At 51.3% G+C, this 70,646-nt stretch overlaps 2 long non-coding RNA genes across 2 annotated transcripts; both read right to left on the bottom strand.

Moving 5' to 3' along the window:
• Positions 1 to 27,527: 27,527 nt before the first annotated feature.
• Positions 27,528 to 32,542, bottom strand: LOC105492410 (uncharacterized). The gene is made up of 3 exons (XR_011609648.1): positions 32,281 to 32,542; positions 31,804 to 31,950; positions 27,528 to 30,920 (listed from the first exon to the last, which is right to left on the bottom strand). It is a non-coding gene; the product is annotated as an uncharacterized lncRNA (long non-coding RNA).
• Positions 32,543 to 39,158: 6,616 nt separating this feature from the next.
• LOC105492408 (uncharacterized) lies at positions 39,159 to 45,307 on the bottom strand. The gene is made up of 4 exons (XR_011609647.1): positions 45,155 to 45,307; positions 44,960 to 45,035; positions 42,337 to 42,428; positions 39,159 to 40,018 (listed from the first exon to the last, which is right to left on the bottom strand). It is a non-coding gene; the product is annotated as an uncharacterized lncRNA (long non-coding RNA).
• Positions 45,308 to 70,646: the final 25,339 nt, after the last annotated feature.

The raw sequence follows: 70,646 nt of genomic DNA, 5'->3' as shown, positions 1-70,646 counted from the left end.
TTTGAAGGCTTAATTCTCTATTTGTTGTTTCTTTTGACTCCTCTCCTTATGGCTCACTTCTTCAACAGCTTTCTAATTTTGACCAGTGAGCTCATCTGCACTGGGGCTTTATCTGTAGGACTTCCTTGTGTCCTGGATTAAGAGGATGACTGTTACTTCTGCCAGGCGTCCAGGGGGTGTTACCAACCCAGGAATATTTCTCATGTTAATTTATTTGTTTTGCAGTACCTGGGCCATGAGGTACAATACATTGGACCCCAAACCCTGAACTCTAAATGATGTGGACATTGTTTGCAGAGTTTACAGTTTCTCAGGAATCATTTTTCTTTTTTTTCAGTGCTCGAGCTAAAACGGACAAGCTTCTTTCTTCTCTCTCTTTGTTAGGGTGCAATCTGCTCTTTTACCAAATATGGAGCTTCTTGTGGGTGTCACCTTCTGCAGGGATCTCAGACACAGCTCCCCATCCTGATCCGGCCTATGAGACTTCTTCTCCTATATTTGTATGGCTATAAACCCAAGCCCCAGGGTACATAAATGGACTCCCATCTTCTTTCCACCTCCACCAGGTATCTGAAATGGTCACACCTATTTAGTTTACTGGTTTCCATGTTTCTTTCTGTTTTTGGCCCCTGATACCCTAATTTCTTTTTGAACTCAGTTTTGCATTTAAGAAGGCATTTATTATATTTTGTCTAGCACTTATCAGAATCACAAGTCAGGCAGATTCGGCACAAAGAGGTAGATTTAAGGATGTTCTTTGCATCACTACATCACTATTGATAATAGCCCTGCACCCCTCCCCTGAGGGCAACAATCTGAATATCCCCTGGGAGACAGTGAAGGGTTAGCTCCCGAGTGCTGGGCTAGCCCTGATTTTGTCATCAACTTATCACCAGCACTAGCTCAGTGTGTGGCATGTAGTAAATGCTCAGTATTTTTGTGGTTGGATTTTGAACTAGGAATTAGTAATTTAATTGCTGCACATTCATATGTGCCTTACTAAGCTGCATTAAAATCATTTTGTAGGAAAACATTTAATAAAGTAGGAAAATGTTCTTGACATATTTTTAGTTAAAAGAAAAAAATAATAAGAAAGGCAAACGTAGGTTGCCTGACAGCTATGTGCAGTACAAGTTCTACTTGGAAAAATAAAATGGTGCAAGAAAAATATATGAGAAGAATACATACCAAAATATTAAAAGAGGTTATCTTTGGAGTGGGATTACAGATCATTTTTGTTATTTTCTTTATACTTTTATATGTTTTCTGATTTTTCATGGACAATATGCATGACTTTTATAATATCATTTGTTTTAAAGAAGGCAGATAGGGCAATTGCCATGAAAGAGAGACTGCTGCAACCAAGTCACCTCCAGAGCTGACTGCTCCTCAGAAGACCTGGCCTCACCTTTGCCCTCCACACAGTTACTTCTACTGGGGAAGTCCCAACACCTTTCCTTACCACTGGCCTAGGCATTGGGGCTTCTGCAGGAAACATTTTAAAAAAGAAACAACAGCAAGGACAACATTCATAATAATAGTTACATAGAAGAAGAACAGCATTAACGATCATAGTTAACACATACAAAGTATACTATGTGTCGGGCACATATGTAATCATTTATATGTATTTATTCAGTTAATCCTCATGACATATTATCCTATTTTATAGATGAGAAGAGTGAGGCAAATACATATTGTAGCATATGTATATAGAAAGTACACTGTTCTCAAATATGTTACTGTATCAGTCAGGATAGGCTAGAATTTGCTGCTGTAACAAGCATCTTCAACTCTCTGCAACTAGAAGCAACGTATTTCTCCCTTATACCAATGCCCATTGTAGATCAGCTGGGGGCTGACCTTCCTGACTGAGGGAAAACCCAGGCTCTATCTCTTTTTCTCTGCTTTTGCGAAGGCAAGGCAAAAGAGACTATGAAACTATTATGAACTGGCTCTTATGATTTTCTCCAGGAAGTAGCATAAGTCACTTCCACTAACTGGCAAAAGTGAGTCACATGACCATACCTACTCCAAGAGGCCCAGGGCATGGCCTCTTACCACGTGTCGGCAAAGGAGACCTGGACTATTTGGAAAACAGCACAGATGACTACTATAGATATCTAAATTGACCCTCATAAAATCTTATCCTGTTTTAGTTTAGAATGGTTGGTTAGAATGGTTGGTTAGTGGACTCTCCAGAGATCCAGCCAGAAAAGAGGGTGGAGTGGGCACCAGTGCCTGGGTTCCAAGGCCTTAGGATGGCTGCTGTTTTAGTGTAGGAGTCATCATGAGACAGCCCCTAACATCTTGTTCCTTCATTCCTTTCACTGTATTTTATTCATTCCAAGAAAAAGGTTCTTACTGGTCTTATCACAGAAGCAACACTTCCCTGAGTAAAGGAGCAGTGATGTTTCACAGCTCAAAGGGGGATGAAAGGGCTTAGCGAAGTGATAAGCCAAACCATGGTTCAGCTCCATTCTCTAGCTGTGTGACCTGGGCAAACACTGAACACTCAGAGCCTCACTTTCCTTATCTGTAAAATGGGCCGTGGTGCCCACCTCCACTTCTAAGGGTTCTTATGAGGATAAAATTAGAGTAGATTACAAGTGCTTGACGCGAGTGGTCACTCACCAGTATGTTTCTTTTCTTTGCCCACTAACTCAAGTTATTTGACAATGTAACCCTCAGTTTTCTCATTTATATAATGGAGATTTTTTGTTTGTTTGTTTTGTTTTGTTTTGTTTTGTTTTTGAGACTGAGTCTCCTTCTGTTGCTCAGGCTGGAGTGCACTGGTGCGATCTTGGCTCACTGCAGTCTCTGCCTCCTGGGTTCAAGCGATTCTCCTGTCTCAGCCTCCCCAGTAGCTGGGATTACAAGCATGCGCCACCCCTCCTGGCTAAGTTTCGTGTTTTTAGTAGAGGCGGGGTTTCACCATGTTGGCCAGGATGGTCTCGAACTTCCTGACCTCAAGAGATCCGGCCACTTCGGGCTCCCAAAGACCTGGGATTACAGGTGTGAGCCACCGTGCCCAGCCTTATAATGAAATTCTTAATGGTGGCTACACTTCTCTCAGGCCAGTTGTATGAAGTGACGTAGGTGTGAACATTTTTAAAAGCTAAAAGCACTTTAGAAAATGCAAATTAAAGGCCGGGCATGGTGGCTCACGCCAGTAATCCTAGCACTTTGGAAAGCCGAGGCGGGCGGATCATGAAGTCAAGAGATCGAGACCATCCTGGCCAACATGGTAAAACCCCGTCTCTGCTAAAAATATAAAAATTAGCTGGGTGTGGTGGCATGCGCCTGTAGTCCCAGCTACTTGGGAGGCTGAGACAGGAGAATCAGTTGAACCCGGGAGCGGGAGGTTGCAGTGAGCCGAGATTGTGCCACTGTACTCCATGCACTCCAGCCTGGCAACAGAGTGAGACTCCCATCTCAAAAAAAAAAAAAAGAGAAGAAAATGCAAATTAAAAAAAAGTGCTCATGATAAATGTAAACATGCTGAACTTTTAGAAGGTGTATCTTAATCAATGGACTACTGTTTTTAAAACAGGGAGTCACATTTGGCTGGTATTTTCACCTCAAGTACAAAATCCAGGCTGGGGGCCATCCCCCATGCAGTGAAGGTGAGGGGCTCTTCTACCTGACCTGCCCTCATTGTTCACGCTGTGGTGGGCGGGGCCGGCTTTCAGGATCACCATCCAGTTGCAGCTCTGACTTCCAGATTCTGTGGCTGAGCAGCGGGTCCCCGTGGAAGGTGCACAGGAAGGCGCCACGTGCCCAGGACGCTCTGCCACCCGAGCGCAGGAGGGAAGGGAAAGGCAGAGGGGCCATTGGGAAGGGGTGGGTGGTGTGGCCGGTGGCTCTGTCTTACTTTTCTCTTCCTGGAAAGGAACCTGTGGGGCAGCGAGGGTCCCCAGCCCTGGCCCTGAGGCTACTCTGTGCGTCCTGCAGGCCGCGAGGTGGCCTCTTTTTACCCAGGGACCCGCGCGGGGATCATCGTCTCCCGGGGGCGCGCACATAGGACGGACCCTGCCCCAGACCCCTTGCCTTCCTCCACAGGGGAATGGGAGACAGGACTGGGAGTGCTGGGGGCGGGGGGGGGGGGTCTGCACAATGGCTTGGCGGCCCCCTCTGGCGGGGACAGTGAAGGCTTGGGGGCCTTCGAGACAGGTGCCCACGTTGCCCAAACCACGTGTTGGTGCCACGTGGCCGTGAAGGTTTTAAAATTGGGTTTGGGGATGTGAGGTGGGCAGGAGGGGTGAGATGGGGCTTGGGCGTCTGGCCTTTCCCCGGGGGGGGGGCTCCTGAGGAGGAGGCTTAACCGGTTGTTGGGGTGGCCCATGGGGAGGAAGCGCCCAGGCCCAGGAACAGCCTGGGAGGCCCCAGGGGCAGGGGCAGGTGGGCTGGAAGAAGGTCGTCCGTCGTGGTGGAGACAGGAAAGGGCTGGAAAGGTGAGGACCCGCCCTGTGCAGGGCGTGGGGCCCCGCTCCTGCCGTGTCCCTGCTTCTCTGAGTCCTGCAGACCCTGGGCCAGGTGGGAATCAGCCTGCTCGTGGCGCTTGGGCGGGGGCTCCTCCGTGAGAAGCCGGCCCCTGAGGTGCCAGGAGGACCGGGCCGCCCGCTTGGCACCCACCCATCCATTTGTTCTAATGAGAGAAGGAAAGAACGGGTGGACTCTACAGGGCTGCGCCAAGGCGGTCTCCCCTGCGAGGCTGCGGAGGGGTTGGGGTCTGTGCGCTGAGCCCCGTGAGGGTCTCGTCTAGATGAAGGCCTTCTCCCCTGCGCTCCCGTCCCCCAGCAGCCAGGAGTGCGAGATCCTCACGGCCCAGCCCTGTCCCTCCCTTCCCCGGGAGCGCATCGCCCCATGGGCAGAGAGGGCCGACGGAGGGCAGAGGCAGGCTTGCCCCGGGGGCGGGTCAGGGAGGTCTCTCTGAGGAACTGAGCTGTCTGTCAGGCAAGCCCAGAATGACCAGGACCAGCAGCAGAGAGCAGCCTTGGAAGACCCCCGCCCCGCCCCCGCCCCGCCCCCGCCCCACACCAGGCCAGGGAGCGGCTGGAGCAAAGGTCCTGGGGCACAGATAAATGTGGGCTGCCCATGTGGAGCCCCTGAGCAGAGGGAAGCAGCTGGGGGCGGGGGGCGGGGGGCGGGTGCCAGGGCTCGGATCCGGGAACAGGCCTTCCAGGCGGTGGAGAGGGGTTTGGCTTTATCCCAAGCCTGAGAGGAAGCCACAGCGCGGGGCTAAGCAGAGGGAGGACTCCTGTACTGTCCTCTCCTGTTTTTCCCCTCTGGAAACTGGGTGGGGTGGAGAGGACAGCCGTGTGGTTCGTCCTCCAGGCAGGAGTGGGCCTGGTGGATGAGGGCAGACGTGGTGGGTGAGGAGGGCAGGGCTGGTGGTTGCTGCGGCTCAGTGGGGCCTCCTGGAGGGTGAGGCTCCTGTGGACTGGACACACACAGGCGGCCACCACGGCGCCTCAGCTGGGCTGTCACCTCTCTGCCTGCCCCAAGCCAGGCGCTGTGTGGGGCACTGGGCCACAAGCCCTGCCTATGTCAGCCCATGGGGGAAAGTCGTGCACTTTTAGGACCATCAGCGAGGCCAGAGTCGAAGCCAGAAAAGAAGGCACAGACTCCAGCCGGTGGGGCCCACTCCCTGGCATCGCCCTGCCACGGAGCTGCTGCCTCTCTGCTTGGTATTTTCAGTGACTCCTCGCCATAACCTTGTGTCACACATAAAGTGACTAAAGTTAAAGGACTAACAGAATTTTCTAGAGACCCAGCTAACAAATGACAAAGCAGGGTTGGCCAAGCAGGGGTTGGAATCCACAGAAGAATCACATGCCTGCTCCCAGCACCCCTTGAGGCACAGAGCCCCAGAGGCAGGCCTGCTGCACAGCCAGGCATCTCCCACACGCACCGGGGGGCCCGTTCCACATATGCACATGTACCCAAATGCGCACACACATGCGCACGCACACACCCGCTCACCCCGACCCTGCTGTACGCATCCACTCAGGTGCGCATCCACTCAGGTGCACATCCGCAGTTCCCCTGCGTCTGTCTGATCCTGCATCACAGGGCTGTGTTTTCTGAGCACACATCTGCACTCCCAGCCACAACCCCAGCCACAGGTATTTGCCAGGAAGCTGGACGTGCTCTTCTCTGCAGTCTTCCTTTCTCCGCTCCTCGTTGCCTGGCTTGGCTGCCGCAGGGAGAGAGGATTTGCAGTGCGGAGGTAAAGAGATTTTTCCCAATTCGACCCATGTCCAAACCATTGTCTGCAGATGCAGCCTCACGGCCACCACATTTTTCACAGATGGTGGCTTGCCAAGAAAAAGAGCCTCCTCTGCCAGTCACCAAGGGGGAGAAGAAATTGCAGGGAAGCTGCACAGTGCAGTGGGCCTGGCTCCTGCAGGCCTTCTGTGAGGGCTCCTGCCAGGGCGGCCTTAGGAAGGCAGGGACTGGGAGGCGGGCTGGCCTCCTGCCCAGGATGGGCACAGCCCCCTCTTCATGCTCCCGGGTTCTCCCGATCCTGGCCCAGCTGGGGAGATGTGCTCCTTCAGGCCATCTGCATCTTGTTCTTTCTTTTCTTTTTTTCTTAAAATAATGGTTTTGGTTTTGTGAACAGGCAGGATGTTCATATGGCTCCAAAGCTAAAAGCTGCCGGAAGGCCCCAGGGAAGGGTTTCTCCTGCCCCGCACCTCCACCTGGCCTTCCTCCCCGCTACGGCCAATATCACACAGTTTTTGCGTGTCCTTTTAGAGAGACTTTCTGCACATTCAAGCAAACATGTGCATAAATATCTCTTTCCCCCCAATTTTGTGGAAAAGATGACACATAGCACATGCTTGTTTCACGTTGCTTTTTTCACTCGATGTTGTGACAGTGGGATCCACTCTAGGCCAGGATATAAGGAGGTTCCTTAGGAATTTGAGAGGCATAGTTCACGGTGTGGAGGAGTCATAATTTGTCTAACTTGTAATGCATCCAGTTGTTCGAAACTCCTTTGGGTAGCACCCACTGCATGCCCAGCTCTGTGCCCAGGTCCTGGGGGCTGCCGTTGGTTGTAATGTTTCATGGAAAGAACTGGGCTTGCTGCTGTGCAGCAGCTCAGATGACACTGGGCCAAAGACCCCAAATTTGTGCCGGTGAGGTCCAGCTGGACACAGGCAAAATGGTAACTAACAGCAGCTTAGATCAGGGGCACGTTTCTTACCCACTCATGCAGGAGTGACTGTTGCAGTTATGCTGAGGGAGAGTTATTATAGGATGTTTATAGTTTTAACACATTACATTGTTTCCCTTTTATTTTTAAAGTTTTTTCGGGTACAGAGTAAGTATTTATGGGTTACATGAGATATTTTGATACAGGCGTGCAATGCATAATAATTATATCAGGGTAAATGGGATATCCATCACCTCAAGTATTTATTATTTTTTTGTGTTGCAAACAATCCAATTATACTCTTTTAGTTATTTTGAAATGTACAATTAATTATTGTTGACTGTAGTCACTCTAGTGTGCCATCAAATACTCAATATTATTCACTCTTTCTAACCATATTTTTATACCCTTTAACCATTCTCACTCCGCCTCCGCGACCCTCCCCAGCATCTGGTAACCATCCTTCTACTCTCTAGCTCCGTAAGTTCATTGTTTTAATTTTTAGCTCCCACAGATGAGTGAGAACATGTGAAGTTTGTCTTTCTGTGCCTGGCTTATTTCACTTAACATGACAACCTCCAGTTCCATTCATGTTGTTGTGTAAAGCTCTCCCTCTTGACCCTTCTGCCCCTATGGGATTGGGATTGTCTCTGCTCTCCTCCTCCATGCCGGTGTCTATGTGGTATGCAGAGTTCAGGTGAACATCAGGTGGCCTGCGCAGTCCAGATAGTGATAGGCTTCCCAACCCACCATGTTCTGATGATCAATCCCTCTACCCATCCCTCTCCAACGAAGTTGCCAGGGGCTGGGCGCAGTGGCTCACACCTGTATTCCCAGCACTTTGGGAGGCCAAAGTGGGTGGATTACCTGAGGTCAGGAGTTCAAGACCCACCTGGTCAACATGATGCAACCCCGTCTCTAATTAAAATACAAAAATTAGCCGAGTTTGGTGGTGGGCACCTGTAATCCCAGTCACTCGGATGGCTGAGGCAGGAGAATCACTTGAACCTGGGTGGTGGAGGTTACAGTGAGCCAAGATAGCACTGTTGCACTCCAGCCTAAGCAATAAGAACAAAACTCCATCTCAAAAACAAAAACAAAAACAAAACAAAATGAAACCAAAGTCACCAGGGCTTCTGGGGACCACTTCACTACCTCCTATCTTCCCCAGCAGCCCTCCTGTAGCTCAATTCTAGGACTCTCTCTGTTTTCCAAAGCAGAGGAAAGGGAGGACACCAATATTTCATGAACAGCCACTCTGTGTGCCATAGTGGAGGGAGAACATGGGCTCGGCCGTTGGGCAAGGCCAGTGGTAAACTGGTGTTCAGAAATCATGTCATAAATTCCAACACAATTGGTGAAAGTGGGAAGCAAATTTGAAAACTAATTTCTTGGTGGCCAAAGCAGATCAGCTCAAAACACTCAGACCTGTGAATACCCGCACTCTTGATTTATGACAAAACTGGCCAAGCAGTAGGAAAGGAAAGGCTTTTTAATAAATGGTGCTGGGATTACTGAGCATCTAAATGGAAGAAAACAAAACAAAATCCTTGACCCCTACCTCACACCATCCACAAAAAAATCAACTCCAGGTGGATTTGGATTTAAATGAGAAAGGCAAAACAATGTAGCTTTAGAAGATCATATAGGAGTATTAGTAAGGGCTCAACCAGAGAAGCAGGGCTGGCAGTGATCCTCTGTGTGTGTGTGTTTACATGGAATTGGCTCATACAATTGTGGGGGCAGGCTAAGGACATCTGAAGTCTGATGGGCAGGCTGTTAGGGGCTGTTTGGAGTGTGGCTCAGGGAATGCCTAAACCCTTTTAACAAGGCCTTTCAATTAACTGAGTCAGGCCCATTCAGGATAATCTCTACCCACTTTTTTTTAGATTAATCAAGTGCAGTAGTGAGAAGTGGAGGATGAGTGGAAAAAGGAGTTCGATCTGTAACTGACTGAGCAATAATCTCCCTTTTGATTATCTTAATGTCAACTGACTTGGGACTTTAATCACATTGCAAAATCTCTTTGCAGCAGCATGAAGGCCAGGGCTTGAGTGAGTAAGTGGAGAAAGCATGTGCATGCTTGAAAGACCACTGCTTCCCTGTGTCCTCCTGCTCTCAGGAGAGAATACCCCTTATTGCCCATCCTAGCCTAACTGAAAGCACCCTAGAAAGGGCATTCCAGAGAAATATAGTTCAGTCTAGGCAAGGTCACACATCAGAAAGCCGCCCAAATAGGAAAATAGCTTTAGGACTTTGCTTCTTAAGCAAGACATAAAAAGCACAGTCCATAAAGAAAAAGACTGATAATTTAGGCTACACTAAAATTAAGAAAGTTTGTTTATCAAAGAGACCATTAAGAAGGTACAAAAGCAATCTAGGTGTGGGAGAATGTATTTGCAGCACATTTAACTGACAAGAGACTCATATCTAGAATATAGAAAGAACTCTTACAAATCAATGAGAAAAACTAAAAAATAAAATAAAACAAAACAGAAAATTGTGGAAGACACTTGAATAGGTACTGTGTGAAAAAGTTAATGGCCAGTAAACACACGAAAATGTATTCAACCTCATTTAATCAGAGAAATACAAATTAAAACCATAGTGAGATTCCTGTGGTAGTGTTAAAATATGTCCACAAATTCTTTAGTACTCTTCATTTCAAGAGGTGGAACTTAATTCCCCTCTCCTTGAGTGTGACTGGACTTGAGTGATTCACCTTAATAAATAGGATATGGCAAAAGTAATGGTGTATCACTTGCAACACTAGGTCATGAGACAATGTGGCCTCTCTTTCTCTTTCTCTCTCTTCCCCACACCCCTCTCTCTCAGAGCACTTGCTGATGCCATGAGGCATGACTGTCAAGAGGACAGTCAAGCAGACCTGCTAAGAGGTGCATACAACAAGGAACTGAGGCCTCTTCCCATCACGTCCTGTGAGTGAGCCATCTTAGAAGTGAATCCTATAGCCCCATTTGAGCCTTCAGATGACAGCAGCCCTGGCTAACATCTTGACTGAAACCTTGTGAGAAACCAGAACCACCCAGACAAGCCACTCCTGGCTTTCTGACCCACACAAACCTTGAAATAATAAGTGTATATTGTTTTAGGCTACTATATTTTGAGCATAATTTGTTATGCAACACTAGATAACTAACACACTACCTTTATCCACCAGAATGGCTAATATTAAGAAGATTGATAGTAACAAGTGTTGATGAGAATGTGGAGCTGCTGGAACTCTCACAGACTGCTGCTGGAAATGTAAATTGGAACAACCATTTTGGGAAACAATTTGGTATTATTTCTATTACTTTCTAAATAATTGAAGGTATGCATTTCTGATGACCCATCCCTGATGACCCGGCAATCACACTTATGGGAATATACCCAATGGAAAGGTGTATGTGTAAATGTGCATATCAGGATACATATATAGAACATTCCTAACAGCATTATTTATAATAGCCCCAAGCAAAAAAAGGACCAAAATTTCATTCACAGTTCATTCATACAATGGAATACTGTAAGCTATGAAAATTAATGAATTATGACTATACACGATACCAGGAATAGGTCTCAGAAGCATAATTCGAGTGAAAGCAGAGTCCATGTTATATAATTCCATTTAAATGAAGTTACTTTTGGTGAGGTGGACACAGAAGGGTCCATGTTAGATAATTCTATTTAAATGAAGTTACTTTTGGTGAGGTGGAGGGGCCCCAGGGAGTTGGCCTCCCACCTCACCAAATAAGACTTCATGTCTTATTTTTTACCTGGCTGGTGGTTACATGGCTGTTTACTACATGGTCTGCACATTTTTGTTTTGTGTCTTTTTTTGTAAATTTATACCTTTAAAATGATTTTTTATAATCATTTTAAAATGATTATAAAAAAAATTTACACTTTTACAAAACCACACAACCCAACAGCATAATATCAAACACCACAGTCCCATGAGTCTGTATTAACAGCCCTCAGAGTGGGCTCAGCAGAGCATCCTGGTGTGAGTTCAGTGGGTGCCGTTTTATGAAGGCCAAACCATGCAGTTGACCTGTGGTGCTCTAGAGGGCATGACCTTCAGGAGTCCATGGAATGTGTGTTTCCTGGGTAATTCTCCATGAAAAATATTGCTTTAATTAAAACTGGAGAACAGAGAGTTTGAGGTAACGTTCTCTGGTGATAGCCTGACGTCCTGTTCCTCAGCTTGGCTGCCTCAAAGCCAGTTGCTACTGTTTGAGTGTTTGTCCCCTCTAAAACTCATGTTGAGGCTGGGTATGGTGGCCCATGCCTATAGTCCCAGCACTTTGGGAGGCTGAGGCAGGCAGATCACTTGAGGCCAGGAGTTTGAGACCAGCCTGGCCAACATGGTGAAACCCTGTCTCTGCAAAAATAAAAAAATTAGCCAGGCATGATGGCAGGTGCCTGTAATCCCAGCTACTTGGGAGACTGAAGCAGGAGAATAACTTTAACCTAGGAGGTGGAATCTACAGTGAACTGAGATCATGCCACTGTACTCCAACCTGGGTGGCAAACAAACAAACATACAAACAACAACAAAAAAACTCATGTTGCAACTTTGATCCCCACTGTGGCAATATTGAAAGGTGGATCTTTAAGAGGTGATTGGGTCAGGAGGGTTCTGTCCTCATGAATGGATTAACCCATTCGTACATTAATGGATTAATGGGTTAATGGATTAATAGTTATCATGAGAGTGGGACTGGTGGCTTTACAATAAGAGGAAGGGAGGCCTGAGTTAGCACCTCGGTCCCCTCACCATGCGATGCCCTGCATTGCCTCAGAACGTTGTAGAGTCCCCACCAGCAAGAAGGCTCTCACCATGTGCTCCCTTGGCCTTGGGGTTTCCAGCCTCCATAACTGTAGGAAATACATTTCTTTTCTTTATAAGTTACCTAGTTTCAGATATTCTGTTACAGGCAACAGAAAATAAACTAAGATACCAATCTGCCCACTTGAGAGAAGGAATGGTGTGATGGTAGAGCTGACACCCTTGAAAGAAGGCCAGGGAGTCTCAGCCTGATTCTCACCTGAACACGTAACAACATCCCGCCCTGGACACCGGCTGCCTGCAATGTCTGCCGATGGGGCCACGTGCACCTGGATTGTGTGCTCCCCGACTGTGGATGAGGGGATCTGAAAGCTGGCCACCACGGGATGTGAGTGGTGGGGATTTAGGCTGGATATTTCCAAAGCTGAAGTTACCAATTGCCCCAAGGCCCAAGAAACGTCTGAACACACAGTTCTCATCATGTCTTTAATTTCAAATGGTGTAATTGGCTCTCTTCAGGACCCTGCTGTGGAGAGACTGAGGTGACTGTATGGGGTAACGGCTCCAGTCACTTCCCATGTCCTACTGCTCATGGAAGCAGCCTCAGCTGTTCTGGCCCAGCGGAGGCCACTGATTTTACCACATGGTCACCTGACCCAGGCAGCCTGGCTCCCGGCTGCCCAGTGACCCATGGAGGGGGGATGGTGGTTTCTGAACTGCTCTGATGTGATCCCTCTGTCATTCCCACTCCTTCAGGGTCAGAGAGGCAGCAGCCCCCACCCACAGCAAGTCCCAGAAAATTTGGGCAAGAGCTTGGGGCCGTGTCCTCTCTCAGAAGCTGGGGAGACTCTGGTTCTGCACACAGCTGTCCCCAGTATGTCCCATATTTCCTAGGTATATACAACAGAGTGGCATTGCTTGGCCAAATTGTCACTCTATGGTTAGTTTTTTGAGGAACTGCTAGACTGTTTTCCAAAGTGGCTGCACCATTTTACATTCCCACCAGCAGTGCATGAAGGTTCCAGTTTCTCCACGTCCTCACCAACACTCTTGAGTTTTTATCTGTTTGATCAGTCATAGCTGCGCCTCATCTCCACCCACGCTCTAAGAGAAAGCAACTGCCTGCCTGGGAGGAGAAGAAGTCAGCCAGCAGGGGAGGGTGTCCCACCAAGTATCAGGAGCTTTGGTTTGCAAGAAACAGCATATCTACCTCAAATTGGCTTGAACAATAAGGATCATTTTTATAAGTTGAGATAGTCACATACCATAAAAATCACCACTTAAAAGTGTAGAATTCCATGGGTTTTTTTTTTTAGCTTATTCATAGAGTTGTGCAACAATCATCACTAATTCTAGAATATTTCATCCCCCCCAAATAGAACCCTACTCCCATTCCTTTCTGCACCCAGCTTCTGGCAACCACGAACCTATGATATGGTTTGGATGTTTGTCCCCTCCAAATCTCATGTTGAAATGTAATCCCCAGTATTGGAGGGGAGGCCTGGTGGGAGGTGTGTGGCTCATGGGGGCGGATCCCTCATGAATGGCTTAGTGCCATCCCCATGGTGATGAGTGAGTTGGTGAGATCTGGCTGTTTAAAATTGTGTGGCACCCACCCTCTGTCTTCCTCCTGTTATCACCATGTGATGCACCTACTCCCCCTTCACCTTCCACCATAATTGTAAGCTTCCTGAGGCCCTCACTAGAAGCATATGCTGGAGCTATGCTAGTACAGCCTGCAGAACCATGAGTCAAATAAACCTCTTTTCTTTATAAATTATCCAGACTCAGGTATTTCTTGATTTTTTTTTTTTTTTTTGAGATCGAGTCTCACTCTCTTGCCCAGGCTGGAGTGCAGTGGTGTGATCTCGGCTCACTGCAACCTCTGCCTCCCAGGTTCAAGCAATTCTTCTGCTTCAGCCTCCTGAGTAGCTGGGATTACAGGTGCGTGCCACCATGCCTGGCTAATTTTTGTATTTTGGGTAGAGATGGGAGCTCACCAGGTTGGCCAGGATGGTCTTGAACTCCTGACCTCAAGTGATCCACCTGCCTTGACATCCCAAAGTGTTGGGATTACAGACCTGAGCCAACGTGCCCAGTCCAGCCTCAGATATTTCTTTATAGCTATGCAAGAATGATCTAACACAATGTACTTGCTGTTTCTTTTGATGTGCCTGTACTGCATGCTTTATGTAAAATTGACAACTCTGTGCCTGACTTCTTTCAGTTAGCATTATAGGTCTCAAGATTTATCTGTATTGTCGCATGTATCAGTATTTCATTTCTTTATATTGCTGAATAGGATTCTATTGCATAAATATACCTCATTTTCTTTATCCATTCATCAGCTGATGACCATTTGGGTTGTTTCCGCTTCTTGGCTATTATGAATAATGCTGCTATTGTGCAGACAAGCTTTCATTGTTCTTGGGTATATACCACAGAATGGAATTGCTTGGCTAAATTGTAACTCTATGGTTATTTTTTTGAGAAACTGCTAGATTGTTTTCCAAAGTGGCTGCATCATTTTACATTCCCGCCAGTAGTACATGAAGGTTCCAGTTTCTCCACATCCTCACCAATGCTTGTGAATTTTTATCTGTTTGATTAGAGCCGTCTTAGTGTGTGTGAAGTGATGTTTCACTGGGGTGTTAATTTTCACTTTCTTAATAACTGGTGACATTGAGTATCATCCAGTGTGTTCATAGGTCATTTGCATATCTTCTTTGGAGAAATGTTTATTCAAATACTTTGCCTGTTTTAAAATTAGATTACTTGTCTTTTTATATTCTGGTTATAGGCCTTTATAAGTTACATGAGTTAAAAACATTTTTTTCCCATTCTGTGGGTTGTTTTTTTCACTTTCTTGATAGTGTCCCTTGATAAACAAAGTTTTAAATTTTGATGAAGTCCAATTTATCTATTTTTTTCTTTGGTTACTTGTATTTTAGACATCATATCTAAGAAACCATGGCCAAACTCAAGGTTATGAAGATTTTCACCTGTGCTTTCTTCTAAGAGTTTTATAGTTTTAGCTCTTACTTTTAGACTTTGATTCATTTTGAATTAATTTTTGTATGTGGCACAAGGAAGGGGTTCAAATCAATTCTTTTGCATGTCACTATCTTGTTGTCCTACTGCCTTTGTTTAAGTGTCTCGGCACCTGGTTGAAACTCAGATGACCACAAATGTATGAGTTTATTTCTGACTGTCAATTCTATTCCATTGATCTATTTGTCTGTCCTGTGCCTGTACAACACAGTCTTGCAGTCTTGATTATTGTAGCTTTGTAGTAAGTTTTGAGATTGGGAAATGTGAATCCTCCAAATATTTCCTTCCTTTTCAAGATTGTTTTGGCTACTCTGAGTTCCTTGGATTCTCATATGAATTTTAGAACCAGCTTGCCCATTTCTGTGAAAAAGACCTTTGGAATTTTGATAGGAATTGCACTGAGTCTGTTGATCAATTTGGGAAGTGTTGACATTTTAGCAATAGCAAGTCTTCCGATCCATGAACACCCGATGTCTTTTCATTTACTTTGGCCTTCTTTATTCTTTTTCAATAACGTTTTGTAGTTTTTAGTGTACAAGTTTTATACTTTTGTTAAACTTATATTTATTATATAGATGTTATATATATATATTTTAAAGCATTTTGCTGTTGTAGTTTTTCTTATGGGCACATTGCTACATTCATATTGCTGTGCAAAATCAAATTTCTGTTGCTAAGGACGATAGAGGAAAGCTTGGATATTTTTGTAGGCAACCAGTGGTTCCAACCACATTGTTTGCTGTAAATGAAATTCAAGAACCCTGGCTTCATTGCTCCATGATTCTGCCTGTGCTTGACTCTGCAGCCAGTCTCATCTGAGGCCGACTTCCGTCATGGCAGCAGCACAGCTACCACTGTTCCAGGCCTCACCCCTGCACGGTGACACGATCTAGAGCTAGAGGAAGCACCCCCTTTGTCTTAGAATTCCTGGCAGAGTGTCCTGAGATTCAGTCTGATGGGACCAACTTAGGTCCCATGCTCACGTCTGAACCAGCTGCCAAGGCCCAGTGGATGGAATTTGCTGTCGCATGTCTCACCTCCTGGAGCTGGGGCAAACCGAGGTGTGGGCCCCTGTGTCCACTTACTTCTGCCACTCTCCAGCACTGAGACAGACAGCCCGGGCTGCCTGGGCATGGAAGCCTTGCTGGAAGCCTTCTCATTCTCTTTCCTGGCTGCCAACCTAGTGAGCTGAGAGCTATTGCCTCAGTAGACCGCTCATCCCACCTCCATTCAGGCAGGAGTCTGATCGTTCTTCCCACTCTCCCCAAAGTTCAAGATGTGTCATGACCATGCCTTACTTCACTCAATGAGTAGAACACACATGTCAAATGAGGATTTGGGAACCCCGCTTGTCTCTTCCATCTTCCAGATTTTTCAGAGGTGTATTCGTGTCCTTCCTCAGACTCCTGGGTTCTCACACTTGATGTCAGGTTTTGGTGGCTGAGAGGGGGGTGGTCAGGTAGCCTGTGAATCCTGACCCCACCATCCACCAGCTGGGCACCCATGGGCACGTTACTTACCCTTTCGAAGCCTCTGTTTTCTCAACTACAATGTATTTTGGGTGAAGGTTCTGCCTATCTCCCCAGGCTGGGAAAATGAAATGGGATGATTTTGTAAAGGGCACTCAGTATGTTTCAAGTCTCAGTAGACAGAGGTGAAGGCAATGCTCTGCCAATCCTTTGCTGTCTGTGTCTGTTCACACTGAGCCCGGGAAGCTGTGGATGCCCCTGATTTAATGATCCCTTTCTCCTTTCCCCATTGCTGTCTATGCTTCTGCAAATGAAAATGTAACTTTTTGGCCAGGAGCAGTGGCTCATGCCTGTAATCCCAGCACTTTGGGAGGCCAAGGCGGGTGGATCACCTGAGGTCAGGAGTTTGAGATCAGACTGACCAACATGGCAAAACCCTGTCTCTACTAAAAATACAAAATTAGCCCGGCGTGGTGTCACATGCTTGTAATCCCAGCTACTTGGGAGGCTGAGGCAGGGGAATTGCTTGAACCCTGGAGGCGGAGGTTGCAGTGAGCTGAGATCGTGCCATTGCACTCCAGCCTGGACAACAGGAGCGAAACTCCATCTCAAAAAAAAAAAAAAAAAATAACTTTTAGTAACTAGTCACTGAAGCCAAACCATCATCACCCTCTTGGGCAAAAGGTTTATTGGCATTTAGCTTCCTTCTGACAGCTCCTGCCTGTGCGGGGCAAGATAATGCCAGCACCCCACACTTACCTCCTTCCAGCCTACTTCCTCCAAGGAGAGACTGCTCAGAAGCCCCGGGGAACGAGGAGGAATATGGAGCAGGCTAGGTCAAGTCTACCAAGATTAACCAGAAGTGAGGGCTGGGTAGGCTTTCGGAGTGGACCCCGAACCCCACCCCCACCAACCAGAGCACGGGAGACCAATGAGGACCAGGCTGTGGGGCCCTCTGGGACGGGCCACTGCAGCAGCATGGAGTCTCTGGCTGGGTGAATTGACACTCGGCAGGGTGTGCTAGCCGTGGTTTCCTCGTGCCTTTCTTGCAGCATTGTGCTCTGGGCACTCAGAGGTCCTGCCTCTCAGCCCTGAGGCTGTTCCACACCTCTGCCATTGCCTCTTCCTGCATCCAGGGCTCGCCTTTCCTTTTCCTGGGCATGAGGGCATCCTGGCTGCCCTCTTATAGCCTGGCTTCTGCTAGCCTTCTTCATGGGGCTCCCAGCCCTGGACCAGAGTTGACTGGAGTAGATGCTTGGAAAAAACTTGGTGGTCACAGCTAAGTCGGGCAGCCGCTGCACCTTGGGCCTCAGCTCGACTCCTCCCCTGCTAAAGGGCGGGGATATGGCTTGATGCATGTTCTCACCAAGCCTCACGTTACCTGGTGGGAGATGTTTGGGTCAGCGGGGTGGAGCCCTCATGACTGGCTTGGTGCCCACCTCGTGGTAATTAGTTACCATGAGATCTGATTGTTAAAAGGCGTCTGGAACTCCCTCTCCTCTTTCTTGTCCCCCTGTCACCACGGGACATGCCTGCTCCCCTTTCGTTTTCTGTCATGCGTGAAAACTCCTTGAGGCCTCCCCAGAAGCGAAACAGATGCTCCAGAGCCAATTAAACTCCCTTTCTTTATAAATTGGCCAGCTTCAGGTATCCCTTTACAGCAACACGAAGTGGATTGGCAGTCGGTTTTGGGGTCAGCGGACCACATCAAGTCTAACCTGTTTGGCTCAGTCCACTTCCTTCCAGAGGGGCCCTTGTCCTGTCAGTCTGCAAACCACCAGGCTTCTTGCTGCTCCGCCTGTGTCCCTGCTCAGCATGCCTGGTGGCCGTGGGACCCTGAGTGTCCAGGGCAGTGGTGCCAATGGGGAGATCACAGCCGATGTCACCAGAAAGCAGGGCGCCTTGACAGCAGAGCCCAGCTTCCCCACGGCACCAGCGCCCAGCTGATGGCCCAAGCCCCCAGGGCCTCTCCAGGCCACAGGCTTGTCTCCTCTCCAACCCCGGCCAGACGTCTTCTCCTTTCACTTGCTTGAGTCCCGTCAGGGGCTCCCCAGTTAGGCTGGTGCTTCCAGAAGGTGGAGACCAGGTCCCCTGCCTCCCAAGTCCTGATGGCGCCTCCTGCAGTTCTTCGCACCTTATTCCGTCAGGGCTGATGTAGTGTTCTCGAACTTTTTGATGCCAGCACCCCTTTACACCCTTAAAAATAGGGAGGACCCCAAAGAGCTCCTGTTTTGTGTGCATCTGTTCAGTGATGTGCCTCCGCTGTCTCACCGGCTGGCGAGAGCCGACTGTGCATTTTCTTTCCAGCTCTGCACCCAGTGATGTTATTTTGGTGACTTAACATCGATCATGGTGAAAATATTTACACCACGGAAATTGGCAAATACTGTATAGTGGGGCCCTATGGCTTGGAAAGCTGGAGGTTTAACATCCTCCAGCACTCCGTGGTTACAACTGTGTTCACTACATTAGAGTTTAAAACTGATAAATTTGCAAAACCCAGGAAGACAGAAGCCCATGTTTTGTCAGCCATCAGGGTGAGGATGTGTTATGCCAAGAGCCTCTGAGAGCCCCCTGGGTACATCTGTGAGAGAATGAGAGAGAAAGGCAGATCAGGGCTCAGTGTTACTGTGAAAGTAAGTCCGGCCTTTCTGACCCCTGGAAAGATCCTAAGACGCTGGGGGTCCCCCAGGCCACCTTTGGAGCATCGCTGGTGTAGACTCAGATGTGCGTCAGGCTGTCTGTTTCATCCTGTTCTGGCTGAGTGACCTTGGGCAAGTCACAGGCCTTCTCTCAGTGTCAGTTTCTTTATTGTGAAATGGAGATGACGGGGTTATTGAGGTCTATAGGAGAGAGACTGCAGAAAGCCCCAGGCAGAGCTCAGCCTTGCAGAGGGTGCTCTGCTGTCGCAGGTCTGCTCTGTCCTTCCCAGCCTCCTGCCCCAGTGGCTGGAGGCCGCTGGGCAGAGCCCGGCTGGTTTTGCAGGAGGTGATACGAGTGTGGCGCAGTATCATTCATACAACGCCGTCATAATTTTCACAGTATCATGGGTATCTGTACTGTTATGGACTGAATGTTCATGCCCCCCAAATTCATACATTGAATCCCTAACCCCCAACGTGAGGATGTTAGGAGGAAGTGGAGCCTTTGAGAGGTGATTAGGCTTAGAGGAGGTCATGAGGCTGGGTCCTGACCTGATGATGGAATTAGCGTTCTTCTAAGAAGAGACACAAGAGACGATCTCTCTCCACCATGTGAGGATACAGTGAGAAGGTGGCCACCAGCAAACCAAGAAGCTGGCCTTCAGCAGGCACCAGATCTGCCAACGCCTTGATCTTGCACTTCAGCCTCCGGAACTGAGAGAAACGCGTCTGCTGCTAAGCCGCCCAGGCTGCGGAACTCCCTTAGAGCAGGCGGAGCTGACCGGGATAGCTCCCTGGGTGATGTGCGTCATGGAAGCACTTCAGCAAGGCTGGTGGGGACAGCAGTGGCTGCCTTCACCCTGCGAGACAAGCTGAAAAGAGAATTGAGGGTACCCTGGGAAGGGACGAGGGTCATGCAGGTAGGGGGCGTGGGCCTTCCATCGTGTGGTGGCACAGACCGATGTGCTGCTCTGTCCCTAGCTTCCCTGAGCAGGGAGAGCATTAAACATGGACCAGGGCAGAGCCAGGCACTTCTGTCCATCTAGTGTGTCCAGGAGGCTGGAGTTTCCTGTGAGTACGGAGTGCCCCTCCAAGCGTGGCTGGCCTGGTGCTGTGCTGTGGATGCACCCGGGAGGGCTGGGCTCTGGCAGGCTTGGAACCTTGTCGGGTGCATCCTCAGGGGAAGAGGCTACCTCTAGGGCAGGGCCTGGTATTGCAGCCCTAACCCTCTGCACTGCCCTGAGACAGGAGCGTGGAGGGGAATGCACGTTTAACTAGACTCCAGTGCACGGACACCTTTTTTTGTGGACTGGACTTTTATACTTGGATGTGTCTAAAGAGAGATTTGACACATATGGCTGAAGGCAGTGATTGGAGGAAAAATAAAATTGTTTTGCACTTGAGCCACTGGGATGAGATTCTTAGGTAGGCTTACGCACCTCCCAGCTCCTCTAGGCCTTGTGCAGTGTGGGAGGGCTCAGTCCAGGCAGGAGCTGCTGGAAAGATGCTTTTGTCCTGCCTGCTGTCCCCTGTCTGCTGTCTCCTGTCTATTGTCCCGTCTACTGTCCCCTGTCTGCTGTCTCCATCTACTGTCCTCTGACTACTGTTTCCTGTCTGCTGTCCCCTGTCTACTTGCCCATCTGCTCTCCCCTGTCCCCTGCCTGCTATCCCCTGTTCCCTGCGTGCTGTCGCCTGTCTGCTGTTTCCCGCCTGCCATCCCCTGTCTGCTTTCCCTGTCTCCTGTTCCCTGTCTACTGTCCTCTGCCATCTTCTGTCTGCTGTGGCCCCTGAGGGCTGGGGCCTTCCTGAAGATCATGACCTTGGGGTGGAGTCCCCCGGGGCTACATTACCAGAGATGATTAGAGCCAGTGTTCCTCCTTGGAGCTGACCCACTGAGGCCTGCAGGCAGCTCTGGGGGTGCGCAGAGGAAATCTGTGCGCTAGGTTGGGGGTGGGTCAGGAGTTCCACCCTGTCTTGGGAGGGTGGGGGCGGGGTTTTCCTTCCCAGACCACCCTGGAGCCCCAGCTCCACTCTCTGACTCCCAGGAGGCTGAGTGAATTGCGGTGCAGGCAGAGGCCTGAGAAGGGGCACATTTTTGAAATTCCAAGCATTCCTGCATCATTTCCAGACTCAGCTCCGGGGAAGGCAGGAGCGGTGCCGAGTTGGTGGCTCGGGTTCCAGTCAGTCCCCATCCCAAGTGACTGGGGTGGGACTTTCCAGAACGTTGTCAGATGAAACTTGCTCTGCAGTGGACTCAGGAAGGGGGCGGAAGACTTAGGCCCCAGGGCGTGTGGTACCAGGAAAACGGCACTAAAAATGATGCTACTTAATTTGGAGACCAAAATGTCATGGAAAATTATTTGTTTTTTTTTTTTTTTTAGACAGAGTCTCACTCTGGTCACCCAGGCTAGAGTGCAGTGGCACGATCTTGGCTTACTGCAGCCTCCACCTCCTGGGTTCAAGTGATTCTCCTGCCTCAGCCTCCCAAATAGCTGGGATTACAGGTGCATGCTACCACGCCCAGCTAAGTTTTGTATTTTCAGTAGAGACGAAGTTTCACCATGTTGGCCAGGCTGGTCTTGGACTCCTGACCTCAAGTGATCTGCCCGCCTTGGCCTCCCAAAGTGCTGAGATTGCAGGTGTGAACCACTGTGCCCGGCCCGGAACATGCTTTTAAAGGATAGTTATTTGGGAGATCATATTGAAACACTAACAGTGACATTTATTTTTTAAAGCTCTGTTTTAACGTATCTTAAATTGTGGGTATGATGACGCCTATGCATTAGCAAAGATGAGGTGTGTGTGTAAGATACTAGTGACACTGTGGTGAACTACGAATATGTCATTGGACACCTGGCACTTGGGATGTGATCTTAGAAAGGGTCGCTCAATTTCTTTGGACCCCCAGGAGCTTTGAACCCAGGTTGGGGGCCTGATACCCCTACCCCTGGGCCTGTGCCTGCCTTCTCACTGTGAGGGATTTCCTTCTCTTCAGCTGGTCACCCACCTACCCTGCTGAGCCTCCTTTGCAGGGGCTTGCAGTGTGAGGGGAGCAGCAACTTTCCTGGACTTGACCACGTGCTGCATTTTTCTTGTAAGACTGGCTGTTTCCCTGTGCGAAGTGTCTGCAGGGCGTGTGCATTGTGCAGATGGGTAGTGAGAGAGGCTGGGATGACGCCTCACCCCTGCACCAGTGGGCTGTCTTGTCCTTGCTGGAGACACAGCAGCATCTGTGGGATGCCACACGGCCACTCCTTCCTGCTCGTCCTGGCCCAGGGGTTGGTGGTCTGGCATTCACTGCTGGAGAGGAGCTGCCTCATTAGCAGATAACAAGTTTAAAATGACAAGAATTTGTTTTTCTCGTGGAAACAACGCACAGCTGCATGGGGGCAGTGCGTGAGAAGTTCTTTTGTGAGAGAGGGGCTTCCTGAAACTTGTCCTTGTTTTTTCCGCCCATCCGTGGGGAAGTGGGCAGCGAAGGCTTGGAGGAAGAGGACTGGGACCTCTATGCCTCCACGCTCTCCGTCCTCTGTGTCTGGGCCAAGCTGGCGCCAACTAGAATGCCACTCCAGGAGCCCTTCTCCTCTTGCTCCTTCCAGGCTTGGCCAGGGAACCGGAGTCCCGTGTGGCCCAGGCCCCGCTTGAACATGGCCACCCTCCATGGGGTTGGCCCCGAGCAGCTCCCTCGGCGTGGGGGCTCTGGTGCCTCTCCACCTGCAGATGAGCTCGGGAGGCTTGTCTGCAGCCAAAATCAAGTGTGCATTCTGTGCCAGGCCCTGCCCTCGCCAGCTGGGCACACAATTTCGGGGCAGCTGTTATGAGACCCCTGCCCCGCCCCCACCATGGCCGTGGGCTGGGCTTCAGACTGTAGCCTGCTGACTGCTCTGCCCAGCACCCACACTCCCAGGGCCCCAGACCCTTGATGACACCTCACCCCTGCAGCTGTGGGCTCCCTTTGCCTTTGCCGGAGACACAGCAGCACCTGTGGGCCACATCTGTGGGATGCCACATGGCCACTCCTTCGTGCCCCTCCTGGCCTGGGGGTTGGTGGACTGGGGTTCACAGTGGGAGAGCAGCATATAGGAACCACGTTATTATTGGGTAACAAGCTTAAAATAACAAGAATTTGTTTTTCTCATGAATCTTCAATTTGGGCTTGGCTAGGCAGAGACTGCTCCTCATGGTGTCACTGCGACCTGGGGCCAGAGGGCCTCTTCCCAAAGGACGCACTCGCTTGGCAGGCTGCTGCAGGCGTCGCCCAGGAGCTCACGTGAGCGCAGGCCTCTTCATACGCTTCTTTAAGGCAGGGAGGCCGGTTCCAAGAGCGGGCATCTCCAGAAAACTAGATGGCGCAGCACATCACTGTCACACGGGATACTGAATGGAAAAGTCACAGGGGCTCCCTCAGGTGCGAGGAGTGGGGACACTGGCTCCACCTCTTGACGGCTGAGTGGCAGGGTTCTAGAAGAGCCCGTGGAATGGGAGAGGCTGTGGCTGACAGTTTTGAGAAAGGTCTGGCCGGCTCAAGGGTGCCCTGGTCTATTCATACCTTGAATGATCCCCTGCCCTTGACTGTGGGCTGGACTCACTGACTCACTTCTGATGGACAAAATCTGGCGGAGCAATGGGGCATCACTGCCAAGATTCGACTACGAGAAGGTTGTGGCTTCTGTCCCGGGTGCTTTCTCTCACTCTCTCAGGTCACTCGTCCTGGGGGAAGCTGGCTGCCATGCTGTAAGCAACCTTGCAGAGAAGTCCACACAGCAAGGGATCAGGCCTCTCAAAGCCACAGGGGAGCACTTGGAGGCTGATCCTTAGCTGGTCCTCTGGGTGAGGCTGCAGCCCACTGACAACTTGACTGCATCCTCCTGACTGACCTGGTGAGGGGCTCCCAGCAGAGCCAAGTCCAGGTTCCTGACCTGTGGAAACTGGGGGGTAATGAACTTGTGTTGTTTTCAGTTGATAATTTCTGGGTAGTTTATTACAACACAGTTGATAACACAAGTGGTTTTGCTGTAGAAAGTGGCTTGAGGCCGGGCGTGAGGCCTGTAATCCCAGCACTTTGGGTGGCCGAGGTGGGTGGATCACCTGAGGTCGGGAGTTCAAGACCAGCCTGACTAACATGGAGAAACCCCATCTCTACTAAAAACACAAAATTAGCCAGGCATGGTCGTGCATGCTTGTAATCCCAGCTACTCGGGAGGCTGAGGCAGGAGAATCACTTGAACCCGGGAGGTGGGGGTTGTGGTGAGCAGAGATTGTGCCATTGCACTCCAGCCTGGACAACAGAGCAAAACTCTATCTAAGATAGAAAGAAGGAAGGAAGGAAGGAAGGAAGGAAGGAAGATGCTTGAACCCATGGCACACACGTTTGTCTTTCCCACCCAGAGAAGATGAAGGCCATTTCGTCCCCTGACCTCCTCTTGCTTTTGCCCACCATGGGTCATAGTGACAGGGGTGAAAATTTCTCTGAATGAAGATGAAGGGAAAAGGGGGTAAAACCGCATTTTGGTGAAAAGGATTCTGTATCAGCAAGGAAGTGTTTTCACTGAGATCCTGGCTCTCCACCAATTTGTGCTTATTCATGCCATCCACCCAACATCTCCTGGGCACCACCCCTGAGCCAGGAAGTGCGGGGGACACAGAGGTGGCTCAGGTGACACGCTGGGTAGTGGGGGCTCCCCTTGAGGGATGGACCCTGTGGTGTGACAGAGAGACATGGGCCTTACACGGCCTCCCAGGGTTGTTGAAGAGGCAGATATGGATGGGAAAATTCCTCGAAACAGGCACCTGTCCTCCAAGGAATGATGAGCAGAGCTCTTAGAGGTACCAGCTGGCATTCACACTCTGCTCTAGTTCACGTTAGGTTCACAGTCAGGCAAGACAGATCCGAGGCTGGGGCAGGGCACACGCCTGGGTGCCTGAAGTGGCAGGACGAATGGGCACTGCAAGGGAGTGTCGAGTGTCCCCGTGGTGGGAGGCGTGGCACTGTCTTTCTCATAGCGGCCTCAGGGCCTGTGTCCCATCGAGCACAGCCTCTCCCAGCTCAGGAAAGGGCCAGAAGGCTGGTGGTCACACTCCTAGCAGCAGGCTGCTGGGGACTGAAGACCGCGTCTCACAGCCCCCAGGGTCGGGAGCCTGGCCGAGAAGCCCACAACCTGAATCAGCTCACCAGCTGTGCCGTCTCTGGTGGGGGACAATGTGGGGAAAGGCACTGGGGAAGCCAGGGGAGTGTATGCTTATCCCCCTACCTCCCTGAACACCTGCCCGGGAGCTCGGGCCAGTGAGGGCGGGTCCTGGGCCCAGCACCCTTCAGCTGGGCAACCAGACACTTTGCTGGGGTCCTGCCCTGCAAATGAGACAGCTGCATCTTCCCTCCTCACTGCAGCCCCCCTTGATGCCCTCGTGGCCCTGAGATGCCTGTTTCCTTTGCCAGGCCCCCGAGTGGCTCTGGCCAAGATAAGGCTGAGCAAGGGCAGTGGGGAAGGGCCTTGGCTGCCACCCCTCCTGCCCCCTGCATCTTCTGGGTGTGCTGCCTGCTGGGTGCAGGAAGCGGGGGTCCACTCCTGGTTCCTGGTTCCGGGATTGCTGGTGTTTCTCAGCCTGCTGCAGCCCCAGCTGCCTCGTTTCTTGGGGTGACATCCCAGTGCCGGGTGCGTGAACACAATGATAAGAATAACAGCACTCAGCCTCAAGGATGCCTGCGCTGCACAGGGGCTGCCCGGAGGCCAGCCCACCTTCACAGTCCCACTTCACAGGCAGGACAAGAGCCTGTGAGAGGGACAGCCTCTGCCTGCTGGCACACAGTGGCAGCCTGGGCACTCAGTGACTGCGTTGGGCAAAGAAGCTTGTGCTGTTTGCAGTGCTCGTCTCGGTCAGGTTCCATGCCTGTGGCCGATCCATTGCCAGGACACACAAGGCTGGGCTTGGTGGTGCCGCCAATCTGCCATCTGGGAGGCCAGGGGCTCCGTGCCTTTGAGGTAGGAAGGGGTCGGTGTCTTCAGGGTGCTGGTTGTTCCGGAAGATTGGCTGTGGGCTCTGGGAGATGGCCCTGGGTTTGGGAAGCCCACGGGGGCACTGTGAGGGTGCAGAGGGGAAACGAGAAGTGTCTGAAGGGGAAACTTCAGAAGCGTCTGTACGTCTCTCCCTCTCTCCAGATTCTGAGAGAATGAAAGCTGTCCAGGGCGACCATCCTACAGAGGAAGGCCAGGGGCAGGAGGGGCACGGGGCAGGGGCGCAGCTTCCCTCGGGTGCCTGGGGAGAAGGGACCAGTCACAGCTGGGGACAGGTCAGGATCATCCGGAGAGCCGGTGTGCTATGCACACGGGGAACACATGCCCTGCGTCCAATTCTCAGCAGCACTGTAAACATGGCGAGGTCTTCATCAAAACACAAAAGGAAAACTTGACAAGTAACTTCCTGGCGCTTTGGTGGCGCCATGCTGGTGACCACCACACTGAGGTCAAGGGATCTGGGTTCTAATTGTGTCTCTACCCTAAGCCAGCGTTGCCTCCGATGCACTGTGGCAGGGTTGGCAACGGCACGGCCTCAGCACTCATAACATTAGGGCCCGCCTGTGCCTGTGGCAGGCATCACTAATCTACCCCTGAACATTTTCAGGCTGCACTGACAGGCAGCCCGAGGACCCTTCTCAACACGCTGCTCCAGAGGAAATGACAGGTTTTATAGCATGAGGTTGCTCACGGCCCGGCAGGAGCCACTCTGGATCCTTCTGGATCCTTCCGGCCCAAGCAGGCTGCCGGGCAGGGGCAGGCCCTTCAGAGACGCTGAACGGCTGTGCGGTGGGGCTGGTCAGGTTACTTGTTTCATGCAGTGAGGATAATTCTTGTCTTGCTACGACCCAACCGCAGGTTGCCTCTAAGGCGGCCACGAGGGATCAGTTGTCCACTGTCATAGCTGCTTCAAGCACAGCGGTGTAGACGGGGCTCAGATCTGTTTGCCGCAGGGTAGATTAGTGGCACGGATGGCAATAACTACGAACACATGGGTGCTTCCTTCAAGCCAGGGCCTGCCTGAGTGGCTTTCCTGTGTGCTCCACTAAATGGGATGATGTCCATGAAAGACAGGAAACGAGGTGCCGAGAGGTGAAGCAACTTGCTAAGGTTCTGCGGAGGTAGGAGGGCAGGTACAGAGGTATGTGTAGGGGCCCATGTTCGCCTCCTCCCAGGTCACCAGGGCCTTGTCCAAGCACCCAGACCTTTCTGACCAAAATGGTGCTGATGCTGGCCCGGCTGCTCGGGTCAGAGCCCTGGGCCAGGCCCCAGCGTGTCTGACTTGGTGGGGAGGAGGGAGATGGATGGGGACTGGGTGGGGTGCAGGACTGCAGCTGAATGTGGCAGCCAGCCTGGGGGGGCGGTTCCCGGGCTGGGATCCGGACACAGCTCGGGTTTCTCTAGGGGAGGTTTGTGCCTGCACTTAGCAAGAGCATTGTTTCCAACGAGAAGGGCTTTTTATGTAGGTTCCCTGGGAAATCAGACAAGTCCAGGCTCCCCGCCGTGTGTCCGCACTCCCTGCAGGCTGGTGGGACATGCCTGCCCATTGCTTAGCACTGGAGAAAAACACGCTTATAAACAAAACAAGACAAAACAAAACAAAACAATGTTATTGTTTCCTCTCCTCTTTTGATTTAAAAAGTAATACATGCTCTTTGCAGAGACTTTGGAAAATACAGAAGAGAATAAAGAGCAACTGACACCAGCGGTAAGCCCCCAGCCCGAGCTGACTGTGGCGGCAACCTCTGGCATGCAGGAGCGAACCCCCGTGAGCTGACCTTTCTGACCCATCCATAGGGCCTGGTCGGAGCCAGCCGTGGGAAAAAGCTGCCGACAGGGCCTGGGAGGGGCAGCCATTGTCCCACACCCCTCCTACCCCGTAAATCCTTCTCAGCCGGAGCCTGCAATGCCCCGTGGGAAGATTGATGGGGACATTGAGCCTGTCCCTGCCCTGGAACACTTGTGATTTAATTCCTGCCCAGCCCGAGGGAGCTTCTGAAGCTGTTCTTTGCAAAAACAATACCATTCCTGACCCTGAGAAGGAGGAGAGTGGAGAGCTCGGGCCACCCTCCACACTGACATGTAAGGCCAGGGGTGGCCAGAGCCCAGAGCCTAGCTTATCTGTCTGGCGGAAGGAGGAGAGAGGAGAGCTCGGGCTGCCCTCCACGGTGACATGTAAGGCCAGGGGTGGCCAGAGCCCAGAGCCTAGCTGATCTGTCTGGCGGGAGGTATCTCTGAATGATGAAACAGTGACCTTCCTGCCACCATTCAGACCGTCCCTGTGGAGGAGGGCAAGGGGTGCAGAGGGACTCCCTGTAAACAGGGGAGGGATGAACACCCCCGCCCCAGAGCAGGACACGTCTCTTCCAGCCTCCTGTCTGTGCTGTTGCAGTTTTGGAAGAATCTCCCAGAATCTCAGGGAAGGAAAATTTGCACATTGAAAATGCCTCCACTTCCAGTCTCCACAGGAAGAGACTGGAATCTATAGGCTCCTCCTCCAGGAGGGGCTGGGGTCTGAGGGAGGGCTGGGTCCTTGGAGCCAGGTAGACCACGTTCTGGGCCTGATGGCCACTTCCTAGCCCCGTGGGACTGGGCTCCTTCCTTCCCGCTGTGAGCTTCAGTCATCTCGTCTGTAAAATGGGAATGGCCATCACGCTGCCTTCATACGGGAGGCTCCAGGCCCATCCGAGATGGCACAGTGTCTCGCCCATGCAGCCCTCAGGCCCCAGCAGTTGCAATATTATCTACACGTCTCATCAGCAAACACGTGATCTCATTTCATCCCGTTATACTGCTGGACAGGAATCCTCAGTCCCCGCGGATGGATGAGGAAGACCAGTCTCAGAGAGTTGGAGCCGTTTGCCCGAGGTTCCACGGTCAAGACTCAGGTCAGGCTTGAACTTGGGTCTGGTGACCTCAAGCCCTCACCTCTGACCCCTCAGGACTGAATCTTCTTTTTCTGCACCGGCCTGTGGCCTGGTCGGCCTCCCAGGGGGCCCCCAGCCCCGTGACTCCACCTCCTGTGACTTGCATGGTAGTGGTGGGCTTGCTAGTCTCATGGCCCGATGGGCAGGTGGTGGGGCAGTGTGGTGAAGAAGCTCGCGGCCTGGTCAGCTGCGCACAGTGGCCCGGGGCCGCCCACCACTCCAGCTCACCACAGGCCACACAGTCACATTACTGTGCGGCTGGCCTGGCCAAGCTCACCGCCCTCCTTCTCTGGCCCCTCCACCCTGCCTCTTCTGTTCCTAAACTGTCTGCGACCTCAACTGTCCTCAGAGCTCTTGGGACGGCCTGGCAGGAGGGCAGCTGTTATGATGGATAGGGGTGGGCTGCTCACTCCACTCGACCATGGAAACTTGGAGTCACCTCCGTGGGGGCGTCCTTTTTTCCCTCCTCCAAGATGGCTTTTCATCCTAACAGTGAGGTTGTTCTGGGAGGTGCGTTTGTCAGGAAATAGCAGCCTCTCAGCAGAGGGCAGTGCTTTGGAGCCTACATCAGAGTCCCCATTTCCCTGGCTTGGCGTCCTTCCCACGATGGCCGTGGCCCCTCCAGGGATGGCTCCGGGACTGGCCTAGAGTGCTGGTCCGGAAAAGCTCCCCCCAAAGCCTGGCGGGCCAGGGGCTGCAGATAAATTCACAGCCAGGTGGGGCCGGGGATCCGGGAATGTTCCCCCACGCCTGGGCAGGCTTCCTCCCAGGCCACTGGCCACCTGCGGCTGTACGTCCACGGGAGGAGGGGAGTCCTCTGCTTTCCACTGGCGCTTTGTCTTCTCAAATACAGTGGGCACCTATAGTTCTTCATTATCTTTAAAAATATGTTTAGCAAGAAAATGTATATAGTATCTCGTGTGTTAGTTAAAGGCATGACGATGACACAAACATGCCGCCTCTGATTGTCATGGGTGTAAGGAGACACAGCTGGGGGACAATGTGGGTGGTGGGGATGTGAGATCTGAATCTGAAACTCGCTTCTGCCACTGACTACCTGTGTGGCCTTGGAAAGGGCACAGCTGCTCAGACCTGTGTCAACTGAAAATGGGTACACCAAAGGTGCGGGGCATCCTCGAGGAACAGGTCCTAAGACACCTGCAGAGCTTTTCTGTTTTTTGGCCGGGTGTGGGGAGCATCCTGGCCTGTGTATGCTTGTGAGGAGCGGGCACCCAAGGTGCGTGAAGATGCAGGTGCTGGGTGGCTAATGTGGTCTTTGTCACCTGAATATTAGTAGCTACCCTGCGGCAGGGTCATCCGGCCCAGCCTTGGTGATGTCCCTGTCTCAAGGAATCTTTGATCTCTGCCAGCAGCAGGGAGGGCCATGTTGTCTCCAGGGGCTCCCGTGTGCTGGGGGCCAACCTCAGGCATTTCTCACTTAGCGGCTGAGGAGGGTCCCTGCGGCGTTCCCAGCCGGCCATCTGCTTAGGTGCTCACTCTGTCTGATGCTTAAGGATAGCTTGGCACGAGAATGGAATAAGCGCTGCCTTTACCTCATCTTTCTGGATGCTACTTCTTGGACCCCTTTTCCGTCACTTGCCACCTCCCTGCTGTTCTTCGGAGCATGGCAGAGCACATGGTGGCCATTCTCCCATGATGCCTCCTTGCAGCCACTGCTCTGCTCCTTGGGGGCTTGGAGTGTCTGGCCTTGGCCATAAATTACACACATCTAGTAATTTTAGGAAAATTTATGAACTCCTCTTTTGGCTGTGAACACACAACTCCCCTTTTTTCCTCCTCTGGAGCTGTGAGGTTGGCAGGCTGCACCCAGCTTCATTAATTCCCAGAATGTCAGCAGAACCTGTTGGGATAAGTGAAGACTCAGATATGTAGTTAAGAACTGGGAGAAGGCCGTGGAGCCTTCATGGAGAGATGGGGCGCAGCGTGCCGAGGGGACGCACGTGTCGGTGTGCTGCACCTCCTGCAGGGGCCTGGATGCAGCAGGCTGGGGCTTCAGGACTGAGGTCCATGTGGCTGGGAGTGAGCCATGGTGGGTAGAGTGTGGGTGTCGCCCCGCCCACCTGGGCTGCAGCTGCCTGCCGCCCTGCGTTCTTGCACGGAACCTCATTTCTCTTGCTTCCTTCCCCTCGTCTGTGCAGTCTGTTCTGTGGTTTCACACCTATGGCTGCCTTGAAGCTTGAAGAAGGTAAATGAGGGCTGCGGTGGCACCCTGTGGTGGCACCACGGCCATGTTGGGGGTCCTGTTCCTGTCTGACACCCAGCAGTTTTGTCCTCTGGTGTGGGGTTAGGGGAAGCCAGGGCTGGAGGAGCCACTTGCACCCCAGGTCTCTGTGGGTATCTGGTAAGGCTGCTGGGACTGGGGGCCCAGGAAGACTCTGGGGTTCTAGTGAAAGGAAGGGCCTAGAATCACTCACCCCCTGCCACGGACCCTTTGGCTGCACCCTCAGAATTGTCCTTTGCACTGTGTGTAATTCTTCGATTCCTGTCCCATTTCCCAGTTCTGGAGGGAGCCCTGAGTGAGCGTGGGCACAGTGGTGGTCTGCATAGCAGTTGCTCAATGTTCCTTTATTGGATGCGATGCCAGAGGCCTCACCTGAGTCCCGTTCCCTTCAGCAACATCCACCAAGGTCCTCCTGGGGCTCCCCCTGTGTCAGAGGCATCACCCCCCGCCCCCCTCCCCCAACCACACACACATAGCCCCTGCCAATCTGCATGGTACCTACCGGCTGTTCAACACACCTCCTTGAGACTCTGCCCAAGCCACGGGCAGGAATTTGGAAAAAGTTTTCCAGGGCCTTCCCAAGCTTGCTCTTTCCCACTCTCTTCAGCATTTCCTCCTAGGCTGGGTTCCTCCAGTCCGTCCTCCACGCCTGTCCCAGGGATGTGTCTCAGATTCGAGTTGGAGCACGTTCCTCCTGTAGGCTAAAGCCTGCTGTGGCTCCCCACTGCCCTCAGGGTGAAGCCTGTGCTCTCCTCCCAGCTGCAGGTCTGGCCATTTCCATTCTCCCTCTCCTCTCATACCTTCTGCTGCAGCCAAGCAAGCTGTGGGGTTCACTGAACTGGGGAGACTGCTCTGTTCCCCGACCCTTCACTCATACTGCCCTCTCTTCCTGGAGGACTTCACAATCTGAAGAGCTCATCCTGGTGCTACACTGCTCTCAGAACCCTCTCCCGGTCCTCCCAGCAGGCCGGGTGCCCACCTTTTGTGCCCTGCTGGCTTCTTGCAGACTCCACTGCTACACTTGGGGCATGCTGGCATGTTTCCTCGCTTGCTGGTGTGTCTCCCACAGGGCCCTGAGCTCCTCGAGGCATCTCGGTGTCGCCGGAGCAAGCTGTGGGGCTGACAGACACTTGGACACACGCATTGTCTGGCCCTCCATCCACTGCACAGACTCCAGCAGGGCCCGCAGAGTGCTCGGGCGGTGCCTGGCCTCCCCTAGCAGTGGGCAGCGCTGTGGCAGGGCTGCGGGCAGAGGCAGCGGAAGCACCAAGGGCAGTGAGGGAGGCGCAGGCGGGGCAGGCTGGGGCTGCTGGGCCCTGACAAGCACTGTGGAATATTTGTGGCTGCCCAGGCTTTGAGCGGTGGTTGCAGAGGAATTGTAAGTATGTGTGCCGTGTAAACACAGGTCACACTGAAATGCGCTGACGGGTGGGGAGTGCTGGGGTGGGGCTGTGTGGCCTCCCTCTCTGGCCCTCTGCTTTTGGGGGAAGTCTAACCAGATAGCAGAGGCCCAAGTGAAAGTTTTTCTTCCAGGACATGCTGGGTCCTGGTTATGGGCTAGGCCTGGCTAGGCACGGGGCTGGGCTACGGGGCTGGGCACAGGGCAGATGTGCCCACCCGGCACCCCTGTGGGGAATCCAGTCCACTTGCATCTCTGCTGAGAGGGGAAGTGGAAGCTCCCACAGGTCAGGAGAGGTGGGACCCACTTCACACCTGGCTGTGTCTCTTGTGCAGCCTGGAGAGTGTCCCTCAGACCACACCACACCTGGCTGAAGAGGAGCTGACCGTGGTGCCAGGCTCCACCACCCCCAGTGATAGTGCACACCCTCAGCAAGCGTGCCCCGCAGAAGGGCTCTGAGCCAAGGGCCCTGGAGACCCTGCTTCTAAAGGGGCGTCCCTGCCCCCGGCTGGACTGCCAGGAAGGAGGGCGCCTGTCTGTCATCCAAGGAGCAGGGTAGGTGGGTGGGGGAAAGGGGGTGGAGGCACAGGTGGTGCAGGGGAGGTGGCGTATGTGGCTTCTGGGCTGGCATGCCAGGGATGTCGCAGGGCAGCTGGCGCTGGGGAAGGTGGCAGGAAAGCAGCGAGCTTTTGCATTTCAGCCAGTTTATCCATTTTGAAGCCGGGACTCCACTTGTGTTTGTCATGTAGACTTTCTCACCACACCCCAGACCCTCTCCTCCCTCCCTTCTCACCCTGTTGAGTCCAGAGTGTTGCCCCCAGCAGCGCTGGCTCAGGAGGCTGCCAGCCAGCCACGCATGGGCCCAGGAAGGCCGTAAATCAAGCACGGCGGTGCACTCTCCATCTTGAGGAATTTGGAGGAAAAACAGATGGTTGTAGCTGGGCGACATTTACTTTCTGTCTGTCAATATTTGAGAGGTTTTATTACTTTGCAGTGCCAGGTTTTAGAATAAATTAAATGACTAATGGAAATATTAAAATAGAATTAATTTAACTAAACAAATACAACTGGGAGAGTCGGTATGATTTGTTTAGAAGTTACTAAATTTATTTTCAAAATGAAGCCTCAGGGAAGGAAATAATTCCTTACCCCCTTGGGTCAGAGCTCAGCCAGACAGACTCCACCAGGCACTCTCTGGGGGCCGGGACCTGGTCTGGCGTCAAGCAGCAGCTGGGCTGGCCTGGACAAGCGGGTGCCCACAGCCCGGCAGGGGTGACACGCACGAGCCCCAGCCTTGCCTGGGCTCCCATCAGGGAGTTGCCAAGCACATGCGCAGGGCTGGGAGGCGGGTCTGGGGAGGCTGGACTCTGCCTGCCACATCTCCGTCCCATCCCCCAGTCCGTAAGGGCCTGAGGTTAAAGATGCAGAGGATACTTCAGTCCTATCCCTGCCCTCAGTGAGCTCACAATTGAGGAAGGCAAGCAAGAAGTTAACAGGGAACAGGCAAGATGCAGTCAAATGTCCCATTCTAGTGACGCCAGAGGCATGCTCAGGGTGCGCTGGCAGAGTATGGGCCGAGTTTTTTGTTTGTTTTTATTAAAGCAATATTGATTTGGTGCCCATTTTAATGCTTTGAGATAAATATGGAAGCAATTATTTGCCCAGCAGCACTAACTGCCTCATCATGGCCCTACCTTTTTGCCAGACACTCCACCATTAGAAAGTCTTTTCTTAGACTAGAGCATTGCCCTTTGTGTGTCTTTTACAATGCAAGTGGTGAGACCACCGACGTCCCCACCCTAATGCTTTCCTCAGAAACAGAGAGCTGGGCCCTAGAGGCTGTGGTTCTTGAGAGGGGGTGAAAGTGCAGAGCGGGGAGGTGGCGGTCCAGAAGGTGGAAGGGAACTGGCCTTCATCACGGGCGGTCCAGGGCGTCTTCAGTTATCACTCCTGCAGTCCCACCCTGGGCTGGGGTGCGGGGAGGGCCTGGTGATGTCTTCAGACTTCATCCCACGTGGATGAGGACCCAAGGACAAGTGGGCCAGGGCGGGGAGGCCTGACTCACCCTCCAGAAAGACGAAGAGCCCTGCTACTCTGGGCCTGGGGCACTTCGGGCACCCAGGATCACCCTCAGCAGTCCCGGAGGGGTCTGGGCCTTCCTGTTTCTCTGGCACACCGCTGCCCCTTTGGGGAAGGACCCAGGAATGTGACGGGCCATCCTTGCCATGAGGTTGCAGGGCCTTCCTCCCAGGGACCCGCCCTCTCCTCTGGCCAGTGCCTTAGCACCTGACAGCGGGCGAGGGACTCACTGGTTTTCTAGAGCGCCTTTGCCTTGGTATCTCTGTCTGTCTCAGTCGCTTAGTGCTGCTACAACAAAACACCCAAGGATGGGTAACTGATGAAGAACAGACAGGTCTCCTCTGGCAGCTCTGGAGGCTGGAAGTCCAGGATCAAGGGGCCGGCAGGTTAGGTGCCTGGTGAGGGCTGCTCGCCACTTCCAGGGTTCGCCTGGTGCTGAGTCATCCGGAGGCGAGGCGTGCTGTGTCCCCTGCAGTGGAAGGTGGAAGAGTCAAGCCCTTTCATAAGCACAGCTAACCCCACCAGAGGGGGAGGAGCCCCACAGCCTGGTCACCTCTTAAAGGCTCCACCTCTTGACACGTTCAAGCCTGTTGGCAATACCTGTACTTTGGAGGGGACATGCTCAAACCATTGTGTCCCCCAACCTTGATTGACTCTGATGGCAGACCTTAAGCCATTGCCTGGCTCTTGGCACTTGCTGGCCTCTCAGCTCTTGTTCATCATGCACTCACGCCTGCTTCTGGCTGTGGCACTGCCACCGAGGTCTGCAACAGCGTCTCCTGCCATCAGCCCAGCCTGCGAGGACCTCCAAGAGTGTGTCGCTCACGGGGTCTTCTCATGGGGGTGTGGGGCGTCCCCCAGCCATTCCTGGGAACATGGAACCTGGTGGGTTTCCTTCCTATGCAGCCCATCTGCTCACGCTCACAGCGGAGAGCTTCCGCTGTGCCTCTCCTGTCTGCTGTGGCAACGCTGGCATTTCCGCTTCTCACAGACCCTGCTTCTTGCAAGCTTCCAGGAGACAGGAGCCATAAGCATGAGCTGTGTAACCCGGGTCTTTCCAGGAGGCTAAAGCCCTCCATGCCGGCACTTCCTTCCTTACCCGCGGTTCTGAACCTTGATGTGGCACTCCCAAATGGGCATGTATTCCCCTGCTACGGCATGCCACCTGGCCCTGCAGCCCTCTGGGAACACAGGGAGGTGATCTCATTCTTCCTCTCACAGACCAGCGCCTTCCCACTGGGGTGTGCCAGCTGTGATGCTGGTTGCAGGAGGGAGAGGGGGCACTTGTCTCTGGCACCGCCTGGAACCTGCCTCATTTGAGTCGCTGCAGGGGCTTCAGTCAGGTGAGGCACTGTCTCCTCATAGGGGAGTGGACTGCGCTGCCCTCTCCTCTTAGCAGATTCCGGGATCTAGGAATTGCATCTCTAAGTGTCGACATCCCTGGCCTCGAGTCCCATTCTTCGCACACTGGAGCCCTGAATGTGTTGTGGGGAGTGTGCCTGGGCTAGAATTCCATCTTTTCTGAAGCGTGGTGCTTGTGCAGTCGGGTCCTGAGCTCCCTTTCTGCTCTCTGTCCTTGGCTCAGATTAGGGCTTCCCTCCTTGCTGTCAGGGAGGCCCCTGAGATTTCACCTTGTGCCTTGAATGAGTCATTGATTGCCCTAAGCCTGTTTTCTTTTTTTTTTTTTTTTTGTTTTTTTGAGACGGAGTCTCGCTCTGTCGCCCAGGCTGGAGTGCAGTGGCCTGATCTCAGCTCACTGCAAGCTCCGCCTCCCGGGTTCACACCATTCTCCTGCCTCAGCCTCCCGAGTAGCTGGGACCACAGGCGCCCGCCAGCTCGCCCGGCTAGGTTTTTGTATTTTTTAGTAGAGACGGGGTTTCACTGTGTTAGCCAGGATGGTCTCGATCTCCTGACCTTGTGATCCACCCGTCTCGGCCTCCCAAAGTGCTGGGATTACAGGCTTGAGCCACCGCGCCCGGCCCAGCCTGTTTTCATTTTCAGTGAATCGGTGACCTCAGCCAAGTGCTGTCCGGTTCCCTGGTCCTATGTGACCACTTCTCTCAGGGCCAGCGATGCTGCCCTGGCCCTGCGTCCTCCTCTGCAGGTCTCCCGGCCCTGCTCACCATAGGCACGATTCACCTTTTATGCCTTGGCAGCACCCAGAGCTCTCCGGTCTCCATCTCCCAGGGGTGGCGGGTCTCCATTGTCCCCGGGCTGGTCAGAGGGCTGGCTCCAACATCTGCCTTTGGAATCAGCCTCCCAGGTCCGCTGCCAGAGCTGACTGTCCTAGGTGGGTTTCCTGGAAACAGAGGCAGAGCTGGAGAGTTGGGTGGGGTGATTTCAGGTGTCTCTGCAGGGAAGCGGGCTGTGGGGCTGGGCAGACGGAGGCTCTGGGCAGTTGAACTAAGGCTTTGGCCGGTCCTACAGCACTGAGACTGGGGACAGCCCCCAGAGCTGTGCCTCGTGAAGGCGAGGAGCTAGGCCTTTTGATCCCTCACCAGGCAGCCAGGGGCCTGCAGACCAGCCCTGGAAGGGGCTGCAGTCTTGGGCGAGGGGCTGCCAGCGAGGCATGCTTCCCAGCTTCCCAGCATCTGCCTGGCACGGGCTCACAGGACAGGAGCTGCTCTCTAGGTGCCACACAGTGGCCCACTGCCAGGAGGAGGAAGGGTCCAGCTTGTCCGCTGCTGCTGAGGAGCAAGTGAGATGTGTACTGGGACCGTCCCTTGCTCCAGGGGAGGGGTGGGGCTGAGCACCTGAGCAGAGAGGGGTTTGGAGCAGGTCACCGCAGATGCTGAAGGCTGGTTGTGGGTGTCCTCTGTGGCCTCGCCCAAGCTCGGGCTTCGGTGGATAGGACAACTTTTTCCTTTTGTCTCCCGTTGTGTTCCTCTCTCCAGCCCACACATTCCAGGAAGGTGGGGGAGGAGGAAAGGCAGAACAAAGCTGCCAGGGCCAAAGAACATCCTGGTCTTAATTGAAATGTTCAAAGAGACAATCCTGTCGGATTTGAAGCTGTAAACAAAGCAAGTTTGCACTCTCCCCGCCCCCTCGTTTACCCACCTATCATCCTTTCCCCTTCCCGCCTCCCGCCTGTCCATTCACTCCTCCGTCTGTCTGCGCGGGCATGTCTGTAGCTAGCAGCCAGCCCAGTGAGGGACAGGCTGCGCTTCCCTGGGCACGGGCGCTGGCTCTCCCTTCCCCGGGCTGGACCCAGCCTGTCTGAACGATGGCACAGCTCCAGCTTTCCTTAAATCAAGAGAGGAAAATATTTTGGAAAGGGGCTAAATAGCACTTCATTTGCCATGTGGTTGGAATTAACAGACAGCACTTCCCACCAGCCTTTGAAGGGCTCGGCGGTGGAGGCCTTGCTCTCTCTTGGTTCAAAGCCACGTTGTCAGGGCCTGTGGACATCCCAGGCTGGGCCGGAGCCCGTACAGCACATTGTGGGTAAATGTTTGCCTTCAGTGGCTACACTGAGGGGCGGCCGGAGCCCTGGGAAAGCCTTCCTCCTCACGCTGGCAATGCCTCTCTGAACTTGCAGGAGCAACAGCTCAGGGCTCAGGTTCTCCAGGAAGGCAGACATCACAGAGAGGTGTCCAGGGACCCCTGATGAGTGTGATTCACTGGGGCCTCGACTCAGACCCTCTGGTTTCTTCTGTCTTGCTCAGGTCTTGCTCCCAAACAGCTAGGAGCCCCACGCAGCTAGCAGCGGAAAAGGCGAGGAGAAGGGGGCACTGCAGAGAGCACTGGTCAGTGTCATTACAAACTCATCCACACACACTTTAAAGCCCCGTGATATTCCGCCTTAAGGATCCACCGTTGTGCACTCACCCGCCTCCTGCTGCTGAGGGCCCCTGGCTGCTTCAAGACCCAAATACGTAATCACCTCTTAGATGAGGTTCCTGGAGGCGAGCCTGCTGGGGCGAGGCATGAGTGCCGCTGTCGCTGTGAGCCTCGCATGCCTGTGAGTTGCACACTCCACCTTGGCGGCTGAGCGCCACCTCAGCGTCCCCAGGCTCCGGCCCCCTGGGAGTGCCTTCCGACCTCCCCTGGACGTGGCAGCCCCTGTTCTCCCTCCATCTTACACCCTCGCTCTTGGCACTGGCGGAGCTGCAGGTCGTGAGGGCTGCCGTCCGAGAGTCCCTGCCTGGGGAGTCTGGCCCTCTGAGCCTCGTCTGCCACAGTGGAGAGCCTGGCCGTGTCTCCGTGCCGCAGCGGCCCCCGAGGGAGTGGATCTGTGAGCCCCAGAGCCTCGGCAACTCGGGGTGAAGATGTCATGCCATCACGCCCGGCCCAAATTTCCACATATTATAAAATACATGTTTGTATATATTAAACATGTTTCTATTAATATAGTTATATACTAAATATGTCTATGTTAATATATTTTATGTGTTTATATTTAAACTTTTTTGTTTAAAATTGTATTTATTTTATTTTGAATAGATAGTACCTAGACATGGTAAAACCAGCTCCAGAAAAGTGAAACGGTACATGAACGCTCCCCCTCACCTCTGTCCCCAGCAGCTCATGCCCCTTTCCTGGCACCACTGCCTCTGACTGCCTGTGAATCTTTCCAGAGGTATCTTGTTCTACAAGAGCCAGTGCATTCTTTTTGCCCCATTTCCTATACTCAAATGGCTGCACGTTGCTTTTTGGCTCCTTAGTGTAGATTGACGCAAGGAGCGCCCTGATTTCAGTGGCTGCCAGGCTTCCATCGTGTGGATTTAGAATATAATTCAATGAACACACCTGAGGATGGGCAGTCAGGGTGACGGCTCCTTCAGGAGACACTCATTGTCTTCCTCCGTTCCGGCTGCTATCACAAAATCCCTGACACTGAGTAATTTACAAACAATGGAAATGTGTTGCTCGCAGTTCTGGAGGCTGGAAAGTCCAAGATCGAGGTGCCAGCAGACCTGGGGGCCCGGGAGGGTTCGCTTTTCACAGATGGTGCCTTCTGTGTCCTCACCTGGTGGGGGGTGGGGGCGCAGGCTCCCCGGAGCTCTTTTACAAGGGCACTGATTCATTCACAAAGGTGCCACCAAGCTCCCCGTCTCTGAACACGGTGGCACTGGCGGTTAGATTTTCACATATGAGTCCTGGGGACACTGGCATTCAGATCATAGCACTCACTGTGGCAAAGGTGCAGCTCACATCACAGTGGCCTAACAAGGCGAGTCATCGTTTCTCAGTCATATAGGGTCCCAGTGGCATCTGCTTCAGGTTTATTGAGGTACAACTGGCAAATAAAATTGTATGTATTTAAAGCATACAACATGATGATATGATATGCAAATACACTGTGAAGGGACCAGCTTAATACGCACTTCTGTTTCCTCACAATCACCTTTTCTTTTAGGTAAGAAAGCTTGAGGTCACCTGGCACGGTGGCTCATGCCTGTAATCCCAGCACTTTGGGAGGCTGAGGCAGGTGGATCATGCAGTCAGGAGTTCGAGACCAGCCTGACACCAGCCCTGTCTCTACTAAAAATACAAAAATTAGCTGGGCGTGGTGGCACACATCTATAATCCCAGCTCTTCAGGAGGCTGAGGCAGGAGAATTGCTTGAACCTGGGAGGTGGAGGTTGCAGTGAGTTGAGATTGTGCCACTGTAGTCCAGCCTGGGCGACAGAGTGAGACTCCATCTCAAAAAAAAAAAAGAAAAAAAAAAGAAAAAGAAAGCTTGAGCTCTTAGCAGATTCAAGTATGTAGTGCATATTATTGGTATTATTAGCTGTGGTCATCATGCTGAACATTCAATCCTCAGGCCTTACTCATCTTTTTTTTTTTTTTTTTTTTTGAGACAGAGTCTTGCTCTGTCACCCAGACTGGAGTGCAGTGGCACGATCTCGGCTCACTGCAACCTCTGGCTCCCGGGTTCAAGTGATTCTGCTGTCTCAGCCTCCTGAGTAGCTAGGATTACAGGTGCACACCACTACGCCTGGCTAATTTTTGTATTTTCAGTAGAGACAGGGTTTCGCCATGTTGGCCAGGCTGGTCTCCAACTCCTGACCTCAGGTGATCTGCTTGCCTCGGATTCCCAAAGTGCTGGGATTACAGGCGTGAGCCACTGCGTCCAGTCTTTTACTCATCTTCGAACTAGAAACTCGTACCCTTCGACCAACATCTCCCTATTTCCCTCACTCAGGCCCCTGGCCCCTGCCAACTGCTCTGCTTCCCAATTGGCGTTTTCATCAGCATGAGGCTCTCCTTCAAGGCAGCACCAGGCCTTCCCCAGGGGCTCTTCCACGGTCTCCACCCAGCAGCTTCCCTGCAGCGGTGACGACTGATGGGATCAGTATGGGAAGGGTGCAGGGCTGCCCCATGTATGGACAGTACTGTGTCAGCCCCGCTGTCTGCAGGGAGGCCGAAGTGATCTGCCTGGGTGTCTGGAGGAAAGGGAAATGGTGTGGCAAGCAATACATCTTCTCTCTTACCAGCCCTCCCAGCCTCTGCTCTAACATCATGGCTGCAGAGTAAGAGGGGGACATTCTGACCTCATCCGTCCGCGGTATGGCTGTGTCCTTATTATAACACCCAGGTTGCACCATGGACCCAGCACTGCGTGACTGGAGCTGGCCAGCTTATGTCCTCTGCTGGGGTCCCGGTGGGGAGGTACTGTGGACCCAGGAGCGATCACAGCCCTCTGGCCCAGCAGTGACTGGAGCTGGCCAGCTTATGTCCTCTGCTGGGGTCCTGGTGGGGAGGTACTGCGGACCCAGGAGCGATCACAGCCCTCTGGCCCACCCAAGCTTCAGAGGCTGCTTGTCAGGTGGCCGTACCCAGGAAGGAGTCATGCTCAGGCCCTCCTGACACTTGACTCCAGTGCATGCGGGGGTCCTGAGTGTTAGGGACATGGACCTCCGACCATGAGGCTGGGAAGCCCAGTGCCCACCAGTGCCTGAGACCCTCTGGAAACCACGGCAGGCCTCCAATGGAGGGGAGATGGGACGGTATAGTTCCCTCTCGTCTGTCTGTAATAGAATCTGGTCTAATGTAATCTAAATGAAACTGTCTTAATCCATTTCTGACCTACCGCATGCCTATGTTTCCACAGTTACCATTTTCCTTGGGGAAATGGGTTGGTAATGCCTGTGTGTGTGCATATGTGTGTGTGCATATGTGTGTGTGCACACACACGTGTCGGGGCACGGCGCTCAGGCCGTTAAGGGGCAGGAGATAAAGCTCTGTCTTCTGCTGTCCCTGACTGGGCAGTAGCTTCCACTGAGCTCCATTTGTGTTGCTAAGAATCCAGGCTCCAGGAGCCCCCGGCACGTGGTGGTGGTCATCTTTCTGGGGCCAGGATGTGAGAGATGGCATCCCACCCGAGGTACATAGCAGAGCCCAGGGATGGCCTGGGCAGTCCTCCACCCCATGACCCCAGAGCAAGCCCCAAACATAGTGTCTTCCATTTCAGATTAGAGACTCTTTTCCTCCTCCTGCATGTTGCTGGATAAGAGAAATACTTTGCATTTAATAGGATGTGATGTATTAGAAAATTTGGATCAACTAAGGGTCATACTTTTGCATTTCCCCAAGCGCCTGGAGATGTCTTACCTCATTTTGTCTGCTCTTGGACTGAGTGTCTGCCATGGAAATAATTTTCAACTTCTGTTTCAAAATGGTGGACTGAACTTAAGCTCCTCCCTCTAGAAATTATTTGAAAAGGAAACGAAGTAAATACACAAACGTGATCAAAAACAAAGATGAGAACCCTTAGGGCACCAGACACTGCAAGGAACCCCTGCGGAGAAGAAAGCAGGCAGGGTTGGAGGGAGAGCGCCGCGGCTGGGGCTGAGGGAGAGTCCTGGAGAGGCAGAGGCCCGCAGGCAGGGCGTGGATCCACCCAAGAGGGAGGCCTAGCAGCTGCCTCCGAGGATCCATCTGGGCGCCCCAGTGCTGGCAAGTGGGAGCTGATAAGGTGCTTTTCCCCCTACTTGGTCCAGGCAGCAGTGACAGGGGCGTCTGATTCCCGCTGGGAACAGAGATCTCGCCTTAGGGACAGGATGGTACCCGAGGGCGTGATGGGGGCTGCCCATCATGGAACGGTGTCTTAGCCCGGCCTGCTGTAACCAAGCGCCACACACAGGGCGGCTGAAACCGCAGAAATGCATTTTCTCAGGGTTCTGGAGGCTGGGAGTCTGCGATGAAGGTGTAGGTGAGGCTGGTTGCTTCTGAGGCCGTGAGCCAGAATCTTCCCTGCTCCTCTGCTGGCTTCTGGTGGTTTGCTGGCCATCTTCTGCATTCCTTGGCTTGCATCACCCCAGTTTGCCCTCATCTTCACATGGTGTTCCCTCTGTGTGCGGGTCTGTGTCGGAATTTTCCTGTCCGTTGTCTAAGGATACTAGTGAGACTGGATCAGGGGCCCCACCTACCCCAGCACGACCTCATTTTTTTGAGACAGAGTCTCGCTCTGTCGCCCAGGATGGAGTGCAGTGGCACGATCTTGGCTCACTGCAACCTCCGCCTCCTGCGTTCAAGCGATTCTCCTGCTTCAGTCTCCCGAGCTGCTGGGACTACAGGCGCCCACCACCACGCCTGGCTAATTTTTGTACTTTTAGTAGAGACGGAGTTTCACCATGTTGGCCAGGATGGTCTTGATCTCTTGACCCACCCGCCTCGGGCTCCCAAACTGCTGGGATTACAGGTGTGAGCCACCGCGCCCAGCCAGCATGACCTCATTTTAACTTAACTAATTCTATATGTAACGACTCTATTTCTAAACAAAGTCACATTCTGCAGACCTGGGGGTTAGTACTTCAACATACGCATTTGGGGGGACACAATGAACCCATAAGAAAGATTCAAAAAAGGAGCTGTAGAAGTGTCCCCGCCTGATGGGACTTCCTGCTCCTCCCTGTTCACTGCAAAGCTCCCACATCTGCCCCCAGGCAGGCTTCTCACACTGAAGCAGACAGAGTGATTGGACCTCCACTACCAAGATTGCTGGAACACACAGTTAAGAATCACCGAGGCTGGGTGCAGTGGCTCACGCCTGTAATCCCAGCACTTTGGGAGGCTAAGGTGGGCGGATCACCTGAAGTCAGGAGTTCGAGACCAGCCTGGCCAACATGGTGAAACCCCATCTCTACAAAAACACAAAAATTAGCCGGGCATGATGGCATGCACCTGTAATCCCAGCTACTCAGGAGGCTGAGACAGGAGGATCGCTTGAACCCAGAAGGCAGAGGTTGCAGTGAGCCTGCCCTCCAGCCTGGGCAACAGAGCGAGACTCCATCTCAAAAAAAAAAAAAAAAAAAAACACACACACACAAAAAAAAAAACCCCACCAAATATCAGAGGAATGCCAGCATCAGAAATGAATGTATGGACAGAAAAACTCACTCCCAGAGAAATGAAGTAATAAAGAAATTAGAACTTTAAAAGTAGGAATAATTATTATTCCCTGAGAGACAAGAAAATGTTGCATCCATGAAACAAGAATACGAGGTTATGAAAAGGAATGAATTAATAGAGCTTGGCAATGAGAAATTCAGCACATCGCTGGATGATAGGATAGGCGGAGCTGACGAGTGCCCTGTGATTAGAAGGTTACGGTGAGAAATCATGCTCAGAGTGTGAGCCACAGACCCACAGCAGCAGTACCACCCATGCGCTTGTCAGCAACGCACTCTCAGGATCACAACAGCATTCAAGACCCAGGCAACATGCATATATTGCAGTTTAAGAAGCACTGGACTAGAACCTAACGGGATAATGAGATGGAAGATGAAAAATCAGAGTTGAGACATGGAGATACCTTCTGAAACTCAAGCATTCCTCTATAAGGATGTGCCAGAGGGAAAGAACAGAGCAAAGGAGGGTAGACGCTGTTTAAAGAAAAATAGATGAGAATAATACATAACAAACAAAAATGACCCAAATCCTCAGGTTGAAAAGGAGGAGAAAATGTCAAGCAAGATGACAAAAACAGATGAACAACCAAAAAAGTGTCATAGCCGGTCACCTATATTGAAATTTCAGAACATGAGTGATAAAGGGCTCCCAGAAAAACCAAAACCCAAACTGAAAAAAGAAAAAAAAGAAACTTTTGCCCACAGAAACATGAGAATCAGAAGACATCAGTCTTTTCATTAAGAAAATTGCTGTAGGAAATGGGGCAAGGCCTTCAAAGTGCAGGGATACAATAACATCTCTGAGTATTGAATTTCATACTCACAATCGATTTTTATGATGGCACGGTAAGGGCGATTTAGGACGTAGAAAGACCCAGGAAATCAATCACGCATGCCTGTCTGAAAGAATTAATAGAGGGTTAATTCCAGCAATAAGAAAAATGAATCCAGGATTCCATTTTTTTCCAGTGTAATGTGAGTGTAAGAAAACCGAAGCTCAGCAAGGCTGAGTAAACTACCTGTGGTCACACAGCTCAAAAGTGGCAGGGCTGGGCCTCAAAGTCAGGTTCGTGTGCTTGTAAAGGCTTTAGAGCTTCTGCTGCATCAGCAGTTTCTCACCAGAAACATCTGTGGCCCTCGCCCTAAATTCAGATTCCAGAGCTATAGAATCAGCCTTCAGGGGTGGGTCAGCCTTCTGCACCGTTGGGCTTCAGAGGAAGTTCTCAGGCAACCTGCCAGGTGCAGTCTGGGGACGCCCTCTACCATGCTGAAAAGAGACTTTAGGTGACTGAAGGACAGGAGCCTTGAGTGCCGGGGAGCCTACGAGGAGGGCGTCCTCACGGGGTGGAGTGGGATGAACCAGAACAGAGACAGGAAGATAAACAGATCAAAATGTGCTGTGGACGGGACTCACTCCCACCTGTCCACGCTGCTGCGTCCTGCCAGCCCGGCTAGTAGTAGTTCTTCTCCGGTCTTGACAGCATGTTTGCAAACTCTAGGCCTCTGAGGCATCCTTGCAGGGGTTAAAACTCTGACTAGGTGTCTTAGTCGGCTTGGGCTGCCATCACAAAATACCGTAGTCGGAATGGCTTCAACAACAGACATTTATTTTCTCACACTTCTGGAGGCTGGGAAGTTTGAAATCGGTGTGCCACTAGGGGTGGGTTTGGTGAGGACTCTCTTCCTGGCTTGCAAACGACTGCTTTCTCGCTGTGTGCTCATATGGCGTCTCTTCTCATAAGGACACTATTCCCGTCGCGAGGGCCATACCCGTACAACCCCATCTAACCCTCATTTCCTTCAAAGGCCTCATCTCCAAATCCCATCACACTGGGGATTAGGGGCTTCAACATGTAAATTTGGCAGGGGCCGGGGGAGGCTGATATTTAGTCCACGGCACTAAGTGTGCACACAGCAGGGATGCTGTCAGCTCAGTCATCTCTGCAGCATTCTGATGCTCATCGCATCTACAAAATCACCCAAACTTCTCCATCTCCCTGTTTGTCCTTTGGTGCTGGCCTCATCTGGGCGACTGGTTTACTGCTCTGCCTGCGCTGTCCTGTGCATATGCGCAGAGCAGAATTCTCTCGCGTCCCAGACATGCACAGCCTTCCTTTAGTGCTGGCTTGGCTGTGCTGCCTGCCATCCACAGCATGCAGTGGCCCCGGGGGGTCCCCAGGCCCAGCTCGGCCTGACCGTGTGCATCGTCTGTGGCTGCGCAGTCTCGTGGAGCCAGGATGCTGAGGTACCCCGGCTGAGAACCTCTGGTCTGGGGCTCGGAATGCCTGTGGATTCCCTCGGGGACTCTGTTGGGGGTCCACTGAATGTGAGAAGAAGCCAGACTAGTGGAGCATATCCCATCTTCATTTCCCAGTTTTGTTTGGCTTTGCGTGTGTGGGAAAATCATGCTGGTTACAATTTTGGGTTATTATTTGGAGACTCACGGCTGGGGGAGAATTTCATTTCTCAGTTGGCCCAAGCCCTGCTGGAGTTTATGAGCCTGGGACTAAACGCTGAATCAAAATTGAAGCGAGGAGCTTATTCTTGGCAAAAATACGTTTTCCTCTTCCTTGAGAAAAACAGCACTAAAATGACTTCTAAGAGGTTAAAAAAAGAGCCTTGTGGATGTTAAAAATTCTTGCAAAAACATGTTTTTAATGATTTGAGTGTAAATTAATAAGAAACAAATGCGTAGTATTTTCTTTCCTAGACTATGAAATTAAATAAAAAGTAAGAAGGGCCCATGGGGAAATCACTTGTTGGGGGCGGTTTGCCCTTTTCCGTGTGGCAGAGGACCCCTGAGGATGTCCTGCCCACTGAATCAAGTCTGCTGGCTCTGAGTGGGCCCTGGCTGGGCTCTCGGGCATTCTCTGGCGCTCTCACAGGTGCTTGCCCAGGGGCTGCCGAACCCCCTTCTCAGCTGTGTGGGAGCCCACCCTGAGTTACTTGTGCATTCAGCCAGCCTTTACTGTGCTTCCAGTCCAGGCCCGTGCCAGACACGATCCTGGGGGCACGAAGAGGGGTCAGCCATGCTGGATTCCTCGAGGAACTCACAGGGCAGTCACTTTCCATGGAGACAGGCCATCTTAAAGGGTTCCAAGCTTTAAAATTGGACTCCAGCCACTGGTGAGGGAGGCGCTTCCCAGGCCGACTGTCACTCCCAGTGCATTGGGAATTGATGACATTCCTGACGTTTCCCCTCTGTGCCTGGCAGTGCATGAGGTTCAACCATCTCTGCTCAGGGTGGGAGCTTAGCACGGTTGCTCCCTCCCGTTGAGGCCTCCCCAGACTCCTCCCTGCACGGTTTGAAGGTCCGTGTGTCAGCCTCTCTCTGTTTATCTAACCTGCTCTTCCCTGTGTCTGCCACCCCTTGAGGTCTCTGATATGTGCCGAATGCAGTTTACCTTGGAAAGGAGACCCTCAGAGGCTCCCCACGCAGTCTCCACGCCTAGTCAGCAATTGGCAAAGGCAAGAACCCCTATTGACAAGCGTGGACGTTTTACAAGGCTGGGTCTGCGGGGAGAGAACTGATACCACGAGGGGAGGCAGCATGGGCTCCTGGAACCAGCAGGGGCCCGTCTCCGCTGGTGGCGTAACCTTGGGCAGGTTATCAGTTTTGTCTGAGTCATCACACAACCCACTTTGCAGGTTTAGTGAAAATTAAATGAGATAATGTCGAATAGGCCCGCTATACGTGGTGACACGTGCAATACACTTCAGTGCCATGAGATAGTTGGAATAGGCTGTAGTTAGAATGCACTGGTGCTGGCTTGTTGATCTGAGCAGCTAGCTCTTCGTAAACCTTTTCCAGGTAGACATACTGCCTTTTAGTACCTTAAACTTAAACTGGAACTCACAGCAGGGAAGGGAATATATGAGGGAAGTGCACATCCCATGCTTGGGTGGTTGTGGAGCATGGGGCTGAGAGTGTGGGCCAGAGGCCAGCTGCTCAAATGTAAATTCCTTCTGAGCAGCACAGAGCCCTGATCACCCAGCCCGTGTTACATGTTATCAACAATCAGTATTTTAGTTTCACTTTTTGTAACTCCTGGTTCAGTATTATGATACCGATTTACATAATCAATGTATTATTTATTCAATCAGTGCTTGGATAAGTTTTTGGAGTTTTTCCTGATTTCTTTGTTTCCTGTTGTTTCTGGTGCCTAGTAACTTCTCCCGGGTTCAGTTTTCTTCTTAAAGTTCCTTCCTCAGTGTTCTTTGGGGAGCGTCTATGAGTGGTAAACTCTCACAATTCATTGTAAAGTGACAGATGGTTTCTCTTGGTACTTTGGCCACGCCGCTCAGTTGTGCCCTGGTAGCTTTTAAAATCATAGCTTTGTATTTGGTTCTTCAGTACTGTTTGATGTATCTATAATGAGTTCATTTTTGCTTATCCTGCTTGGGAGTCTGTGACTCATGAATATGTGGATTATCATCATTCTGGAGTATTCTCAGCTGTCATTTCTTCAAATACTTCGTTTTTCCCATTCTCCCTATTTTCTCTTTCTGGAGTTCTTACCAACTTATTAAATGTTCTTATTCGATTCACATGTCTCTTAAGCACTCTAGCCTCTCTGTCATAGTTTATCTTTATTTCTTTTTGCTTCTTCTGGTTTAATTTCTTCAAATCTAACTCCACAAATTCTCCCTTCAGCTGTTTTTAATCTATTGTTTAAGCCATGCATTAATTGAGTTTGCAGTTTCAGTGCCTTTGCTTCTTACTTGTAGAAATTCTATTTGCATATTTTTTCAAATGAATCCATCCTTTTTAAAAATAGTTTTTTTGGGGTGGGTTGTAAATTGCTTTATGTCTTTAATAATTTTAAACATATTTATTTCATAGTCACTGTCAGATTATTCTACAGTCTGAATCTCTTGCGTAACACTTTCCTGTTTATGGTATTTGCTGACTCTCACTCATGCTGGTGATTTTTGCTGTATGTTTGTAATTTTTCATTGCGAGCTCATAGTTACAGTAGCTGTGTCACCGAGAATCTCTTACAGACTTAGTTGAGGTCATGTCCCTTCAGGTTTAGTTTTTATTTTTGCCAGGTACCCCAGGGATTTCACTGGCCTATAACTTAGTTTTTATGTTAATTTCTTAGATTGGTGGTTTGTGGAGCATGAGAGTAATGTGACTTTTAAAATCCCAAATACATGAATATCAGGCTCATGTTTCAAATTCTCAGAGAAGAATATTTTATCTGTACCTAGAAACCAGTAGGAAGAGATAGGTGTCCTAGCAGGTGTCCTGTGCTTGTGGATGGACTTTCCCCCTAGGCTCCCCTGTAGCCCTTTTCCGGGCTGACCTAATGACACGGGGTGGCTGTGTCCCCACCCAAACCTCATCTTGAATTGTAGCTCCCATAATTCCCACATGTTGTGGGAGGGACCCGGTGGGAGATGATTGGATTATGGGGGCGGTTTCTCCCTTATGGTAGTGAATAAGACTTACGAGATCTGACAGTTTTATAAGAGGTTTCCCCAGGCCAGGCGTGGTGGCTCACACCTGTAATCCCAGCACTTTGGGAGGTCGAGGCAGGTGGATCACCTGAGGTCAGGAGTTCGAGACCAGCTGGACCACGACCAGCTAAAAATATAAAAATTAGCTGGGCATGGTGGTGTACCCCTGTAATCCCGGCTACTAGGGAGGCTGAGGTGGGAGAATGGCTTGAACCCGAGAGGCAGAGGCTACAGTGAGCTGAGATCACACCATTGCACTCCAGCCTGGGCAACAGAGCGAGACCCCATCTCAAAAAAAAAAAAGTGGCTTCTCCTTTTGGTTGGTTCTCTTCTTTTGTCTATCACTATGTGAGAGGTGCCTTTCACCTTCTGCCATGATTGTGAGGCCTCCCCAGCCACGTGGAACCTTGAGTCCATTCAACATGTTTTTCCTTATAAATTACCCAGTCTCGGGCGTGTCTTTATCAGCAGTGTGAAAATGGACCAATACAGTTAGACCCACTCCCACTCAGCACGGGCCTGTCCTTGCCTGCACCTTCTCTCACTGCTGTCCTCTTCAAGGCTTTCCCAGGCATAACTTTGTTCCCATATTTCTAACTTAATCCAATTCCTTTCTGTAAATGCGTATCAAGTATTCTTCCAATGCGTGGTTGAGCCCCAGCTCTTGGGAGCATGGGATCCCAGCTTTTTTCTCGTTTGCCTTGGAAGTAATCCAACGCAAATTCAATCCAAATAAGTTCATTCTCTTTTCGACCATGGACAGGAGCAGTAAGAGAGAAGTAATTTTGGTTAGACCACCTACCTCTCTGTACTTCTAGACTTCCTCTGGTTGTCCTTTTTTGTTCTTAGATTTGGAAGGGACCTCACAAAATTTGGCCTCGCCCCTTTCCAGGTTCGCTGGTGGGAATTCACTGTGCCTGTCGTGACATCGTCTCATGTCTGGTGTAGACGCTCCTCAGCTTACATTGGGCATATGTCCTGGTAAGCCCATCATAAGTTGAAAATGCATTTAATACACTAACCTACCCAGCATCATAGCTTAGCCGAGCCTACCTTAAACGTGCTCAGAACACCTGCATTAGCAAAATTGCCTGGCAACACGGACACCGTTTACCCTCAGGATAGTGGGCCTGACTGGCAGCTGCGGCTCACTGCTTCTGCCCAGCATGGCAAGAGCGTCCTAGCACTTTCTACTGAATGTGTATTGCTTTCACACCCTTGCGAAGTTGAAAAACCAGAAATCAAACCATCGTATGTTGGGACTGTCTATACGAGGGCAGCTCAGAGCCATGGAGATGTGCTGATTAATAAGAAATCCACTTCGGTAAAAAGGGAAGCTGCCAGCGTGCTGATGAGGCTCATTGGCAGGGAAGATGGGACCAAGTAAATGATTTTCTGTTTGGCCCTTTGCCATCTAGAAGTATTTGGGAGTCTGAAACCCAACGTTTAGTTTAGTTTTTGTTTTTGCCCTCTCTGTGGTGGTCAGAGCTTCATTACCTGTGATGGTGGAACTGGAAGGGTGGTTAGCCGTTTGCTGACTTGGCAAGAAATCAGCTGACGCTGAGATTGGGCTGCTAAGGAATTGTGTGCAAGCAGGTCTGGCAACTCGGGCCAGCACCAGGCATGAGGACAGGGACTGGGCGCTAAGGCTACTGCTTAGCTGCAAGATCTTGGACCTATCCTTTCACCTCTCTGAGCCCCAGGGCTCTCTTCCATCAGACAGGTTTCATTGTACCTGCAGGCTTGTTGCCGGAGTCAAGTAAGATCATGCACAAGAAAGAGGTTTTTTGGGACCAGCTTACAGCGTTAAAAAACGTAAAAGACTATAAAGTAACCTGACTTAATTTGAGAAGTCTATTTGAACAACGCCTTCAACAGAGGAGTGAGATAACACTTGGCTCCGTGGCAGGCTTTTCTCCAGAGCCTGGTGCAAACTTGTGGATTTCCACCCTTTTCTATGGGGGAGGAGGTTTCTAAGCCGCTTTACTTCAGTCACAGGTGTACCTAAGGGGTATTCGGTATGTTTTCATTAAGTCAAGCAAACAGCCCGGGCGCGGTGGTTCACGCCTGTAATCCCAGCACTTTGGAAGGCCAAGGCGGGCGGATCACCTGAGGTCAGGAGTTCAAGACCAGCCTCCTTTCTACTAAAAATACAAAATACAAAAAACTAAAAAACAAAACCAAAAAAAATTAGCCGGGTATGGTGGCAGGCACCTGTAATCCCAGCTGTTCGGGAGGCTGAGGCAAGAGAATCGCTTGAACCTGGGAGGCAGAGGCTGAAGTGAGCCAAGATTGCATCACTGCACTCCAGCCTGGGTGACAAGAGCAAAACTCCGTCTCAAAAAAAAAAAAAAAAAAAAAAAGTCAAGCAAACAGACAATCCTCTCCTTCCTTTGCTGGGAGTCAGGTGTGGCTAAAGTGGCCCACCCTCCGGGCGACAGGCCCCAGAGGAAGCCACTGTGGGGTCTGACTGCAGTGAGGCACCAGCTGTAGGGTGAGCACAAGTGCGTCCTCTGAGCCTCACCCCTCCTGTGAGCCCCACACGCCAGCGTCGCCTCCTTCCAGGGAGTCCAGCTTTGGTTTACACGCTGTCGGTGAGGCTGGGATGTTCAGTGCCGTAGAAGAGCATCTTTGTTACAAAAGGAATTTTGAAAGCAGAATTTTACGAAAGCTTTCTATAAGCTGCTAATGACGATCCTGTTGAAGGTGTCGGTTGGAAAGTGTGCGTTTTCGCCTTCTGAATATTCTAGAATTGGGTCCCTGTGCACGTTGGAGTTGTTGAGCTGAAGGTGCTGGGGCATCTGCGGGCACCCTGCGAGGGGGCGGTTCCTAACTCGTCCATCCCTCCCCACTTGTTTCTCCGAGGGCTGCTGGACAGGCCTTGGGCGGCAGAGGAGCCGGTTCCCAGCCCTGCCTTTCTCCAGCCCTGGGACTTGAGCAAGTGGGCTGTGCTCCCTGACCTCAGTATTCTCATCTCTAAAACCATGGGATTAAAATACCAGACAGAGAGGGTGCCTCATTCCTCATGCATGCCATTGAATGAAAGAATGCGGAATTACTATTCCAGGAAGTTATTACTGCTTGTGAATAACTGGCTCTAGCTAGTTTCCTGGGTTGGGCTGAATGCTGAAGCACAGTGAGCAATGAGCCGTTTTACAGGAAGGAAGAAGGATCACCGGGTCACATAGCAATTAAAGGTCGGTGGGGATCTGGGCTCAGGTGTCTCCGTCCATGTGACGCCTCCAGTAAGTAGGATTGAAATTGCCGCTAGGGCAGGCTCTGGAGATGTCCCATCCCACACCCTCCCCTGCTCCCATTTCCTGTGGGGCAGCCTGCTACCTTTCTAGAGGTTTGCTCATCTGGCTAAGTTCTGGTCCATTTCTCTCTTGGGTAGGTTGTTTGACAGCATTCCCTTCCAAGCCGTCTTATGTCTGCATGTTAAACATTGAAACTCACGGGGGTTTCACTGGAGCCAGGCCGTTCATTGGCTTAACAAACAGTCACTGCAAAAAAGAGAGGAGAGCTCGCGAGGCCCTGTGTCCATGAAGTCACCCTTGTTTGCCAGCCAGGACTGGGGAGCTGTGGACACTCTCAACCCCGCATTCCCAGTAAAAGTGTTTAAAGGCCTTGACAACCTGAGCAGGGGTTTCAGACAGCTTCCCCGGCCCCTCTTGCTCTGTTCCTCCCCGGGGAGAGGGGACTCAGCATGACGATAATCACAAAGGGCTTTTCATTCTCTTCATCTGTAGCTGTCAGGGAGTGAGCAGCTGCAGATCCAGACGGGCCTTCTGTGGGAGGGAGGGGACCCGGGAGGCAGTGCTGAGGCGTCTCTGTGGCTCTGATCGGCGCTTCCCCAGTGCTTAGCGATGCTGAACATCTTTTCATGTGCTTATTAGGCATCTGGGTATCCTCTGTGAAATGTCTCTCGGTGCTTTTTGCCCATGTTCCAATCGGATTATTTGTTATTTTTGCTGTTGAGTTTTAGAAGTGTGTATATATATGTATATATATATATATAAGAAGTTTGATAAATTATATATAAATATATAAATTTTAAAAACTTTCATACATTTTGTAAATTATATACGAAGAACATTCTTTACATATTCGAGAAACAAGTCATTTATCAGCTATGTGGTTTGCAAAGATTTTCTCCCAGCCTACTCGTCTTTCCTTCTCTTAGCACGGTTGCTCGCAGAGTGAAAGTTTTAAATTTCAGTGTAGTACAATTAACTGATATTTCTCTTTTATAGATCTTACCTTTAGCGTCATGTCTAAGGAATGTTCACCAAGCCTGAGGTCCTGAAGATGATCTTCTATGTTTTCTTCTAAAAGTTTTGTAGTTTTGTTTTTTGCCTTTTTTTTTTTTTTTTTTTTTGAGACTGCGTCTTGCTTTATTACCCCGGCTGGAGTACAGTGACACGATCTCGGCTCACTGCAACCTGTGCCTCTCCGGTTCAAGCGATTCTCCTGCCTCAGCCTCCTGAGTAGCTGGGATTACAGGCACCCGCCACCATGCCCAGCTAATTTTTGCATTTTTAGTAGAGACAGTGTTTCACCATGTTGGCCAGGCTGGTCTGTAACTCCTGACCTCAAGTGAACTGCCCACCTCAGCCTCCCAAAGTGCTGGGATTACAGGCATGAGCCTCCACGCCTGACCTGAAAGTTTTATAGTTTTATGTTTTGCACTTAAATCCATTTTGAGTTCATTTTTGTATAAGCTGTGAGGTTTAGGTCAAGGTCTTTTTTTTTTTTTTGCCTGTGGGCATGTAATTACTTCAGCACCATTCCTTGAAAAGACCATCTTTCCTCTGTTGCTTTTGCACCTTTGTCCAGAATCTGTCGGCCACACGTGTGTGGGTCTATTTCCGGTCTCTTGATTCTGTTCCACTATTTATGGGTCTGTCCCTCTGCCCATACCACATGGTCTTGATGCCTGTAGCTATATAAGTCTTAAAATTGGGTAGAGTGATTCTTCCCATTTTATTCTTTTCAAAATTGTTTTAGTTATCCTAGTTTCTTTGCCTCTCCATATACATTTTGGAATAATTTTGTCTATGTCTTCAAGATTTCTTGCTGGACTTTTGAGAGTTGCATTAAACTTATAGGTCATTTTAGGGAGAATTCGTATCTTTACTAAATCGAATCTTTCAATCCATGAACACTGTATGTCTCTCCATTTATTGTGAGTTTGATTTCTTTCATCAGCATGTTGTAGTTTTTGGTTAGAAGCTAAGTATATGTTTTATTAGATTTATATGTATTTCATCATTATTATTACTTTTTTGCAGAGTTGTGGATAGTATTGTATTTTTAGTTTTGATTTCCACATATTTGTTGCTAGTATATAAAAATACTGTAGTTTTTTTTTTTTTTGAGATGAAGTCTCACTCTGTAACCCAGGCTGGAGTGCAGTGGCATAATCTCGGCTCACTGCAACCTCTGCCTCCTGGGTTCAAGTGATTCTCCTGCCTCAGCCTCCTGAGTAGCTGGGATTACAGGTGCCTGCCACCATGTCTGGCTATTTTTTTTGTATTTTTGGTAGAGATGGTGTTTCACTATGTTGGCCAGGCTGGTCTCGAACACCTGATCTCATGATCCAACCGCCTTGGCCTCCCAAAGTGCTGGCATTACAGGCATGAGCCACTGTGCCTGGCCCTATAGTTGACTTTTGTATCTTGATCTTGTATCCAGCAAACTTGCTGGAATCACTTACCAGTTCTAGGAGCTGTTTTGTAGGTTCTTTGAGCTTCTCTACATCGACAATTATGCCATCTGCAAATAGTTTTATTTCTTCCCTTCTGATTTCCTTTGCCTTCCCTTCCCTTTCCTTTTCTTGCCTTGCTGCATTGGCTGGAACTTCCAATGTAACATTGACTAGCAGTGGTGAGTGATCATCATTGCTTTCCTCCAATCTTAGGGGAAAAGCATTGTCTTTCACCATTAATTAGCTACAGGGTGTTTTTTGTTTGTTTGTTTTGTTTTGTTTTGTTTTGTTTTTTTGTAGATATCAAATTGAGAAAGTTCCTCTCTATTCAGTTTTTTTTTTCTTGAGAGTTTTGATCTTGAATGTGTATTGAATTTTGAGAAGTGCTTTTTTCTGCATCAATCGATACATAATCATGTGATTTTTTTCTTCATTAGTCTGTTAATATGGTGCATTACGTTGATTGATTTTCAAATATTGCACCAGCCTTGCATACCTGGAAGAAACCCCACTTGCTCATAATGTATACTTCTTTTTATGTATTGCTGAATTCTATTAGCTAATATTATGTTCAGGATTTTTGCATTTATGTTCATAAGGAATATTGGTCTATAGGTTTTTTTTCTTTGTACTCTTTTAGTCTTATTTTTTTTGGTATCTGAGTAATACTAGTTTCATAGAATGACTTGGGAAATGTTCCCTGCTTTTCTGTTTTCTGAAAAAGAGCGTGTAGAATTGGCATTAATCTTTCTTTAAGTGTTTGGTGGAATTCTCCAGTGAAGCCATCTGGGCTTGGAGATTTCTTTTTTTGGGAGTTTTAAAATTACAAATTCAATTTCTTTAAGTGTTACAGAGTTATTCAAATTATCTACTTCATATTGAGTCGGGTGAGTGAGTTTTTATATCTATTTCCTGCGGAGTGAATGTCTAGTGTTTGGGGAAGTGGTTTGTTTCTTCTAAGCTGTGTATTTAGGAGTGGAATAGTTCATGATATTCCTTTACTGTCCTGTTGACGTCTGCAGGTTCTAGCCCCTGCAGTGGTAGCCCCTGTTACATTCCTGATTTTGGTAATTTCCATATTTTCTCTCTCTTTTTCTTTTTTTTTGTCAGTCTTGATAGAAGTTTGTCAATTTTATTGATTTTTTTCAAAGAACTGACTTTTGTTTCATTGATTTTCTCTATTGTTTTCTGTTTTCAATTTTATTGATTTCTTCTCTGCCTTTAGTATTTCCTTCCTTTTGCTTGCTGGGGTTTATTTTGCTCTTCTTTTTCTATTTACTTAAGGTTACAGCTTGGTTTATTGATCGGACTCTTTTCCTCTTTTCTAATGTAAGCACTTAGTGCTATAAGTTTCCAAGTGTACTGCCTCAGTTAGGATGGAATGTAGAAAACTTCCTCCCTTTATGTCCCTTTATCCTCCCCCATTGAAAATGACATTGTCTTGAACGTTTCCTCTACATACATTGATAACCACATCAGACAGTGATGCAATTTTTGCTTAAGTCATCAGATGTAATTAGGGAAACTGAAGAGGAGTTTCTGTATTTATTTATATTTTTTACTTTTTTGGTTTCTTTCTTTTTTTTTGAGACAGAGTCTCGCTCTGTTGCCCAGTCTGGGCTGCAGGAGGCTGCTCCCTGCAGCCTCCGCCTCCTGGGTTCCAGTGATTCTCCTGCCTCAGCCGCTGGGTAGCTGGGATTATAGGTGTGTGCCACCACGTCTGGCTAGTTTTTTTTTTTTTTGTATTTGCAATAGAGATGGAGTTTCACCATGTTGGCCAGGCTGGTCTCAAACTCCTGATCTCAAGCGATCCACCTGCCTTGGCTTCCCAAAGTGCTAGGATTACAGGTGTGAGCCACTGCACCCGGCTATTTTTTTTTTTTTTTCCACAATTTCTGTTGTTCTTTCTTCCTGATTTCCAAGATTTCCTTCCTTAATCCTTTTTCTGTTGAAGGAACTTTCCTTAGCCCATCCTTTAGGGTAGGTCAGCTGACACAAATTCTCCTGACTGTCCTGAAAGCCTGTTTTTGCTGGATATAGGATTCTGGGCAGCAGTTCTTTTCTTTCAGGATTTGAAACAAGCTGGGCTACCTCTGTAGCTACTCCGTCTCACCCATGTGTTCTAAGGAGAAATCTGCTTTCATTAGAGTTGGTTATTTCTTAAAGTAAGATCTCCTCTCTCTCGATGCTTTCAAGGTTATTGATTTGCGTTTAGTTTTCGCAAGTTTGATTATGATACACATGGTATGGCTTCTTTGGGTTTATCCTATTTGGGGTTTGCTTAGCTTCTTGAATGTGTAGGTTTTTGTCTTTTGCCAAATTTGTGAAGACTTCAGCTATTATTTCCTTAATACTTTTTAAAGTCGCCCCCTTTCTTCTCTCCCTCATGGACTCAGGTGACACAAATGTTAGCTGTTTCGTCAGAGTCCCCCAGGTCCTGGGGTGATCATTTTTCACTCTATTTTCTCTCTGTTGGGCAATTTCTATTCTGCCTTCAAGTTTGCTGAATCTTCCTCTGTCCTGAACATTCTACTTTTCCTTACCCATTGAGATTTTTATTTTTATTATTATGCTTTTCAGTTCTAAAATTTTCTTTTGGCTTTTTCTTCTACATATTCTATTTTTTGTTGAGATTTTATTTTTTTTCATCTCAAATGTGTTCATAATTGCATTTTTATAGCATCATTGTAGCATCACAGCTTTTTCATTGTGGTTGCTTTAAAATCTTTGTCAGATCATTCTAACATCTGTGTCATGTCAGTGTGGGAATCTTTTGATTACTTTTCCTCATTCAAGTTGAAATTTTCTTGGTTCTTAGTAAAATGAATGATTTTCACTTGAACCGTAGGCTTTTTTTTTTTTTTCGGACAGAGTTTTGCTCTTGTTGCACAGGCTGGAGTGCAATGGCGCGATCTCGGCTCACCACGACCTCTGCCTCCCGGGTTCAAGTGATTCTCCTGCCTCAGCCTCCCGAGTAGCTACGATTACAGGCATGCACCATCATGCCTGGCTAATTTTGTATTTTTAGTGGAGATAGGGTTTCTCCGTGTTGGTCAGGCTGGTCTTGAACTCCTGACCACCTTGGCCTCTCAAAGTGCTGAGATTACAGGCGTGAGCCATTGCGCCCGGCCGGCATTTTGGGTTTTATAGATTCTGGATCTTATTTAAATCTGTCTTAGCAGTTTCCTTTGACCTGCACTTGCAGAGAAGGGGGATGCAGCCTTGTTGCTCTGAGGCAGGGCTGGACCCAGGTTCTCTGTCTGGCCTTTGTGGACCCCCGAGTAGGGAAGGATGCCTTGTTGCTGCTGAAAGGGAGGGAAATGGGTGCCTCTTTACTGCTTCCCAAAGTAGGGGTGGCCTCCTCACTACTAAGCCTCCTCTGACACCACTCCAGCATGGACGGGAGGGGTGCCTCATTATTGCCAGGTGGGGGTAGAAATCCAGGATTCCTACATGGACTCTAGTGACACCACGAGTGGGGATGAGGGACTTTTTACTACAGGTGGAGATGAAGTCCCAAGTCCCCCCTGAGCCTTTGCTGGTGGGAGTGGGGTCATAGTTGTTCCTCTTTGATTAGATTAGGGCAATTGTTGTCTAGAAGTTTCCTGCCTTGCTAGGCTGCCCCTTTCCTAGTCCTTTTGTTAGAGAGAACTGGCTCACTTTCTTTTTTTTTTTGAGGCAAAGTCTCCCTCTGTTGCTCCAGCCGGAGTGCAGTGGCGTCATCTTGGCTCACTGCAAGCTCCGCCTCCCGGGTTCAAGAGACTCTCCTGCCTCAGTGTCCCGTGAAGCTGGGATTATAGGCATGCGCCGCCACACCCGGCTAAATTTTGTATTTTTAGTAGAGACGGGGTTTCACCATGTTGCTCAGGCTGGTCTCAAACTCCTGACCTCAGGTGATCCACCCGCCTCAGCCTCTCAAAGTGCTGGGATTACAGGCGTGAGCCCCCGCGCCCGGCTGAGAGCTGCCTTTTCTAAGGGCTTTGTTCAAGCTGTACCTGTTGATGATCCCGGGTCACCAGCTTCTCCAGCACCCAAGCCGGAATATCCGTGGCTAATAGAAAACCTTGGGAACTCACTGCCACATTGTTCCTTAAAGTTTGTAACTGATCAACTTTCTTCTTTCCACCTTCCAGAGTCTTCTTCTATTTGGCTTATATATAATGCCCCGGGTTTGTAGTTGTGCTTTGTGGGAGGAATACGGAGAAATGTGTCTGCCTCATCTCACACAGAACTAGAATGCAGCCTGGTTTTGAAACCACTGCATGAGGGAATTCCTTTGAGGTGGGTGAGAGAACTCAATCAGGAGGCTATTATGCTGGCCTAGATCAGGCAGGGCACCTCCCCTCCCCTCCACCGGAGGTAGATGTGGCTCCTGTACTCTCCCAGAACACAGAGGCCCTCATCAGCCACCGGGGCTGGGACGAGTGGGCTTCTCTCTGCTTACAGGGCTGTGGGCTTCTCTTTCACACCTGGTCCATCATCTTCAGCTCTCACACAGCTTTCTCTCTTTTGATGGCCCAGGCTGAGATGGTCCTTCTGTCTCCTGCACCGTCTGCCCCTGTCTTTGCTTTATTGCGCCTACCTCACTCTTCACCCATCTGTGTGCCCACAATATGGGGAGATACTCTGAAGTCCTTGTCACCGGGGCCATTTTATTTCCTTTTATTTCTGCAAGCTTAGCCCAAGGTCTGTTGCTCATGGGCCTGGAGTTGGGCTGGGTGGAGCTGGACTGGCCAGGGATTTGATGGGGTGCAGAAGGGAGTGGTGCCACCAGGGACTGAACTTTGGAGGCTCAGGGTTGGAAAGGCTGTGTGCAAGCTTACTTGATCCCCCTAGAGCCCCGAAATGATAAAGATCTGTGGGAGACTTCCTTTGGGGTCAAGGCAGTTAGTGCTTTTGTCTTATCTCATGCCCAAATCTCAAATTCTAAATGAAGAGAACAGAATTCAGGATTAAAGTAAATAAATGAAAGATTATCCCTTGTTTGAACTACCTGGGTGATTTGCATATTCAGCCCTTCTCAGAGGAATTCAGAAGATTATCAGGGAAAAGAAATGAAGATTATCCAGACTTGTAGGATATCTTAAAATGAGGTTTGTTAAACAGGGATGTTCCTAAATCAGGGGCTGGAGCTGGCATAGGTCTGAGGAGGGAGGGGTTAGGTGAGATGGTTCCCTCCATTAGACCATGCTGCTGAGGGCAGAAGGCGTGGGGGCAAGGTCTGCCTTTTCCCCACTGAGTCCTTCTGCTGTGTGACCTTGGGTGATTTCCTGCTGTCTCTGGGCCTTGGTGTTTTCACTGGTCATCTGATGCAGTTGGACTTTTAGCTCAAACCCAACGTCCCGGGAGCCTTAAACTTGACTCCCCTAAAGTTCTTCAGCAGATTCGTATGAATACCCAAATCAAGTCCAAACTCTCAAAGGTCTCCTGGGTGTAGCCCGTCAACTCCTCTGTCTTTGTCCCTTCTCTCCCACTCATTTTGCCAGGTTCTTCAGTCACATTAGCGATCCCTAGACTGGGCCATACTCTGCCACACCTCTGGACCTTGCCCGTGCTGTTCCAGGACTAGAACACCCCCCCAGCTTGCTTGCCACTTTGTTAATTCCTCCTTACAGCGCACGTGAAGGAACTGTCTCCTCCTCTAGGAAGCCCTCCCTGACGTTGCCTCCATCTGCTGTGTCTCTCAGTCCTGCCTTTACCGTATACTGTTGCATTTCATCCTTGCCCTCTGTCCTGTGGGCTTCTTGGGATGGGGAGGGCTGTGATTTGGTCACGTTTGAATGCTGTCTGCCCAGCGCCAGGCCTGGCTGGGAGCAGGAGGTGGTGGTAAAAAGAACTGGAGATGAGATCTGGCTGTTGCCTGTAGTGGCTGAGCTGGCCCATTGGGAACAGGAGTGGGGCGAGGGAGTGTCAGAAACTTTCTTGTCTGCTTCTCGGACATCGTCTTAGAAAATGTCAACTTATATAAAATGAATTGGCCTGACATTGTGTTTCTCTGTTGTCAAAATAGTTTGAATAGACCATCATGCATTTTCTAGCCCTTTAAAGGTGGGACTGCGGTGACCCGTGACCGGCTTGTCCTGGTCTGCTTGGAGCTTGCCTGGGTTTTCAATGCAGGTCCTGTGTCTGCAAATCCCCTCAGTCCCAGACAAACTCTGATCGTTAGTGGTCCCGTGGTGTGAGGCCTCGTTCCTTCCTCCCCTAGGGTCTAACTTGCTGTGGGGAGCTGTGGAGTCTGCTGGAAAAACCAGGTATTTGAAGGTGATGGGGTCACGACTTGACCCCTGGCTGGTCAGTGGCCCCCATGGTGGCTGGGCTGGGGCTTTCCGCAACCTCCCTCCCCACTGGAGGGTTGGTTCCTGCCTCCTGCTTGCCGGGGGAGAATGGTGCTGGGTACTGACAGGGCCAGGGTTGGTTCCTGCCTCCTGCCTGCCAGGGGAGAATGGTGCTGGGTACTGACAGGGCCAGGGTTGGTTCCTGCCTCCTGCCTGCCGGGGGAGAATGGTGCTGGGTACTGACAGGGCCATGGTTGGTTCCTGCCTCCTGCCTGCCAGGGGAGAATGGTGCTGGGTACTGACAGGGCCAGGTGTGGCCAGATCCCCACTACTGTTGGCAGGTATTCTTGAGCAACTCCAGAAGCCTCCATTTCCTAATACAGAAAATGGGCAGGAAAATCCTAAATCAAGTTGCCGGAAACTTTCAGTGTAATCACACAAATAAAGCTACTGGGATGAGGTGGTCACAGCAAGCATTTCTACCTCAGGTGAGGGCCTATGGAGACCTAGGCACTGTGGCTGTAACCCTCGCAGCAGCCTTATGGGTTGGCACTAATATGATTTCCGTTTGACAGACGTGAAGACTGAGGCTCAGTTGAGGCTGAGTGATCTGCCCAGGGCTACAGATGTGTAGGAGGCAGAGCTAAGCCGTTGTTCCAACCACAGACACACTTTCTGTTTGACTGGGCCTGTCCGCAGGCTCGGGGTGGTAGCCAAGTGGCTGAGATTATGCAGCTTTCATATGTGGACTGGGATCAGACTGTCGGTCCGACTTGCTCTTGAACCAGGCCTCCCCGTGACTGTGGGACCATCCTGCCAGTGGAGCTCTGGGCTGGGTGAACCCCTGGCTCAGAGTAGTGGGAACAGCTAACAAAGCCAACAGCCCCCGTGGGTGCCCATGCTTTGTTAGAGTTGGGAGCAATTGAGGGATCCAGCAGTGTGATTCGGGCAGTGGTTCATTCATTCCCTAATTCATTCCTGCATACATTAATTCATTGCAGCTGTGCACTTACCCTCTTTGCCACCTCTGAGTTCATAATCTATGGAAGGGAGGGCCGCACTAGTGAACACACTGGTGTTCAGAGGGAGGGAGGAGCACCTAAGGGGTGCTGCCTGGGGCAGTCAGAGAAGGCTTCCTGGAGGATGAGGCATTTGAACTACTGCTGGAGACTAAATGTGCCTTCTGGGTAGACAAACCACGGATGGGTGACATTCCAGCCCCAGGCTGGCACATGCAAAGGCAGTTTGACGATGCTGGACTGCAGGAAGGCGTGAAGGGAGTGGAGGAGGCCACGTGGCTCTGTGGCCTCACAAAGGCGCTGTGGCCATCCTAGAGGCTCTGAGCAGTCACTGAGAGTGCTGAGGGGCAGGTACAGCTGGCTGTGTGGGCTAAGAAGGCCCAGTGTGGATTACTGGGGGACTGAAACGGTCCTGGTGAAGGGTGGTGGCTGCTGAGAGCCAAGCAGGGTGGAGTCCCAATCCCTGCAGCGCAGCCCCCTCTACGTGGCTGTGCTGTGTTCTCGTGGGCTCCCCAGGAGCCCTTGTGTCCTTGGCACACCCTGGAGTCAGAGTGTGGACAGGGGCATGGGTGATCAGACCAAGGTGATGGAATCTTCAGGACCCAGTGACTTGACTGACCCATCCCAGTATCGGGTGGGGGAAGGGAGGGGTCTAGGCTGAAGCGCAGGGCTGACGTGGGGCTGGGTGGAGGAGCCGGTGGTGAGAGCTCTCTGGGGTGGGGGGAATGGCGAGGACTTGATTTGGATTTGGAAAGGAAGACATCACTCCCTGCCTCTCCCAGGAAGAGCAAGTGCCTCTCAGCTGCTCTGACAGCCCCTCAGCCTGCTGTTTTGCACAATATACAATTTCTTTGCATAACAGACAGAATAATCTCATTTTCTCACTGGCTACACAGCTTAGCTTTCAATCAATTATCCCCAAATACATTAAAAAAAAGGGCTCCATGTCACATCTCTGCCTGCTCAGTGCTCCGTTTCCCTGTCAAGGAATTTGCAAATCAATTGCTTTAACAATACTTTCCACAAATTACCTTCGAATGCCTGTGATGTCACCCACAGCTAATGCGCTCCTGATAAATAATGCATCAGGAAGTGGCGAGGGTTTTTACCCCCTCCCTGGCACACGATAAAGGAGACGGCCTGTTCTTGGGCCGAGCACCCTGGCTTTAGCCTCTGGGGCCCAGCCAGGTGGACGGATGGGTGCTGGCGGCCGGACAGCAAGGTGGCTGGCTCTGCCGCACTGCCTGGTTTGCTGTGCAAGACGCTGCCCCTCCCTGCCCCACAGCGTGGCACTGACGCCTGGGGATGGCTACAGATGCCTTACAGTGTAGTGAGCCGTAGTGGCTTCAATGGAGGAGCTCAGTCTCTGGGGTGTGGGGTTGGCAGTGGCTCTCACTGTGGCGCACGGCCTGATGGCCTGATGGGGAGAGAGCACTTTTTGGGAGTCGCTGGGAAGCAGAGGGCGTTCCCAAGCTGGCCAAGCTCACAGCCTGAGGAGTCCCTGGATCTGCATCCCTGGAATCGGCCTGTCACCATCCCTCCCGCAGGGCGGCTCTGGAATAGAGTCTGCGCTGGGTTGGGCTGGGGACCCCGAATGTAGGGCCTAGAATGGCATGAGGAGTGTGGCCCTGGGGGAGAGCTGTGTGTCCTGGGGCTCAGGCGGCACTGAGCTGGCCTTGGCTGAGGGGGTGGGGAGACCAGAGGGTCCCGGCCTCCATGGCTGGGGAGTTCCTTCCCTGTCTACTGTGTGCACGTGTGCCTATATGCATGTGTACGCAGGCATGTGTGTGCAGGCATGTGTGTGCAGGCATGTGTGTGCTCCTGCATGGGCATGTATGTGCATGTGTGTAGTCAGCTCATGAGTGAGACTGGGTGGGCAGTGCAGTAGGGATGGGGTCCTGGAAAGGCGTCCTCTGAGGCTGTGGGCTTCCTGGCGGGGTGGACTGGGCCTGTGGTGGAGGGAGTGTGGGGGAGGGGGACTCATGGGATGTGATAGGTGCTCTTTTGCCTTTTCTTTTCTTTTTTTTCTTTTTTTCTTTTCTTTTTTTTTTTTGAGACGGAGTCTTGCTCTGTCACCAGGCTGGAGTGCAGTGGCGTGATCTTGTTGGCCAGGCTGGTCTCAATCTCCTGACCTTGTGATCCGCCCGCCTGGGCCTCCCAAAGTGCTGGGATGACAGGCGTGAGCCACCGTGCCCGGCCTGTTTGGCCTTTTCTATCATGCAAACTGGATGTGGGGACAGTGTGAGAGAATGTTCTGGTGGCTGAATCCCTTAGAAATTTCAGGGTTTTGTTTTATTGTGGGGAGGGAGGTTGGGACCACAGAATTTGCTTGCGAGAATGAAGTTATTTTTTCCCGCATGATTATTACCAGTGCTAGTGTCATAATAGCTGTAAGTGTGTTTTGATGCAGCAAGCGAAAATCACGAGGATTCTAGAAAACCCAAATAAATCGTAGCACGTTTGCAGCAGCAACTACAAACAAAGGTCTGGAAGTATCCTGAGCTCCCAGCTGTGAGGAAGTCGGATGAGGGGGTGGACGGGGCGGCCTGCATGGCCCCCACGGGGGTGACGTAGGCCCCGTTATACCGCATCTAGCCAGGGTCCTGCGTGGCAGGCATGTGTCTAGTTTAAGCATCCCGTGGCGTTTCATTCAGGTCTTGGGAACACACACCTTGGGAGCAAAGCCAGTCTGTCTGCAGGGCTGCAAAGGAGGACGCCTGGCCAGGAAGTTGGGGAGGATTTGGGGTAGAATGTGAAGGGCGACTCCAGGGCACAGCAGTTCCTGAGGCCTCTGGGAACGTGATACCCATGTAGTGGCTGAGAGAGCGCCCAGCCTTTCTGGGTGGTGCAGAGGACAAGCGTCCCTGTCCTACCCTGTTGTGTGGCTTTCCTACCCTGTTACGTGGCTTTTCCTGGGCGTGCGTCTTTGTGTTGAGATGATAATTCCAAAGGATGCAGTTGCGTGGGCGGTGGGCAGGGGCCCGTAGTTAGGGTGGACTGTGGGTGCTGCCCGCTGGGCTGCAAACACAGGGGACTGATGGCACATGAGCAGGGAGAGGTCCTTCGAGGTCCTAATGCTTGTCAGGGTCCATGAAAATCTTCCTCCAAATACAGGCCCTGCTTTTATTTTATGAATTCACATTAACACATCACAGAAGTGAGTTTTTGTGGAATGTGCTTTGGGAAATACGCTCACAAGTGGGTGGGCTACAAGAAGTCATTGAGCTGTCCCTGGTTTCCTGTGAGTTCCTCGGGCTGGGTCCTGGTCCTGGACAGTATGGATGGCCAGACACCAGGGATTTGGCTGGCCTCAGGGCTGGCCCAGCCTCCTGGGCTCTCGCACTGAGGTCTCCGAAGGCCCAGCAGGGCTAGGGAGCAGGTATGTCAGGCCCTTTGCGACTGTGGTGTCCCGGTCTTCAGGCCTTCGGAGACCTGAGCAAGAGGGAAAGTGGGTAATGGGGGAGAAGCAGAACATGGATTGTATGGACTCAGAGCCCGTCAGGATTGTGGGGCTGTGGGATTTTAGCCCCACAAAGCCTGAATCCACCCTTGTGGTAGGACAGGGTCACTGGGGGGCTCATGGGGAGGAGGTAGGTACAGTTGGTAAGTCAGAGGCACTCTGCCCTGACATAGCCTCTCCCCAGCTCCCTAAATCCATGACCAGGCACCCAGCAGACTCTGGGCTTTACCACTCCTCCGAGACCCATGTGAGCAGCCCAGGCGGCCACAGGGCTAGGCGTGAGTTCAGAGGTGAAATATCAGGCAGCAACAGGGCGTCTCAAATAGCCAATGAGCTGAAGAAAGCCACTAGCCTCAGCAGTCCTGAGAGGGAGGATGAGGCACTGCTCCCTACACCCAGCAGGACTAGAGGCCTTGGCGCGTCAAACGACAGTGGTGTTGGCCAAACTGGGGAGTGGGCCCCTCTCAAGGGGATGCTCTTGGTGTAAGAGCAGCCTCACATGTTTAGAGACATTTGGACTGGGTGTGGCACAGGCCTCCACGGTCCTGCACCTGCTCTATAGACACTCCACACAGTCCCCAAAGAACTGCGAGGGTGTTCGTCCAGCATTCTCTGCACGAGTGGATGGGTGACCTGCGGCAGTGCCATGGATCCCTACGCAGCAGGGAGGTGACAGCTGGGCTTCTGTGAGCAACTCACATAGGCTGGGGCTGGGTGGCGAGGTCCGGCACGGGAAAGAAATGCATGGTGCAATACCCTTCAGGTAGATTAAACTACATGGCCTGGAAGGACAGATTCCAGGAAGCCTCCACATTGCAGGAAGTCTGTCTGGCATGTGGGAGTAGATGCCTCTGAGGGAAAGGGTGGAGGGCGGGGCTGGGGATAGAGGGGGAGAAAAAAGGGAAGGACCACAGCAGTGTCTCAGCCTGGGTTCCCTAGAAACCAGAGCCGGGACAGGGACTGAGCACCAGTGCTTTGTCTGGGAGGACAGGTGGGAAGGACGAATGGGAACCGGGAGGATACAGCAGTCAGGCCACAGGTGCACACTGTCGGCCACATGGGACACCTGTCAACCTGCAGTGTGGAGAGTTCCTGCCTTGGACGAGTCCATAGGAGAGGTGAAGGGAGGACGAAAGTGTTTGTGGGCTCCTGTCCCCTCCCTCCACGACCCACTTGCAGAGGTTACCCCCGGGAGGGGTCCCTTGCCTACCCTTTTTGGCAGCATCTCACCTCTGGGTCTGCATATGGCAGGAGGAGCCAGGGACCCCGGGAGCATGGCCAATTGGCTGCAAGCAATGGAATCGCGCAGAGCAGTCGGGTGAGCTGGTGGCTGTGGGAGTGAGAGGGAGTGAGAGGTGGAAAGGCAAGAGAGCCTGAGAAGATGCCCAGGAGGGGGTGCATCGCCTGGTGATGGTGGAGGAGGATGAGCCCAGCTCCTCTTGCCAGAGAAGATGCACATGCATGTGGCTTAGATCCAAGCAGACCTGAGTGTGAGTCCACGAGCAACTTACGCAGCTGCTCTCGTCCCCTTTCCTCAGATAGAATGGAGACAATGAGCATGTTCACCTCGTGAGAGTTTAGTGATATAAGTGCCTGTCACATGGTTGGCATTTGGCAAATGTAGTCCTTTGTGGTTAGTGGGGCAGTGGGCAGGCCTGCTCTCGGGCACTCTGGGCAGCCAGCAGCCCCAAACTGAACGCAGGACCATTGTGTCTTCCAGCTTGCCTTGTAATGAGTCTTTTTTTTAACATTGTAATGTAGCCTGTGGAATCCTGCAACAAGCTGTCCCCGTCCAGGAGAAAACCTACCTGGGAGTAGTTGCTGCTTCCTAATTGAGTACACCGGTGATTTTCCTCCTTAGGTTTCTGTGTTTTGACATTTGATTACGTCCAGCTTCACACTCAGAGCTCTCTGTGTACTAAGCACTAATTATTTGATGCGTCCTGAAATAGAGATAACGGCATGCCACTTATTGTGTTAATTGGGATTTGTTTTACCCACAGCAAACTTGTGCACGTAGGTTTTATTCCATGTTTGCTTATTGATGCAGCCAGCCGCCCGTCAGACATTTACCAAGGGCTCACTGTGAGCCAGGCACAGCATGGCACTCGGGAGCCAGAAGTGAGATCCGACCCTGCTCCAGGCCCCTGGATCGTGGGGACAGATAGATGGTAAACAGTGGGGTGAGCAAATGTGTGGACAGACCAAGTGCTGAGGGCCCTGGGAAGCCCAAGTGCATGGAGGGCCACCTGCGCGGCCACCAGGTAGGGGTGGAATTTATCAGGGTGGCAGAGCAGGGGCTGTTTGGTGGTGTGTCCTGGCGAGGTGCCCATATTTGGAGTGCAGGGTCCCTGGGGTGAGAGGAATGGTGGGAGATGAAATGGGGTGTTCGCTGGGACCAGATAAGATTGGCTTTGAGTGCCAGGCCCGGGTTTATTCTGTAGGATTCTAAGCAGGGGGCAAACTTGCATTTAATTAATTAATTAATTAATTAATTTCAAGACAGAGTCTTGCTCCATCACCCAGGCTGGAGTGCTGTGGCATGATCTCGGCTCACTGCAACCTCCACCTTCTGGGTTGAAGCTGGTCTCCTGCCTCAGCCTCCCCAGTAGCTGGGATTACAGGTGCCTGCCACCACGCCCGGCTAATTTTTTTTTTGTGTGTGTGTTTTTAGTTGAGATGGGGTTTCGCCATGTTGGTTAGGCTGGTCTTGAACTTCTGACCTCGTTTTCCACCCGCCTAGGCCTTCCAAAGTGCTGGGATTACAGGGTGAGCCACCACGCCTGGCCCACAAACTCGCATTTTAGGAAGGCTACTCTGGGGGCAGCAGTGGGTGGTCAGGGGAGGTGGAATAGGGCACGGGGAGACTGGTGGGTAGTGGTGATCACAGACTATACCAGGTCCCAGGAGCTCTGGCCAAATTGGGTGGCTTCCTGCGTCAGGCTGGATGGGATGCCGCTGGGCCTGACACCCTCCAGGGCTGCCTGTCTTCTCCAAGGCTCCTGCTTACCCAGGTCCAGAACCTCCCTCCGCGGCAGTTTGCTCCTTCTGGACCCCTGGCTCCACTGCTATCATTGCAGTGTTCAAGAAAGTGGTGGGACGGGAGGGGACGGCAGTGTGAACAGGTGTGAACTCTTCTGAGCTGAGTGGAAGGACCATGTCTTCTGCCATGATGCTGTGGGCCACAGGGAACCAAGGCTGGGCCCTGAGATTCTGCAGGGCAGACGGGTCTCTGTTGCTGTCCTAGTGTTAACCCCGGACCTCAGGGAAGCTGTGGCTCCTGGTGACCAGGGACCATCATATGCCATGGTATTTTGTAGAGGACGGGAAAGGAAGGGAACCCTTAGACAAACCAGCTGATAAAGACTGGCTTATTGACGTGAACACTGAGCAAAAGCACGGAGGGAACCGGAGAATTAACCACAAGTTGCTACAAGGGCCCGCTGAAGTCACGCATACTGAGCACAGGCCAAGAACCGTGGGGTTTCCAGAGAGAATCAAAGCATCTGAGATGAGAGGAATGCAGATTGGCCACACGGGTCCAGGCGCTGGTTCTGGAATCACCTGCCTACCTTCCGGGTATCACCATTCATGTAGGTCAACTATTCATTGATCTCATCTACAGTGTGTTTCCATGCAATTCCAATGAACCCCTTGGTTAACTGTGTTAGTTCTGAGTTACAAAGCCCTTTAGATGGACACTTGGTCACCCGCAGTCAAGATTATGGAACCCAGAGTGGGCAAAGCCCTTTCGCGCACGGAGACCTTCACTGTTTTGTCATCTCGAGATCTGTGCACCAGAGGCAGCCCTGCTGTGAGGAGAGCCCCACGCGGGCAGCGGAACTTTTGCTTCGGTGCTGTCCCTGCTGCTCAGGGGCTGAGATCCCTTGGACAGGTCATTGCCTTTCTCTGAGTGGTTGTTTCTCTTTGCTCAGCCATAAAATAGAGGCTGGGATGGACTTAGTCCTATCATCTTTGCAAACCTACGCTTACAAGTTCTAGACTGTGGCCTCCTGTGCAGTGGAGATCACGGGCCCCCTTGGCCCTAGCTCAGGTGCTCAGGATGCTCTTAGCGGACTCAGGTCACCTCCTGTTTGCTCTGGTGGGGGTCTGTGTGGACAAGAGCGTCCAGACCTGCTTTCCTGGAAGAGCCACCCCACAACAACAGATGACCGGGGGCAGTTCAGTGTTCTCCAGGGTGGATGTCTTCATCAGATGTAGAACCATGGGCATGACCTGCGCCTCCTGACTCCAGACTCAGCGCTCTTCCGTGGAACCCCAGGTCTTTCCAGCAAGAAGTGAGGCTTCTGCGGCAGTCAGAGTGAAGCAGAGGAGCTTAGCGCAGTGGCGAGGTAAGGGGTGCCTTGTGGGATCCGTGCAGAAAGCCTGAGACTTCCGTTCCGTTCTCTCATTCCCCACTGCCATCTGTGCCTGCCATGGGCTGCGTTCACCAGACCTCCAGGATGATTAGGGAGAGTCGTTTCTCTACCTCCTGGTTCAAGGTCTGGTCCACAGGTGGTGGAGATAAAACTCCCCTGGAAGGCTGCTGTAATAGCCAATGCAGATAGTGGCAGATTGTGCATCTTA

The sequence above is a fragment of the Macaca nemestrina genome, chromosome 11 (assembly GCF_043159975.1).
Source record: "Macaca nemestrina isolate mMacNem1 chromosome 11, mMacNem.hap1, whole genome shotgun sequence".
Classification (NCBI taxonomy): Eukaryota; Metazoa; Chordata; class Mammalia; order Primates; family Cercopithecidae; genus Macaca; species Macaca nemestrina.
Note: the sequence above shows the minus strand (reverse complement) of the source record. Positions and strands in the feature narration are given on the sequence as shown.